The sequence below is a fragment of the Centroberyx gerrardi genome, chromosome 13 (assembly GCF_048128805.1).
Source record: "Centroberyx gerrardi isolate f3 chromosome 13, fCenGer3.hap1.cur.20231027, whole genome shotgun sequence".
Lineage (NCBI taxonomy): Eukaryota > Metazoa > Chordata > Actinopteri > Beryciformes > Berycidae > Centroberyx > Centroberyx gerrardi.
The window spans coordinates 19,281,309-19,341,603 of record NC_136009.1 but is presented as its reverse complement, the minus strand read 5'-3'; the positions used below and the strand labels follow the sequence as shown (position 1 = coordinate 19,341,603).

Below are 60,295 nucleotides of genomic sequence, written 5' to 3'. Positions count from 1 at the left end.
CAGCTCTGAACCCATACTATCCCTTTGTTTGATGTTTCTAATATCCGGTGACTGGTCTACTGTGTTGTATTTCATTTCATGTTAACAAAACACATTGCCAATATGTCCCTACGGGGTTCAGTTATCCAATCTTATTTGTTGCTACTGTGAATGTAGTCCCCATCTACCACTACAACAGGCAGATGTCGTTAGCGCTTGCAGAACACAACAAGGTCTCAGCCAAGCAGCTCTCCAGTGAGTAACTGAGGGATAGTGGCTGGATTCAAGCACCATTCCCAAATCTCAGAGCAGGTTTACAAAGCCCTGTTATATTAAAAGCCATTGGCGAATATTGATTCTTTGTCATCATAGTTCCATTGGCTTGAACAAATCTTTTCTTGGGTAAGTCTTTAATGAAACAATGATGAAATACCTTGTCCTTGAAGGGTTTTTAAGGTTGTTGTTTTTTCAGCTAAACAAAGGCTGTAAATCCCCCATTAGTTCCCATGGAAACCCAGGCTTTGTGCGTTAAGTGTATTGATGATGGAAAGTCTTCTTACGCAGGTAACACACTTCGATCTCATTGTGTTGATGATGATTAGCAGAAGACCGTAAGGAGCCTCCAGCCTCATCCTCAGGTTTGTTGGTGATAACGAGAAGCCTTGTTCCCCAGCCTTCGTCACAAATAGTTCCTCACCACAGTGGTGTGAAGCAACAACAAGTCCTATCACAAGTTTATATAGAAAATGAAAACCTATCACCTTTCACTGGATTCAGAGATTATAGAGGAAACAATCTGCTGTGCTGTCTACTCTGAAAAGGCGATAGGTTTTCATTTTCTATATAAACTTGTGATAGGACTTGTTGTTGTTCCCACCAAACAGTATATAAGAGTTGCTCATATTTGTCTTTTGAATCATATATTGTCAGAAATGTTTGGGGAGACAATTCCTTCATTTCTCAAAATTGGTGGAGATGCATTCCCCTGTTCCCCATTAAATCCTATATTGCTCCTTTTGCCCTCTGATACTCAAATTGTCCTTCTTACTATTGCTGAAGAGCAAGAGGTTGTATCAAACAAGCTTCAAACACTGAAGGTCAAATGACTTGTCTGATTGCAATGTAGGGAGTCAAAAGGCCTCCTCCAATGGGACAGACTGTGAGTGTTTGACATTTTCGTCCTCTGGCCGTCTGCTGAAGTAGATTATATGTGATAGAAGAAACACGCTTAGAGCCATTAAAGCGTGGTATCAGGAGGTAGAGGACAAGTAAGGTGGTAGACCCTCCACTTAGGGCCTGCAAACGTGTGTTTATTATTCTGAGCTCATGGTCTCCAAATATGCTTTCTTTTTGCTGTATTAAACACATTCATTTATAGTATCAGGAACCACTTAAAAAGGCAAAGAGGGGCAGAAACAGCTGACAGATTGTTTAGGATCCAGCAAGGAAAAACATATGTGAATTCTTAAACTGAGTGGACTGTCTGTTTTAATAATGCAACTCCTTCGTGATTGTTTGTAAAACTTCAAAGCATTTTGACATTTTTGAGCGCATCGTCTTTTCAAGAGTTTCACAAGACCTGCATTGTTAATCTACATATGTACTGTGGGTTTACTGGGTCTGATAATGCTTCATTGCCACTTTTGACAATGCACTCTGTGTGAAAGATAGCACTGGCAATATAGTGGACCATAGGGCCATAATGTATTAATCAGTTGATGTGATTATTGTGTCAACAAGTACAGGGCCTCACAGACAGAAGTGTATTGTTAAGAAAAACAAAACATTGAGCAACAATCAGCCTCCTACAGGCATCCTGGTGTTGGCAAGGGTGCATACCATGTAACCACAACATCCTCCTCCCCCTCTCTCCCTCCCAATCTTTTCTGTCTCTCTCTACTCTCTTTACTCAAATAAAGGCAAAAAAAAAAAAGCCAAAATGATCAGTAGTGCCCACACGCACATTTCCAGAATGCATCAGATCCCACCAGCAGTAGCTGTGAGCCAAATGTCAATGCCATGGTGTCTGCATGTGTTAAAGGACTGGGATTGTAACCGACTTGACCCCCAACCGCTCCTTTCTCCTTGCAGCTACAGTTGTTTGGGGTTGTTCTAATGAGAAAACTGGCCTGAATATGAAGGATATCTGCACCAGTGACCATGGACACACATAACACAGTCAATGATTCAAACTTCCAGCTCTACTGCATTTTCTCCTCCCTTTGGCTATAAAAACGTCTTGCTCCTTTGACACCAGTAGAGGCTAATGGTGATGCACATGACATTTATGTTTTAAACATTTAACAGAGTGAATCATGTCAGTGCATTGGTAGTGGAAGAGTAAAATGAGCTTAAATTCATGGATCACCAACATTCAAAGCAATAATAAGAACTGCAAGCGACAAAAAACACCTGCGCTCAATGGAAAAACTTTCCTGTTGTCCTGGTATATTGATGCATCCTCATCAATGGTGAAGTAGTAGGTATGAAAATAAAAGTGAAGCAGAAACAAATGGAGCAAGATCAGATGTGAGGTGAAGTGTTTCGTGAAGAAATGGGTTTGTTCAGGTTCCAACAGAAGATATGGAGCAATTCAAAGAGTTGTGGCCATGGTGGGAAAATCATTCCACCACTGGGGGGACAATATGGAGAAGAGCCACAGGGACAGGCTTGCAGAGCAGTGTCAGAGCACAGGACCCAGTGTGTAAGGAGCTGTGTGTGAAGATGAAACAGGGTATGATGATAAATTTTAAAATACTGTATGCTGTCATGACTTTGAACTCAATTTGTTTCAATGTAATTTTGCACTCTGTGTATTTGCACGGCTGTCCTTGTACCAAGTGTGTTGGTCTGTACTGTGAAACTCTGCATGTCACTGATGTGTTTGTGCACTATCATCTGATGAAACTGATAAAACCTCTACTAAGACAGAACTATTTCACCACGTGTAGTTGATATAAAGGGTCATCATTATGATCAAACTGGTACAGTAAATCATGTGATCATTTAATAATTATTCACTCCATCCACTCCCAGAAGCAGGGAGATCACTTTCTATTATAATCTATTGATTTAATCACAGCCAACTCATCATATGAGCAATTAAAAGTCATAATAATAGATTCAGCAATACACTGTAGAGCAGATTAAGCATTAAATTTAATCGGCATTTTTTGTTTCGGCTTTTTTGTGTCAGACAGCATCATTGCAGGACAAAAAAAAGTAATTCACTGTCAGAAAACTCCATGTCAAAGGTGGTTGATATACAGGACTGACCACACTGCCATCTAGTGATGCGCCCTGTATCTTGACACAGATTTAAACTTGGTACACAAATGTATTGTGCTGAATTGAGCTTCTTGAAGAAGGCTATAAGAAATCCTATTGACGTCATACTGTACTGTACTGATCCATGTCTGTTGGGGAACTGCGAGCAACTCAAAGAGGTTGAGAATGAGCAGGCATAACTTAAAAGGCTGGAAATAAGAAGGCAAGAGAAAAATCAAGATCAAAAACAGAGTCTCTGCCAGCAGAACTTGTCTTGTCAACACAGTACTATGAATTGTGGTTGACTGTAGTGATCGCCTCCAAACTGTATGATTTTGCATATCAATGTCAACATCAATTTCAGTCACCCCATAAAGCCTTTAACTGATATAAAACTGCTCGCCGTCACCTCACCACTGTCTGTGTAAAGATAACAGCTCATTACTTTATTTCTACTTACTGTAAATGAGCACATTAGGACTCAGCTGTTTATTTTCTTTCCATTACATGTAAATGAGAGGTACTGAGAGATGAATGGACTCATAGAGGCACAAACCGTTTTCAGGCCTGAGAAAAGTTCACAGATCCCTCATATACTGATGGCTAACTTTAACCTCTGCGTTCACAGCTCCACTATTTACTTTAGTTTCTGGATGCAGTCAATGGTCTGCAGGAAGCATTGGTCCAGAACGAGGGAATACCTCTGAGGAGAAGGATGGAGAAAGGAGTCATTCAAACCTGGAATGACAAATAGGTGAGGCTGTTTACGTATGCTGTGTTTACATAAGTTTGTGTTTGGTTTGGTGGGTTATTGGGCATTTTGGAATAAATCTACACCTTTCTGCGTAATCCAGCTCCATAAAACAATATTAAAATTGTTTGGTGAAATGTAATTTATTTGAAAGTGATGACACCCTTTAATGACTGAAGTCAACAGTCAATAGTCATATTAATTTAAGATAACATTAGTTCTTAACTGTGTGAGACAAGCTGAAATGAGTATTGTATGACAATCTTTGATACCAACATTCATTCAAAAGCCAAATTAGAAATAGCTTCCCAAAATGTGATAATAATATTGCAGTTTGTTCCTGTCAAGTAGACTGCATGTCCAAAATGAAAGCTTCACATTTCAGTTGTGTGGAAAAAAAATATTCTAAATGTTTATGAGCACTGACTTCATTTTTAGATGAAGTTATGTTATGGCAGGTTTAAAAAACAACCAAACAAATTTATCAAGTTAAACATTTCCCTGGACTGCGATACAGTTAGAGACCATGACAGCTATTTGCTCCACCAACACTCATTCTGACGCACATTGCTACATATTTGCTACATATTTGGCAATCCTGCTGAACATGTAGTCGTAAGGCTCATGGTATCTCTTCTCTTCCTTCAGCGACGCACACTGGCATACTACATAGAAGGGTGCCTCACCTTCAATCCAGGAGGTATTCAACACAAGCTGTTTTTTGTTTCTCTGAGCATAAAGGCTTTCTTCATCACGTCCAAAGTCTGATATTTTTGTCTTGTGGCACTTTCTCGCTCAGTCCAATGGGGACCTGCCAATCTCCCACAGGGTTCTGGAAGAAATAGTGCGGTATTTGAAGCAGCACACTAACTCAGCCATGGTTTTAAATTAAGCGTGATGTGGAGGGGAGGAGGAGGAGGGGGTTTCTGCTGAAATCCTTTTGGCTAGATCGGAAGAAAATAACTCGGATGTTAGCATGAAGGTAGGGGCCACTCCCACCAGGCTACACACAACCAGACAACCTTTTTGGAATAAGAAGCTAAGATCATACTGTATATACATTTGACATGCTCTGGGGAATGTATGGAGGAGCAAAGTGGGAGTTTGTGTAGCTGGAGTCCGCATTCATTTTCAACCACTATTCCCACACAGCTGGTTTCAAGTCAGAAGTGATTAGCAGTAATATTTAAAAGGAATATTGAAGCATTTGGGAACTCAACTGCGGTGTTTACTATTTGGATTGGGCTGTCAAACATTCACGTATAATAGTCTGGAGCCAAGAAAAACTAAAAACTCCAGTAATGTCATAGCTTTTAAGGTAAAACAATATACAACATTTGATGGTGGCTTGGTTCCCTTGATCAAATGTGATGATCCATTATGTGATTATTACAAATACTCTATTCATAGTATACAAAGCATTCACACTGTTGCTGTCTATACCTCTAATGCACTTAAGGCTGCAAGTGAGTGAGGTAAAGGCATACGCTGATTTAATATAATGTGACAGTGACATTTAGAAAACAGCAAGCAGACAGGACATCAAACCATGGTGAGACATGCTATCAGCGTCAATCATTTCTGCAATCAGCAGGAACACTTGTCTGATGCCATCAGGGTTAAGTTGATAAGCTCTGCTACTCAAGGTCTAAGTGGCTTGACTGAGGTCATCAAACGCACAAAGGAACCATCACGGTCTTTCAGATTTCAAAGGAAGAGGAAACCAGGGATCCAAATGATGTTTGGTGTGTCGAAACAGAAGGGCCTGTTTCCCTCAGGCGGCTCTTCCTCACAGCAGATATGACAGGAGAAGGTAGGGCTCAGTTGGATGTGAGGTCCAGCAGGGACTAGCCAGTTCCCCTGGTTAGTGTCTTGTTTGCGCTGTCACAGGGCCTGCAGGAAAACATGCTTGACTTGGCTCATCATGTCACTGTAGAGCTGCAGGTCGTGGTGGAGAGTGCTCCTCAGCGCTGCCCTCAGCGCCTCAGTCTCCTCCAGCTGAATGACCAGCCAGGGGACAGAATACAAGAGCCATATTAACATCTCTGCGCTGCCCAAAGGTGGAGTTAGGATGCGCACTGTCCATATGCAGAGTGTCCTCAACCATAAAATGTTTGAGATATTATTTCTGTACTTAGATGTAAATTTAGTTTACATTTTTATAGATGGAAAAGCAGTAATGTTGCTTGTTTTTAGAAGCAGTACCAAGGCAGCGACACAAAGTCTTCAAAGTTAGAGAAAACAGCTGTACAAATGCCACCAGACTCATTGGACACTTGAGCTCATTCAGTTGTACAGTACATGTACTACTCCTGTTTCTCAGGAGGAGTTCAGTCAGACTGGTGGTCGATCGATGAGTCAGTGCATAAAAAAAACATGAACTAAAACTGCTTGACATTATGTCACATTATGCCCTCACTGAGCCTTCAGGCATACCGATTCTACTCTAATTGCTTTCATTACGCACAGTCAATTTCTCTAAATCTAGTTTTGCCTTCTCCAGCTGCTGCTCCAGGATAACAGACCTGCGACGCTCCTCCTGGAATTTCTGTTCGGCCTCCACACACCGCTGGTTCATCTCTTTCTCTCTGCACATCAAAAAAAGGATGTCTCAACAAAATATCTCATTGTTTGACAAATCATATTTCGTGATAGTGGCTGTAGAGATGCACTGATGAAGCATCACCTGATATTGAGTGCTGATTTGAACCTGATTACTTTTACTAAAGAACAAAGATTTAGACTAATAGTTTGGGGACACTGGGCAAAAATGGTTGCGATATAATCCATTTTATCCATTAGAGAGATCTAATATCATTCTAGGTGTGAAAAAGGTAGAACATCAAGTTGCTTTGCTTTGATTTCGGCTACAAGTGGCTCTTGGTTTAGAATTTTAGCACTGAAAAAAATCTCTGATACTGGTTTACCTTAATTCAGTCAAATACTCTGCACTATTGTTGGTTTCAGTGCATCCCTCAGTCATGATGTTATTGACTGAGTGATTTCTATTCATAAAAAAAGGAAGAAAACAAAAACCAAGGGCCAATGTAAACAGAAACCAATAACAAAATAGTCCCCTTGCAAGTGTTGGCCATGAAAGAAGCACATACAATGTCATTATAATCACTAGAATGTTATACACCTACACAGGTAGTAGAAGATGGAGAGCAATACACTGGCCAACAAAATGTGTTCGTCATGCAAAGAATGTTGTAGAGATGGAATTATTATATATTACTTTGTCTGCAGGATGTTGACTAGCTCTAGGAGTCTGTCTTTCTCCACGCTTGCAGCCTGATAGAGGGTTTTATACTCAGCACACTGGGTCATCAGCATTTTCACCTCAGCTGAACAACGTGAACATTTCGAAGGCCCTGAACCTCTGAGAAAGGAAGAAAAAAAACATTAAAATTGTAGCTGACAATTCACAACACAGTGGTATATGATTCACTGCATAACAATGTAAATCCCAAGTACAGGAACTGCATGTAAATTTACCTGAACTCTACACTACCTCCTACAGCAGACACCACCAGTTTATGGCCAAGTTTCGAAACAGAACTGGAAGAAAGGAAGACAAACAGAGTCATTTGAGCAGAAATGCCCAGCAGAATACACAAACAAAGCTGTGAGGCATTAAACAAAATCAATAACCTGATAACAGCAAATCTCCCATTGGACAGAGTAAATTATTAACCCTTATTTTGCCAGACAAGATATCTAAGAACCCACTCTTTTTCACAGCATAGGGGATTAGTTTAAGATAGGAGAGTTACACAGACAAATACAAGCTCAACAGTCTTTAATGTCTCTCAATGACCAATTCCATTAGAGCAAACTAACAATATTCATATTCCAGTGATGATCTAACATGATCACTACTAGCACACATACCGTGCAGAGGATATTCTCTTGTTACTGTCTCCCTCTTCTGGGGAATATCCTGAACTGCAAATTGTTGTCTTGATGCTGGACTGACTGCCCCCATCCTCTCTCTGCAACAGTTGTACACACACATTTACACACACACTGGATCTGAATGAATGTCTGAATCACTGCGCAAACAACTTTTCAACTCAAATTTCATGCTGCTGGCTAAGAAGCGCAGCGCAACGTCATCCTGACTGATGTGTTCTTAGATGTCACTCCCACTTAAGGTTTGTTTACCTTGAAGGAGAGCTGCTGGATTTCCTTCTCTAGTTCTTTCACCTTGGCCTCCTTCTCAGAAACCATCTGCTTCAGCTTCTGGATGAGAGCGCTGTGTCTGGAGGGCTCGCTGCTCAGCTGCTGTCCCAGGTTCTGCTGGGGCTCCTGCACATCTTGCTGCTGGCTGAGCCGGCGCAGCACCTCCTGCAGCTGGGTCTGCTGCTTCTGCCAGAGGTAGACGAGATGCAGGACCCTTGTTTCTGTGGTTTATTTTCACTCATAAACATGATGCAATATCACTGATATTTGGTCTGCAAGAACTGAATTGTATAGTATATACACTACCAGTCAAAAGTTTCACACCTGATTGAATATACTATGTTTTTCATTCTCTTAAAGCCATTTTGATCTAAGGGCTTATGCTTAAATATGCTTGAAATTTGTTTTTTAGACAAATATAAATAGAGAAGTTGATGCCTATGTATGAATTTCTTTCCAAATCCCTTTTCCTTTCCATCAAGGCAAAGGGTGGCTACTTTAAAGAATCTAAAATATAAGATAGTTACACTTTTTTGGTCACTGCATAATTCTATTTGTGTTATTTCATAGTTTTGATGTCTTTACTATGATTCTAAAATGTGGAAAATAGTAAAAAATAAAGAAAAATGTGGTGTGTCCAAACTTTTGACTGGTAGTGTAAGTAAAGTAAAGTATAAATTGTTCTAGTGCTTCATGCCTCTCAAGGAGGCAGATGAGCTTTTAATCACATTACTCACTCAACCATGTTTATCTCATTACCAGAGCTACAATATTAAACATATGTAATCAAGCATGCTGTATGTTATAATGCTCACCGTACCTACTGTAAAACTCATTTGCACTATGTGTGTATCCATGTAATAGTTCACCAAGGTTCAATGTAATCATAGATGATTTTCCCGTATCTAATTCCTTACCAGTAGGGCATCCACAAGCTCATCATCATGTTTGCCCTTATCCAGGAGGGTGGAGATCTGGACCTTCAGGGTTTTGATCTCAGCGGTCAGAGATTTGTTCCTGGCCTTGGAGCCTTCCAGCTTCTTCTTCACATCCTCATGGTCTTTCAGCAGCGCCTCATAGTCCGCTGAGATCCTCTGTCCAGTCATGGCAAATTGAGAGAGATGGCTTTAGTACAGTACAGGACCACATTCATATTTCAGTGATTAAATTCCTGTCACAATGAATGGAAAACATCTGGCTCGTACCTCAAATGCCTCCCTCTTCTCCCTCTCGATGGTGCGGATGTAGCCGAGGTTCCTGTCTTGAGGGGGGGTTTTCTGAAGAACCCGGACCCCCAGGAACTCCTCCTCCACACTCAGGACACTTGGCTGTCTCCGCTGAGCCGACTGGTTCAGCTGCTGCTCCAGGTCCCGTATCTGGGCTCAAACGGATCGGAAAGGCCACATTTTCCTATGAGCACACATTCGGTAAAACCTTTCTTGGTTCGAAGATTACATTACTAAAAGTGCCGCCGTTTAGGCTCCTAGGCTTTGGAACACCCTTCCCGAGAGAGTGAGGCTTGCCAAATCTGTATCATCTTTTAAAGCATTCCTCAAAATGTACTGAACAGGATATTGCATAATGTCCCGTTTTGTTCCTCTTGTTTTATTCTTGAATCAAGAGGGCTCTCCCCTATTCAGGCGTTTAATTGCTTTTTGTGTGTTCTTTTTTTATTTCTGCTATCATTTGTCCTCTCTTTTACTGATTCTGCAAAGCACTGTATTGACTCTGTAAAGCTCTTTGTAACTGGTTTGAAAAGTGCTATATAAAAAGTGTATTACTATTTGTATGATTACATGCTTTGCAAATGATCTATAAAGGGCAGTGAGTGATATGTCAGTTAGCAGATAGTTATCATTTTCTTTAGTGTTTTCATTCAGCTCACCCTTGTCTGCAGAGCCAGGATCTGCTGAGAACGACCCCTGAAGCCCCCTGGGCAGCTTAGTAATTGCTGCAGGTTGACCTCCTCTCCAACCTCACTGATCAATACCTGCAGAGAGAGCAGCCTTTTTTATAACGTAGCAATCAATATTTTATAATACAGAAGTCATTGATTAATTATAATCGTATCAATAATTGATGTGTTCTTCTCAACCATTTAGACTGGAAATATAAAGTCATGCTACGACCTTCTGAGCGACTTTCAACTCCTGTTTGACGGCTTGAATCTGGTTGCGATATTCTGTCATTTTGAACTGGGCAGCAGCTAATTTTTCCTGCAGAGATTTCACCGCTGGACTGTCCTGTGAGTGAAAACATATTATATATGATTCTGATTGATTTATCGTCATTAAAATGAGCAGGATAACATCAAAATGTCCTTTTGATCAGTTCTCACAATAACAATTACCTCACAGTCTTCAGATGGCCTCTTATCTTGTGCCTTTGTGTCAGTCTTTTGCCCGGGTGGAGAGAGTAATGAAGCAGCCTGCAGCTGTACAGAGGAGCATGAGATTACAATCATTCATTCATTTAATCACTTGTTTAGACAGTCTTTCATCAGTCTGCAAAGTACATATTACAACAATATATCATTGCTTAGGGACATTTGGTCTAAAACATCTAGCAATTAAATTTCACTCTGACTTTTAGAATTATTAAATCATTAATTTTATAATTCAGCATGATATGTTTCAATTGTGTGTTGAATGATGAGTATCCATCTCCCAAAGAGATTAAACTAACGCGCAAAGTGGTTACCTCTTTTTCAAGCTCTTTGATTCTGTTGCTGTTTTGCTTGGACTTAATCTTTTCTCGTTCAATTTCAGCAGTTAACTCTCTGTTCTTCTTGGACAGCTCAACAATCTTGGTGGCTGCTGCGTCTCCTGCCAAGCCCGATGTGCCTAAACAACATGGATGTGCCATGAAGAAGCTGTGAAGGCATCTAGAACATCACCATCGTGCAAAATAAGTGGCACTTGTTGCATTATACCTGCTAAGGCCAGTCTTTCTTCCTCTCTTTTCTTCTTCAGGTGTTTAATTTCAAAATCTTTTTCACTCAGGAGTTTGAAGAGACGGCCATTTTCATCCCTTAGTTCTCTCACTTGTTCTAGCAACTGATGATTCTCATTCTGCAGCAGTCTATAGAGAAGCAATTCAAATTAAACAGACTGCAGCATAATTAATTACAATTTGAGAACAGGAGATTGATTTTTAAAAGGGTTCTCATCCATGCCATCCAAGAGATCAGAATGCATTATTGTGAGTAATTGCTACTGTGAAAAAAAGATATTCCCTTGATTCACTATTCATGTAGATGATAGAGATTTGCCACAAAGAATGCTAATGTGTGCTCTAAGTGTCATTAAGTAATTCCGGGCATCACTGAGAAAAGCTACTGTTGTGAATGCATGAGCCACTAATTGAACACTTGTAAAACTCACCTCTCCTTCAGATTATCTGCATGAGAAGTGCCTTGCTCAGATAGATTCAAGTCATCCTGGGTTTCAAGCAAGTCCTGAGTCACGCTGGCATTAAGTTTCCCTGGTTTCGTCTCCTTTCTCCTGTCTAGTTTCCTTTGAAGAAACTTCTCCTGCTGTTTCTGCAGAGCTTGGAACTGAAGCCTTAAGCGGTCATTCAGTCCATCATCATCCTCCATGATCTACAATTTATAACATAGCGTTCATAAGGCCTTGAGAAAATAAGCAAGTTCTAAAAGTGGAAAATGATGTTTGGAGACTACGCTGTATGACAGTAAGGCCTCCCGGCAGCAGCTAGTGTGTGTCCATCCCTGTCAAAGTGTCAGCAAGCAAGACACTGAGCTCCTACCGGATGCTGGGTGCCACAGATGGCCGACCCCACATTCTGACCCCTCTGCAGAAACACATACATGCATACTTGCTGTTGTCCTGTGAAAACCTTGTAACTCCAATTTTGGTGATTTTCATGTTTTAACGTCAACTGAAAGATTATATGGACCTCTATGGGTTGAGAAAATTCTCAGACCTGTTGGGCTTATATCTATTGGATAATGTCGAAAAATGCGATATGCCATCAAGCTAAAACCAAGGGCGTTTTTTTTTAGTTCCTGTAAAGTTGACATTTTGGAGATACAAGGTTTTCATCAGACAGCGATTTACAAAGACAGAAATTCCCAGTTAGGCTACACTGTCAAAATGACATTTGAGTGGGCTCTGAGTTTTGTTGTTCATGTTATCATTGGTGACCAGAATCATTAGTGAATGACCCTAAACAGACTGTCCACTCCAGTCTTATTAGAGGCATATGTGAGCAATATTTCGGTAATACACGAGATAATAATTGTTTATAATAATATCAGTGTCTGTTTTAGGCGTTATCAATTAGCTAACGTAAGCTGCTTGAACTTGGCTCAGTGTAGTAGAATAAGTTTAGCCTTAATTTTAAGATAAACCTTGGCCTACCAGCTGGTTGTAAAGACGTTTAGTAGAAAAATAACTCACCTATCATTTAGTCAAGCAGCGTCTTGGTCAACAAATAAGAGGCCGCAGGTAAATAAACTGTACTTCCTCATCATCTCGAGCACTACCGTAACCACAGCAACGGCACTCCATAAGACACAACAGGTGGAGATCTCGCGGGATAGTGCGAGTCCTGGGCGAGAGCTAGAATGTAGCAATGGAGACGGACAGTGAATGGCTGCGTTCATTAATTCCTCAGAAAATCCTCATTTACCACTGAATACTACGAATAACTTCATAACAGTCGCGTTTGACCCGCCATGGTTAGAAACCACAACCTGAAAACATAATAATAAATAATAAATATAAAATATAAAATAATAATAAAAAAATAAAATAAAAATAAAAACTTTCAGTGTTTTGCAGGCCGCAAGGAATTACAATCAATATGGGAGGATTGTTTCGTGTGGAAATTGAACTCGTCATGTTTCATTCAATACAGGCTTTCATAGCAAATTCCCTATGGAGAAGTCAAGCCTTTCTGTTGAGTTGTCTAATATCTAACATAACACATGAATGTCACAGATCCCCAGATAGACTCACATAAGGCCACGAACAACCCCCATTAGAAAAGACTTTGTCCCAGGCCAGGGACTCCCATATGAGAAGGTTTTTACAGCCTAGATTTGGCCTACTACTTGTACCATGTGAGAGCTATGATCAGAATAGTCATTCTTATACACACTCAAACTGGGGTAATTACAGTGAAAAGTGACCTCTATGCTTTCCTCTTCAGTTTTTGTTTAGTGCACACTATAACTTTATAACTGCAGTTGCATAATACTGAAGGAGTTCCAGTCAGACACATTCAGTTTGCATGAGTAACAACCTACTCCGTGACAATACAGGGACCTGAAGAGGTTTTGGGAAAATGTAAACATTTATTTATCTATTTAACAATTCATTTAAATAGAATTTCACAAATATTTGCCTGGTCATCTTTATTTTCAGACAAAAAACGGAAACACAAGTGTCAGAATAAAATTTTTATAATTTTGTGCACACCGACATTCAACACTGTATTTTGTGAATAACTTAACAAGGCGTCTATTTAAGCAAATCACAAAGTAGGCTATCTATGATGATATGATAGGTTTCCATAGGCAACCATGCCGTCAGTAGCTGTACCTCAGTTGGTTTAGCTCATACAGTACATCTCATGAAGACTTGTGAGGCTGCTGTAATGAAACATTGGACCCGTCTAATATCACAGTTTAATAAAAATGCCGTACGTATAAAGGCTCCTGGATGAAAATCACCCATTTGAATTCTGCAAGGGACCTTTATGGTGTTGTTACATTATCAAGAAGTATGATTAGAAATTTCCCTTTTCCAATTCCTGAATGATGGTTTTAAATACTTGATTGGTGGGATAATCTGAAACTGAATCTACTCAAACACCATTTTGTTTTGGTAATATGAGGGCAGTCAGGCCTAGAAAGATGGCCAGGTGTAGTCTAAGTCTTCCATGAGACGCTCTTAATACAGATACAGATGCCTATTTCAAAAAAGTAGGCTAAGGTGCAAGTATTTTCATTTGGCAAAAATCCCTATTAGTATATTAAAAAATATTGCAGTTAATCTAACAAAGGGGGAAAAAACAGACAAACAAAATGTTCAAGCTACCTGCAATAGTGGTAATTTTTAAATCTATACTTAGCCTGTCATACTCAAATTATTAGATTTTCTGGTTTTGACATTCCACTTGCACACCATTCAAAATAAGAGGCAACCAAAGTTTGTCAAGAATGTCAACTGTCCCCACACACATCTCACAAGTCAGCAATTCTTCTCTCTCTCTCACACACACACACACACACACGCACTCACACACACACACGCAGTGTTAATATAGTCCTCAAACAGTTCAAATTATCGCACTTCCTTCTAAATACAGAAGTGCTAGCATTTACCCTCTGGTATAAAACTTCGAGGATAACCTGGCTTCAAATAAAACAAAAGTTGGGTTCGAATGAAGCGGAGGACCGGCAAGCAAAACTACTTCCTCTGTAATCAATAACTTAGAACTATTTACAGTAGAGGTGAACTGTTGAAGGGATGTGTGCATACAAAAAATATGACACATCTGTAAAAATAAATGGTCTACAACACCTTAATATGAGGTAATATTAAGGGATGTGGAGTATTAGAAAAAGAAAGTCCATGTTCATTTGTGTTCCAGTTCCTTCTGGGCTTCTCTGGGCTTCACAACGTAATCTCTGTACATCGAATATAGGACACCTAAAAACAAAACAGAGGAAGTTAAAGTTACATGAAGACCATCGTAGAGATTTTACCATGAACACCCACTATGTAAAACTGAAAAACAAAACAACACACAAAAAAAACCCCACTTTAGCTCTGAGTTTAAATTGAGCCTTTAGAGTTATGAATATGGCTGACTAAAATAATGAACAACACTGGCCAAATCCAAATCTATAAGCTTCAGTAATAACTGTGTTAGTAAAAAAAAAAAAAGCACTCACAATAATCTTAACCAAGAATAAAGTATGACTTGTCAAAAAAAAAGCACTCTTCTCTAGTTTCTCAGTAATCAATAGCAATGTAATAATTAGGCACAATTTGAAACCATGCAGCTCTGATCCAAAGTGGCCTGTGACACTGTACGTACCAACAGTCATAGCTCCCACCACAAAGCCCTGGGCGGCTACACGCATGTGGATCAGGTGCACGGACATCTTTGTATCTCCACGACTTTTCATTTTCATTAGTCTGTAGCCCACGATGGCAAAGAATCCAGCCATTCCTTGAAGGAGCAAAGAGACAGACAGATTCAAGTAAACATAAAAACTAAAAACAAGTTTGTTCAGAATCTAATAATCAGAACAAAACAGAACAAGCAACAGGATACACTTTAACAGTATATTAATTTTGTGATAAAAACAGTTGTGATATCACTTTAAATGAAAATTTAGCGTAGCCTAACTATATTTTAGGCTACTTTTCTTTTTTCTTATGATGATGTAACGTTAACCATCAGGGCACAGGATGTACTCACCGATTGGAACAAATGGATTTTCCTTTGCTTTTCGCAGGAACTTGGACTCATTCTCATCATAATCAGACATCTTGACTGAAATAAAAGAAAAAAAATATTCGTGTATATTTGTAGGACGCAACTTTCAAAATATAGCCTGCTATGCTAGCTCATCCACGGTGGGTGGGACTCTCCAACTGTATCTGTAAAGACCCTACTGTAAACTCAGGCACCAAAACTCAAATTATGGGCTTGCCCTATACTAAACCCTACTGAACACAGTTTAATGTGTTATCCCAAGTTAGATTCCCAATTTATACAATGTTACATGGACTGACCAGAGGTTACATATCAAGGGCAGAGGAGGAGGCTGCCGTATATAGGCCTAGACGACCCTTATCTCGCCTACAAAACGTAAAATACAATGATCATTGTGCAATGCTGAGTTATATTACCGACTATCTTTCTGAATTGGCTTACATTTTAATCGAAGGTCAAACAATAGGAATAAGAACCGAGACAGAGAGATTATTTTTTACAGCAGCTTAACCAGCAGATAAAAAAAAACAGCAGGCTAAGTATGGGTGGAGACGGTTCTTACCTTTTTAAAGACTACGAGGCTTTTTTTTAATTGCTTCAGGAGAAATTATCCGGCGTGGTTTTACGAGCCTTGTGTGCTTCGCACGCAGTATCTGTTAAGGAAGTAACTCGCCGGCTCCGCTATCTCGTGTGATGTAACTTCTGTACACGCACGTTTTGACGTCAGCAATCTGTCGGTGCTGTGCTGCGTTCAGGTCCTACGGGAAACGTGGTAAATATGAAACCCCTCTTGAAAATACCGTTCGTGTCAGCTGTCATGTCGTAAATGCTTCTTTAGAAACTCGTGTTTTGGCGTTGGATTCAATTTTCACCTTCTTACTGAATTCCAATTCAGTTCCAATTCTACAAAAAAAAAAATTCATCGTTTAAGCAGGAAGAAATAATACATGACATTTAAAGATAAAACCATATGTAATGTCTCTGTGTAGACTGTAAAACACACCGCAGTCAAACTGGGGGAAGTACACTATTTGAAAGAGAAATTACAAAATCACCTGACTGTGAATATCTCCTCATAAAAACCTTGTGCAATTTAGGCCTACTGTAGTAACTATGGGTTGGTAGCCTAGTTTTTAGAAGGAGGTAGATATTGGCTACATTATACTGAACGAATGTGAGACACAATTACCACCAGCCCAGTAAGAAATAAAAAAATACTTTTTCACATTGTTAGCTCATTTTCCTTGTTATAATATACACAGATTTAACGATCAATGCCAAAAAAATTTAGTCTACAACAATTTTTATTTTCTTGTATTTTTTTTTAAATCAAAATCCCATTACAAAACGTAGGTAGGCTACCTTTGGTGACTCACGCACCTCCGCCCTTCCCATCAAATAAAACTGCCTTTCTTTCCCTGTTTGAACAGGACAGGCATCAAATTACGGAAGCAAGACGCTCTGTGTCGTCTCACTGTGACTTTACAATATTTGAGCGAAGACGGAATAGTAGTGAAACTTCTCTCCTCGCCTATGTAATCTCTGGTGTGATGTAACCGGTTGGCTCGTGGCACGTTTCCGCAACGTGCTCGATCCGGCCAGCTCGGGGGAACCATGGTCTGTCTCTCTCTGTGTGTGTGTGTGTGTGTGTGTGTGTGTGTGTGTGTGTGTGTGTGTGTGTTGGGATGGTGTTCTATTATTATGAGCTCTAAAAGTGAAAGTAGTAATTCCATTCTGATTCATTGAATTTATCTAATGTATTTTTAATGACTGCAATAAACTACATTTAGTGATTGTTAGTTAACCAACACTTCGGCAAATATGAAGGTTAGGGAGCAAGCATGGCAACAATTAATACTCCTACTACTACTAACAATAATAATACATTGTTTTTAATTGTTTTTGTTTATTTGTGTGTTTATTGTTATGTACAAATTACAGAAGGAGTAGAAATAAAAACACTGATTGTGATTGTGTAATTGTGTTCATGTGATAGCTATACAATTACATGCAGAAGTACAGACTAAATACAGACTAAATATCTGGTATCTTCACAATAGCCACCGGCAACTTCCTGTGAGGGTTTCTGCATTCAACCTATTAGAGACTGGACACCAGAAACAGCTCTGAAGAGACTGTGGCACTTCCTTCATGCAATTATGGGCAGTTAGTTCCCTCTGTTCCTGGGCCAGGGCCTGACTGTCGTGCACAGTAATACAGAAAAAGAGAGGAGGGAGTGCAATACAGAAACCATCACCCACCCTTCAATTGTATTTGTATATCTGTGCTGTGGAGAAGGCTTTCTGAAAATGAATGCACTAAAAATGTGTCTAACTTGCAGATGAGTTATAGAGAGGAGTAGGCATAGATTTATATGCTAAATGTAAGAAATTATTGGGTGTCATCATGAAAACATGATCAAGGAGATAATAGACATCCTTAACTGGCAAGGTGAGCTAAAGGGAGGCTGATTTCTACTTATTCATTAGGCTATTATGTCCATTTTACATTCATTTCCATTTTGTAGTGTGGTATTCACACTTCAGTCCATACCACTCTTAAATTCCTCCGATGATAAAAACAGGTTTACTTGCATATCTATATCCAATCAGTTCTCAACAAAGCTTACACCAAGATGTAGTCTGTGCCAATCCAACCATTCAAATATAGTTTCACTTTGTTTGATGGCCCTGAGAACTGAATGGTAAAAGTTATAAACCTTAAGCAACTGTGAGTGAGGCAATGATGCAGAAAGAAACGTCCCCATCCAGTGGTGGATGGTTTTATAGCAGCCTAATGCAGTGGCTTAGGAGGTATATTTTGTGTTAAACGCCTTTCTTTTTTTAAAAAAAGGTCTTTCACAGATACCCTAGATACACCCAGAAAATTATTATTATTGTTGTTGTTGTTATTATTGTTGTTGTTATTAGTATTATCATCATCTAATTTCTTCAGTTTCTCAATGTACAGGAGAGGATGTGAATCATTTAATACACTTAGAGGGCTTGCATTGTGTACAGTAACGATATGCTGAGGTATGTTTTCATAATTTTCAGGTGAGCAAAGTTTTCTGCATGTGTATAAATGTATTGTTACAAATGTAGTAGTGACTATGTGAACGATTGTGAGTTTTGGAGATGCAAATAGGTTTATATGCCAGCTTTACAAGTTCATTGTCAGACCTTCCCACAACAGTTCATGTTTGTCCTCGCTAATCACAAGACAAGGAATTCTGTAGTTGGATCCACCTGTAGCCTAGTATGACACAGACTGTGTGAATGTACAGTCAGAACATGAAATTTTGAGCCACAATTTAAGCAGATATTTTAGGTTGTATGCATTATTATTGGAAATAAGAAATTAATAGGTGCCCATATATAATTAAGTAGGCCCAGAGAGCTTGCATTGTGTACAGCTACAATATGTGCTTGATAGAGTGAAAAAATAAAAACACATATATTCTACGCCCTGAGAATACTCAGTCCTCGTATAAAAAGTTCACAACATTTGACTGAAAAATGTATATTCAGTAATCCTTGTGTAAACAAAGCCAGCAGTGTGGTCACAGTTTCAACAAAGCATCATATTGCAACCATTGATTTTTACACTGTTGTTTCCCAAAAAGCTATAACATCCAGTAGAGGGCACTGAAAAATTGTGATTAACTGTTTCTAAACCACTGTCACTTCTGGTAAATCTTGTGGGTGACAATTCAAAGTCATATTATTCTCTGAGTGATCAAACTGATCTCAATTTGCTGACCAGGTCTCAAAAGCCCCTCTATGCTTGTGGGATGGAAGAAACAACTTCTCCCCACTTAAACAAGCACATACTGTTCAAACAAGTACAGATCCTGTACAGGCCCACGGCACGTGTGTTGAATTACAATAGCTGCGGCCACGCTGATCCGACGGAAAATAATTATTGACGGATAGATTTCTGTCCATTGGGCTGTTTTGGAGCGTCAACATGGTGGGAGAGGCAGGAATACAGCTTTGCTCATAACGGTGCTACTTAATAGAAAAAAAAGAAAAAGAAGAAACAGACTATACAGTGGTATACTATAAATTAAATAAGAAACTCACCTGGAAAACCTTCAGTCTTCCCAACATTATACCAGGCTTTCTCCGTTTTATCTTTGTTTTTGTTGTGCCGTTGTGTCTGTGATTGGCACTATTTTTTCCAGGACAAACATAGGAATGCCTCTGATTGGCCAACAGATGGTGACAAATCCCCTGTCCAGAAAAAGTTCAACTGGGTTACGCTTTCTGTCCGTCAAAACCATGTTTTTTACAGTCTATGGTCAAAACAGATGGAAATCTGACAGAGACGGACGCATCATCAGTCCTGTCCGGACAACAGACAGCTTTTATTGAAAATTAATTGAAATGAATGGAGACATACAGACACAGCAGATCAGTGTCGCCACGGCTAACGTAACTTAAATACCACAGGTAATAACGTTACCTGACATTAAAGTTTGTAGGGAAGCAGAAGACGTAAATGTCTGTAAATTAAGGGCAGAGAGTGTGGCTAATGGCTAAGCCTATTTATGGTACCCCTTGTTTTTTTATTAGGGTGGTCTTACTTATTCTAAGATTTTGGCACTTCATTTGCTATGATGTATTTTTCACATTTTTATTTTTTTGCTATGATGTTATCTCCACATGACAAACATTACGTGATGCGCACATCAGAGATTGATTTAGATCAATTTCTATACACTGACAAACTTGATTTTGTGCCTCTGTATGGGAAACACTGCATCTCACAGTCAAGGACACCCTCTAGAGGCCATCTGACGAAGTGCAGCAGCTCAGCATCCAGACTGACTGACTGACTGCCTGACCTGAATTTGCGCAGATAGGTCTTTTGCTTATTGAAACATGTTCTCGGGGCAGAAACTGTTGTGATTGGTTCAATCAGGAAACCAATCAAAACAGAAAGGAGGCAGGCCAATTTGAAACATAAAGTTATAAAGATTATAAAGTATCTATAAGACTCATGCTTGTTCTGGGGGCTTCTGTTCCCAGGGCAGATAGGACAAGACTAAAGACTAAACAGAAAAGCAAAAATTATTCTCTGCCCTCAGAACTAGTTTAATTCTGCCCTGGGAACAGGACACAGAATACATCCATCCCAGAACAACCATGAGCCTTATAGCCTACTGTAAATCTGCCCCCAGAACAAGCATGAGTCTTACAGCCTACTGTAAATCTGTCCCCAGAACAAGCATGAGTCTTACAGCCTACTGTAAATCTGTCCCCAGAACAAGCATGAGTCTTACAGCCTACTGTAAATCTGCCCCCAGAACAAGCATGAGTCTTACAGCCTACTGTAAATCTGCCCCCAGAACAAGCATGAGTCTTACAGCCTACTGTAAATCTGCCCCCAGAACAAGCATGAGTCTTATAGCCTACTGTAAATCTGCCCCCAGAACAAGCATGAGTCTTATAGCCCACTGTAAATAAATCTGCCCCGAGAACAAGCATGACTCTTATAGTCTACTGTAAATAAAACTGCCCCCAGAACAGACATGAGTACATCTGCCCCCAAAACAAGCATGAGTCTTATAGCCTACTGTAAATAAATCTGCCCCCAGAACAGACATGAGTACATCTGCCCCCAAAACAAGCATGAGTCTTATAGAGAGCCTAAGTCCCTCCCCTTCCGCTGTCCCCCATGGGACCTTATTTCGGAAAAAATATGTACGGTAGTCAACGGCGAGAGACAAATAATTGTTTGATCCCGTTTGAATTGTGCCATGACTTACACATATGATGTTTTGTCAATTTAAAAGATAATTTTGCAAGTCAAGAAAGTCGCAGTTGAAGGTGAAGGTGAAGCAAGGTGAAGGTGTTTATTTCTGCCTATTAAATAAATAAAACGAACTATTCTATGTAGCCAGCTAACAATAGCTAGCATATATGCCGTGACCATACCAGCTAACATAACTACTAGCTAACAGCTAGTGATGGCCAAACGAGGCTTTCTGAAGCTTTGAGGCTTTACAGCCAATTGTGTCGAAAATGGGTTCACTACTCGAAGCTTCAAATAACACAGCGCGCGTGTGTGACATCTGCTGGTCAAATAAATGTAGTGCAACCAAGACGCAGATGCTCCGTTATTGGTTCTGGGATTGTTTTGGATGTGATGCGCCATGCACATTTCATTTGTTTGACTGCATTAATGTTGAAGACAATGTATGTTATTTGGCACGTCTGATTCTATATGTATATTTCTATTTTTGTTATGAAGCATTTTATGCTGCTATAACGTTTATGAAATGTGCTCTACAAATAAAGGTTATGTATAAGTATTCGGGCAAAGTATGTACTTAGGTTTTGGGGTACATAGGTGTGCTTGGGTGACAGGGAAGAGGGTGTGCTTGGGAAACAGGGCAGAGGGTGTGCTTGTGTAACTCATGACAATGTGGGAGAATGGGGATAATGCTCACAGATTTTTATTGAGAAACAGTATTTTCTCAACAGTATGAGGACTCAAACGGTTTCTTTTTTTGCTCACAATTTCCCCAGCCTTTGAGAAAACCCGTTCACAGGGCACAGATGAGGCTGGGGTACACAGAAACTGTCTTGCAAGGTGATACAAATTAGGGTATACACTTTTATGATTGGACCAGTAGGTCAGTGGGTCCTCTGCTCTTTGTAGAGGAGGATCAGTCAGGTAGCGTTGCACTTCCACTGTTGCATCCGAGGTGGCATTTTTTGCTTTTCTGGCCTCGTTGGCATCGTTGTCCAGCAGTTTCCACAGGTTAACACCTGAAAAATATGGAATAACAACCTCACCAGAAATGAACACTCAGTAGTTATTCTTCATTCATCTTCACATATCTTGGGTTGCATAATGTGTAATGAACAATTTATTAATAGCATATAAAATAGCATCCATATTTATTGAGGTCCACATATCTGCCGTGAGGCTCACAGCCTCAACCCCCTGCATCTCAGCCTTGGCCTTCTCCTTCTGCACCACATACTCCTTATCCACCATGGCCTTGAGAGCCTGCCTTGTTGGAATAGAGTATGTGGGGTCCAGCTTTGCCACAAGCTCTCTAAATCCAACATCATCCACAACGGAGAAAGGCTGAGAATCTTTTACTATGAAGTTGACAAGAGCTTCATCAAGTTCTTGCTTTCTGTTGCCTAAAAAAGGTAATGCATAGAATATAATTCATTAGGTTTGATTTAAAAGAAATATTAAGTGTTATTGAAATGTAGTAAGAGTAACACAGGGCAATATACAACAAAGTTACATAAATACTAATCCTTTGGCATTACTACTGTGGATTTCATTAAACATAATTGATTAGTGTAATATTCACTGTTTCCTTAGTATGACAGTTGTAAACATGATAAAGTCATGTAGGCCTACCTTGGCTGTTGGCATTAACCGGCCTGTTCTCTGACTGAGACCTCTCATGCTTCGCCCTGTAATGCCTCAGCATTGAAGAGGTATTGTTGTTATAAGCCAGCTGCTGAGGACACAGCAAGCACTGGACCTGTAAAACCATCAGTTAGCAAAGTCAGTGATCATTTGAATGCATTATGTTATTTTACCCTTTCATTAATATTGTGCATTTTACTGTAGGCCTACACATCAAGGACAATAAATGTTTGCTTATGTTGTAATTACCTTATTCGGGGGCATCAATTCAAAATGTTCCCACACTGGGGACCTCTTTCTTGATGGCTCCATCACACTTGAAAATACGCAATCCAATCCTGTTTACTACGACGACACTCCAAAACACCTACTACTACAACCCACGACAAATGCATCATGTCTGGTCTTTAAATAGGGAATCCCGCGCGATCCCGCCAAAGTTTTGAATGCGCCAACCTGTCAAACCAAACCAGTCATGTGATTCAGGTACTGAACGAAGCAGTGTTTGCTTCATACGTCATAAGTCACGTGATTTTTTCCGCCCCAAAGCAAGCCTCGGCACAATGGTTTAGATACAATTGCCTAGCGAGTACGGCGCATGTCTCGGAGCTTCGGGGTCAGACGTAACATCACTACTAACAGCTAACTTGTTTACATAGTCAGCAACTGTTGCACCTGAGCACTTGTCTCTTTCAATTTAACAGGAAGGTTAATAAAGCAGCTGTTGCACCTGAGCACTTGTCTCTTTCTATTTAACAGTAAAGTTAATAAATTATCAATGAAATACCTACAAATAAAAAACATTTGTGTTAACTAACTTACCTCTGTCTTTGACAACGCCAGCTCTGCCTGTCACGGTCCAGCTTTACGTTTCAAATTGGCCCTTCTCCTCTCTGTTTTGATAGGTCACCTGATTGAACGAATCATAAAAGTTTCTGTCCTGAGAAGATGTTTCAATAAACAAAAGAGTGAAATTTGACAACAAGCTTGAAAAGAGGTGAAAACAGCAACACAGCTGGCTCGCGTGTGTGGATATTGGTTTATCTCATTGTGATTATATGGTCTGATATCACTTATTGCAGGTAAACTGTTGTGTTTGGTTGCACAGAGTAAATGTGACAGAGAGCATGACCACAGTGCATGAATGTCAAATAACTAATAGGATCGCAATTTTTCTTTTTAATGGATCTCAAGCAAAATGACAAAATTAGCATGTTAGTTGAATTTGCCCACAGGCACACAACCACTCCCACAAGACACACATTTCAAATATATAATTTGCCTCAGTATCATATTTCATTTCAGGATACAATAGCGTCTAAAATTACAGTGGTTACCTCTTCCAGAGACTAATACAAATCCAGACTTCTTACTAAGCAGCATATCATTATCCTTAATTTGTCTTTCCCATGGTTTTTTTTGTTTGTTATAATGAAACAATCACCACAATGACTTCACCTACTTCTATGGAATTATACATAATAGCAATAACCATTGAGGCTTAAAGTTGCAATGTACTGTCAAACAAAATGAACATGAGATAATGGTTATTAACATTCATGTGAAAACACAAATGATTCTTAACTGTGCAATCTCATGTTTTTAACATAAAGAAAACTGTCAAGAGAAAAGTTACTGAGACAATCAATCTCAGATAATTGATATTTTATCAGAAAAACATCATCCACTCTGTGGTGGTCGATTCAAAATCTGAGTCTGTATCTAAACTCAATGTCTCTGGTGGGCTGCATAGATCCAAAGCCCCATCGTTTGATGTCAATATCAGGTATCTTCTCATCAGGATTCTTCAGCTCAAAGTCAAAGTAGATTAACATGAGGAAAACAAACTGCTTCAGCTCATTGGTGGCAAAGAAGCGCCCAGGGCACATGGAGACCCCAGCACCCCAGGGCATGTTGAAATACCTCAGCTTCTTCCCTGCTTTGTAAAAATCAGTTTTCTTGGTCCCATCTGGATTAAGAAAGCGGTCATATTTGAATGAAAGCGGGTCAGGGTGGACTTCCGGGTCAATGTGAACAGCAGTGTAAGGAAAGAGTGACATTCTGTCGCCCTCGCGAATACAATACTCACGGCCATCAGCCATCTTGAAGGTCATATCCTGAAGTACGGCCCGGGTGAGGACAGGTGCAGTAGTCAGCCGGAGGGTCTCTTCTACAGTGCTGTCCAAGATTGGTGTTTTCAGGAGCATGTCACGGGTCAGGTTGATGAGAGGGCCACCACGCCGGACTTCCTGCCCAGTTTGCTTCAGAACATCCTTTACCTCCTCCTTGACAGCCCTCATAGCTTCCGGATGCTTCATGAGGTAGAGGAGCAGCCAGAATGCAGCAGGCCCTGTGCTGTTCTGGGAGGCCCACAGAAGCAAGAGCATATACCTGTTTTGCATGAACTCCTTCATCCCATGCTCCTCTCTCACCTGCTGCATGTCCCACACCCAGCCACTGATGTTGTCCTTGGTTTTCATCTTTGTAACTGACAGAGTGTTCCAGAAGAGCCTCTTTAGCCTCTCCGCCTCCATCTTTTCTCTAGGTGGCAGAACCCCATAGACCAGTCGAGGGAAGAGTTTGTCATATTTACGAAACTCATAAAATATTGCCTCTGATTCTACTCTGTCTATCTGTCTGGCTTTCTCCACACTCCCTGATGTCTTGGCTGTCTCATTGCCAAACAGCGCTAGGTAGCCAGCCCTAAACACAATATTGTAGCTGTACATAAACAGTCCGTCCTCTATCCAGGTCTTTTGGTCTTCCCCTGAGCCTATGTTGTGCAGCATTAGGTTCTGTAAATTACTCATCATGGCTTGCGTCATTACTACCAGTCCATCCCCCATTAAGTGCTTGTTACTGGACAGCTGGAGAAACTTATGTTCATTCTCCATTCGTTCATAACCAAAGACTCTGACTATCAGTTGCCTCGCAAACTTGTTGAAGTCCAGTTTTGTTCGAGCCTCCTTAACAAATGCTCCAAAAGATAGAGGGTCCATGAGGAATGTGAAGTAAAACCCTCCAAGCTGTACTGTGAATATATCCCCATGTTTTTGCCTCATCCTCTCTAGGAACTTTGCTGTGTCCCTGCGAAACTCCAAGACATGGCCCAGCCAGGGGATGAGTCCCTTATCCAAAGGGGGTTCTCCTGGGCACCGCTGCCGAAATGCCCCTAGAAGGTACAGCCCTCCAATTATAGTGGCAAGCACAGCAAGTAGAATCGACAGCAGGAATCCCATGGCTCTTTCTCCTTGCAGCCACAGCATGATCTGGAAGCGAAGCTCAAATTCCTTTGTGATAAAGACACTGTGCTCCTCCTCCTCTCAAATGTATTTACATGTAGCCTAGAAGTTGGATTATTTGCACTAGAACTAGACTACCCTGTTGACATTACTTTGTAGATTGTATATTTTTAATACTTTATAATTGTTGAAAATGTATTTTTATTTCCTTGTTGTTTTAATATACTATGTGTATGTAAATTGGTGTGTCATTTCAGTCTGTGACTGCGAAGCACTAATAAACGCTACTACTACTACTACTACTACTACTACTACTACTAACTATAAAATTGCATTGTTTTTGTTTCCAATAAAGCAGTCTCACTGCTTTTTCTTTTAATCCTTGGGTAATCTTCATATTATGTATGCTCCCCTTGTCCTCAGGTAATTTTGAACCCCCTCACCATTCACCCTAGTATCTAATACCCTCTTCATTTAATTTTAAACCAAAAATCTATTTTGAATGAAGAAACAACCTGTCACTCATCAACAACTTGGGGAATAATTGTGTTTTCCTACTTCACAGTCCAGGAGACTCTATTTATTCAGTGTACAGTATACATTCAGTGTGTTCTTTTATTATCTTTTTGGCTTCCACCTTCAGCATCCCAAAGACTGGAGGTAGCCTTGCCTTGGGACCTACAGTATATACACTAGCTAAGATCAGCAGCCTCATATAGGCATGCAGGTCTATCTTGTCCATCCTCTGCCAGTGTTCTCCATGCTTGTGGGAACCCTCCATATTGGTCATCTCCAGGATGATTGTTTCAATGGTTGGTGTAATGAAAAGTTGGAAGGTTGAGGCAATGTCCTGGGCCTGGGAAAATGACAATCTAGTAGGCCCCAGGGTCATCTTCATCACATTTTTTCTGACATCTTGCCCTGGTTGTCATACAAAGTCAAAGTCAGATATATTTGAAGTGCATTATCACCAATGGGGGTCTAATGTTGATGTTAATGTGTTAATGTGTTTATGTTAATAAACACAGAAATACTACGATAAAAGTGCATATAAAAGAAAAGTTAATACACACACATAAATACATAAAAGGGTATATCCCCGAAATTCCCCAATCCTCGAAGGCCCCATTGTAATATATAATAAATGTAATAAAAAGCCATTCAATAATCACACAATAAGACTCTAGGGTTAATCTTCCCAATTATATTGGTTGTATGTCCCAACTATTTTTATTTCGCCAAATAATAACATTTTTCCTTCTGGGCTAATCTAAAGTTAATTATATTATTATTACTCCTAAACACTCCAAAATGAATGGATATAATCCGATTGTGTCCCCAATAATAAAGGGTATGTACCTTAACTATTTTTTTAACACTCAATAATAAATTTAACTAATTAAATATAGCCACTAGCGGCGATGGCTGGGTCATGCCAGCACAGCAGCCAGAGCTGAAACGTAGAAGTTTACATTAAGATTACTGTCAGTTTTGTCATATTAGGCTGTTTCAAGTTCTGATACTGAAGAATGTAATAGCAAGTTAAAAGGTGTCAATATCCAACTTTGTATTGGCTTTACTGTGTTTAGCTGTACACTCAAAATGCTGCTGTTGGGCAAAATCTGATCTGTATGGAAATTGGTGTGCATGTTCCACATACGGGTTGGAACATGATTTCCAAGTTTCATAGTGATTGGTGAAATTCTGTTTGAGTTATAAGCCAAAATGTCATAGGCCACGCCCACTTTCACTAATGACAACCAAACTTCAGATTTTGACTAGAACATGGTCCTAGAGCATGTGTAGCGAATTTCGTGCAATTTCACCAATTGGATTTAGGAGATACAGTTTTCTGGCCTTTGTGGCGCCCCCTATTGGTCAAGATTTAAATAGCTTTGCACACATGTTCATTCATTATATGTGAACATGTTATCCAAGTTTCATGATGATTGGACCATCTATCACAAAGTTATAACAATTTAGCTTATAGGCCACGCCTCCTTCACAACTTTAAGAGTTAATATCTTCAAAACTACAGTAGATATCAACAGTCTATAAACAAAATTTAAAGAGCTTGGACCATAGATGCTGCTGACTGATTTTGGTGGTAATCGTCAAACAGTGTAGGAGTTACAAATGTGTTTTTCAAATAATTCAAAATATCTCAAAAATTTTCCAGGTGAACCTTGAGGGTCCTTATTGCAGATTTGTATATGGTTAGGTGGACATGTGTATCAAGTTTCACGTAAATTGGACAAACGGTGTGGGAGATACTGCCCTTTAAACTTTTTATTTTTGACCTTTAATTATAGCGCCACCATCAGGCCGATGGGGGTCATATTTCTTGTGGGTCTAATTGAAGCCATACTAGACCATGGTGCATGGTTTCAATACAATATAATGCACCATTGGTGAGATATGGGTCCAAATAGCATGGACATGAATTTAATCAATTAATTAATAATAGTTCTAATAATCATAAACACATCAAAATCAATAGATTCTTCCTCTAGGGGTCGTCAATGTCCATACCAAATTTGAAAAGATTCTTATAAAAACTGTTCAAGTTATCGCGTTCACACAAAGGATCTGTGGCGGCGGACGCGCCGGTGGACGCGGCGGCGGGTGGGGTGAATCCATAATATCCCCGAAACTCATTTCGGGGATATAATAAAACAATAGGTGTGCACAAAAGGCACAAAAGGTGCATACAGATAGGGAGAAGGGTAGAGAGTTAGGGCCGCCCCCAGATATCCCACCCATTGGGGCAATAGACTATATGGCAATAGATGACAGCCCGCCAAAGTGGACCGAGGTGGAAAAGGTGGTAAGGCATGCAAAGGCTTCATCAGCCCCAGGGCCTAATGGTGTCCCTTAGCGAGTATACAAAAGTGCACCAAATGTATTGAGATACCTATGGAAACTAATGAAGCTAGCATGGAAAAAGCAATTTATTCCTAGATCATGGTGTAGAGCAGGAGGGATTCTGATTCCCAAAGAGAAAAACTCTACAGATATAAATTAGTTTAGGCCTATTTGCCTTCTTTAGTGTAGTGGCACGAGCCTGTTAAATTACTTGGAAAGGAATAGGTTAATTGACACAAGCGTGCAAAAAGCCGGAATACCATTTTTTTCCAGGTGCTTAGAGCACACAAGCATGATTTGGCATCAAATTCAGTCAGCTAAGCAAGAGAAGAGAGATCTTCATGCGGTATTTTTGGACCTTGCTAATGCATTTGGATCTGTACCACATAATCTATTATGGCAGGCTTTTGATTTCTTTAGGGTCCCAGATAGCATTAAGAATCTAGTAAGAGCATAATTTCAAGATATACAGATCTTCACAACAACAGACTACAGCCTGGCAGCATCTTGAGACAGAAATTATGGCAGGGTGCACCATTTCCCCCTTAGCTTTCACTATGGCGATGGAGGTAATTATTAGGGCATCAAAGTGGGTAGAAGGAGGGGAAAGGCAGCAGGGAGGGCTGCGCCTCCCACCCATTAGGGCATATATGGATGATACGATACGGTAATGACTACAGCTGCTTGTACAAAAAGGTTGCTGAATAAATGGAATGATAACCTGAATTGGGCTAGGATGAAAGTTAAACCGAGTAAGTCAAGGAGCATATCCATTGTTAAGGGGAAGCTAGCAGACATAGATGAGGAAGCTATACCAACAGTTCTAGAGAAGCCTGTCAAAAGCCTAGGAAGGTGGTATGATACAAATCTGAGTGATAGGGACCAGGTTCAGGAGATACGACAGCAGCTAGTTGGAGGTATTCAGGACATAGAGAGATCAAGGTTACCAGGCAAGCTAAAGTTGTGGTGTTTGCAGTTTGGCCTATTGCCTCAGCTAATGTGGCCCCTGACAGTATATGAGATACCACTGTCAAGGGTAGAGAAGTTGAACAGACTGGTCAGGAAATGGCTTGGAGTTCCACGCTGTCTGCGTAGTGTAGCTTTGTATGGGAAAGGAATTCTGGAACTACCTATATCTCGCCTAGCAGAGGAGTTTAAATGTGCAAAGGTGAGATTGGAGTTGACACTGACAGAATCTAAGGATCCAATAGTCAGGAGTGCAGCACCTCCTGTGTTAGCAGGGCGGAAATGGAACCCAAGAGAGGCAGTGCAACAGGCACAGTCAGCACTAAGACATAGGGATATTGTAGGGCAGGTGCAACAAGGGCGGGGGGGGGGTAAGGCAACTTCATCAGAGAAGAGAAAGATGGTTGTAGATCAAATACATCAACAGGAGGAGTCAGCAAGGTGTGCCAATGCAGTGTCTCAGGCATAGCAGGGCCTGTGGGAGAGTGTATAGAGGAAGAAACTCAGCTGGAGAGAGCTATGGGGGATGGAGGCAAACTGCATAAAATTCATCATAGGTGCTACTTATGATGTGTTACCCTCTCCCCAAAATCTTAGCCAATGGGTAGGTGAGGATCCTGCCTGGAGATAAATTAATTGCCTGATAGGAAAGAAGGTAAGATCAAAAATGTCATGACTGAAGGTTTATATGTACATTGCAATCCTGGTTGATCTATTACTTGTGTAGTATCAGAGCTAAGGCACAGAATCATTCACATGGGAACACCTACAAGCCTTTTGAGTAGATGTGTGATAAGCCTACCACTCACTCACAAATGTACAAAAGTGGTGATCTCACACTTTACACACGACCAAACTCACTGTAACATAACCATCAGATAACATGGATATGTTGTCTTGCCCTGGATGTTTCATCTCCAAGGGATCTCAGTTTGCTGAAAGGTTCAATTCCAATGTAAATGAATGTACTTTTCCGTTCAATCTTTCTTTCTACTGTTTTTTCTTAATCTACTGGTTGGAGAGTGAATTGAACACAAGCCGTAAAATGATTGCTCTTATGCCTTATCATTCAGGGTAGACAGACATTTTCATGTCCAGAGATAGTGGTGGGCTGGTGGTGGGGAGTGGACTGGCCACTCTAAAAGCAAAATACTGTCATTTACCCAATATGAAGAGAAACCAGCAAGTCTTAAATATGTTCTTCACAAAAAATTATTAAGTACATAGACCAAGTTTTGCTCAATGAGGTAATCAGCGTATAGGCCTACTTATTTGTAAAGTCATGAATTGTTTAGATTGTTTATTTTTTTTAAATTATTAATAAACATGAACCCATTTTTGCAATCTGTCTTATATTTAGGACAATCTAGAGATCTTGAATTTAGGTTTTGACATCTGTCACAAATGACATCTGACGGCTGAAATATTATACTACAACAGGGGACAGCGCTGTACGGGAGGCAGGCTTGTACAGCGCGTGTACCTGTGCGGACTGGCAAGCCGTTTTAATATTTATTAGCTTGACCGAATTCACATTACAGAGATCTGTAATCTATTAATGACTAATTAAAATGCTAATTTAAGATATCTCAAATTACATTTTGACTAGTCAAAATTTATTACAATTTGACTTGTAAGATTTAAGTTATTTTTGCCATTAAGTTGTATGGAATCTCCAATTAAAGATATCTACTATTCAATTTTCACTGAAATGTATCTGAAATGTGAATTCCAGATATCTCCATAGAAATTATGCCTAGTCCTTACTCAAATTCAAGATATGTTCTCTTTAGCTCTGACTAGTCATAATCAATTCAAGGATATCTTCAATTCCTCATGATTAAAGATATCTAAATTATCTTTTTTTGTTATCTGAAACTAAGACATGACTAGTCAAAACTAAAGTGGAGATATCTCAAACTGTAGTACTAGTACTAGTCAAAAGTCCCTTTAGGTTATCTAAGTTATGGATATCTTGAAAGGAATTTTGACTAGACAGATCTTAATTTGGAGGTATCTGGAATTACCATTCTGACTAGTCAAAATGTATTTATGGATGTCTTGAATTATTATTCTGACTAGTCAAAATGCAATTGTAGATATCGAAAAGATGTGTCATTTTCACATCACACAGTCCGTCTAGCAAAATAAGCACGCTCTTTATCCCAAGAAGTGGAGTAGCCTACTACAAGGCTGAGGCCGGGGTCTGGTGTGAGCGGCCGCCATGTCATACTAACCTGCATTAAATTTGATTAAAACATTGAATAAAAACTTTAAAAGGGTCAATGCACTTTTTAAAGATATTTCTTAATGAAAAAACTTTGTATTGTGAAATCCATGTGCTAAATTGACACGCAAACTTCAACATAACCAAATGTAAGTGTACATGCATGCGCTGAATGCTGTTTATCTCATTGGGACAAGTTACTAAGTCATTCGGAGTGACTTAATGAGTCTTTTGGATGAATTATTATGTTTTCCGGACGCATTACTAGTTTGGACTAGTTCGTCCCGACGAGTTAAAAAGTCTAAAGGTTGGACTAGAGGCGTGCAGTGAAAAATGGTGTCCTTCTGGTTGTATGACCGTTTTTGAATCATAACAATCCCACAGAGCAAAATGTCGAAACTGCCCAGATCCAGGGCTATTCAATTACAAATTCAGTTGGGCCAGATTTTAAAACCAGGAAATGTAGATGGGCCAGACATTTTCAGCAGCCTATTTAAAACCTTTTTTTAGCTTTTGGTAATGACAAATTTTAAACAAACGCAAATGAATGTAGTAAAAAATAGCAATGTTTATTGTTTCACTTTTGAAATAAAAAAAAAAAATTTTGGTCACATATACCCAGGCACATCACTAAGTGCAGAAACAGAATAAAAAAGAGCTATCAATGCACAGAATCATAACAAGTGGCAATAACAGTAACCAATAACACACTCTATCTCTCTCTACCAGTATCTCCCTCCCTCCCTCTCCCCTCTCTCTCCCACACACACACACACAAAACAATGTTTATTGTTTCACTTTTGAAATAAAAAAAAATATTTTTGGTCACATCTGACCCAAGTATGGAAGCCCGTTTCTGCCACCTGTTAAAAAAAATCTGGCACTTTTCTCTTTTTTTCCATCATGAATTGAGATGCTTAGTCATTATTATGAGATGCTAAGTCATTATTATGAGATTCTAAGTCATATTTATGAGATACTATCTCATAATTATGAGATACTAAGTCATAATTATGAGATACTATCTAATAATTTTGAGATACTAAGTCATAATTATGAGATACTATCTAATAATTTTGAGATACTAAGTCATAATTATGAGATGCTAAGTCATTATTATGAGATGCTAAGTCATAGTTATGAGATACTATCTCATAATTATGAGATACTAAGTCATATTTATGAGATACTATCTCATAATTATGAGATACTAAGTCATAATTATGAGATACTATCTAATAATTTTGAGATACTAAGTCATAATTATGAGATACTATCTAATAATTTTGAGATACTAAGTCATAATTATGAGATGCTAAGTCATTATTATGAGATGCTAAGTCATATTTATGAGATACTATCTCATAATTATGAGATGCTAAGTCATTATTATGAGCTACTATCTCATAATAAATCATAATAAATCTCATATTTCTGACCTACACCAGCCACTTTATCAGGTACACCTATCTAGTAGCGGCTGGTCATCTGTTGCTGTAGCCCATTTATCATAAGGGCCACAACTTGTGTGTTCAGATGCCCTTCTGCACTCTATTGTTGTAAAGACTGTTATTGGAGCATTTGTTGCCTTTCTGTTAGCTTGAACCAGTCTGTCCATTCTCCTCTGCCCTCTGACCTCTCTAATGAATAAACTATTTTCGGCCACAGAACTGCGGCTCACTGGATCTTTTTGGTTTATCACACCATTCTCTGTAAACACTAGAGACTGTAGTGCATGAGATGCTGAACTACCACGTCTGGCACCAACAATTGCACCAATCAGTCAAACTTGCTTAGATCACGCATCTTGCCCATTCTAATGTTTGGTCAACCAAAAAACTAAACCACTTCATCATGTCTGCATGCTTTATATATTGATTTGCAGCCGCATGATTTCACTGTTTGGAGGAGCTGACTGTTTGTGTTAACAAGCAGGCGTACCTAATAAAGTGGCCTGTGAGTGTCATATTTATAAGATACTATCTCATGATTATGACTTAGTATCTCATAATTATGACTTAGTATCTCATAAATATGACTTAGTATCTCATAATTATGACTTGGCATTTCATAATCAAAGTCAATTGCAATATTATATAAAGTCAAAGATCTTCTAAATCAAACTTCACTATACACCTTATACTGTTCCTTTATAGACCCATATATAACTTACTGTGTGGAAGTGTGGGGAAATACATATAAAACAATCACTAATCCAATCTTCATCCTTCAAAAAAGAGCCATAAGAATTGTAAACAAAGCCACTTAAAGAGAACCAACAAACCCACTCTTTATCAAATTAAAAGCACTAAAATTTAAAGATTTGGTTGACTTAAAAACGGTTCAAATCATGTACAGAGCTAAAAATCAGTTATTACCTAATAGTATCCAAAAGTTGTTTCAAATGAGAGAAAGTCAACATGACTTGAGAGGAACCTATATGTTCAAGAAACAATTAGTCAGGACTAATACAAAATATCATTGTATAACAGTCAAAGGAGTTAATTTATGGAACAACTGTAGTGAGGAAATGAAGACATGTAGAACATTTAATTAAGTTTAAACAAATGTTTAAAAATAACATATTGAATGGATATGGGATGGATGATCGGAGAGGGGAACTGGCATAGTAAGACAGGGTACAGGATGTGTAGGTTGTTTTTGATTTGTGTCGTTTTGTTTGTTTTATTCTGATTGTTTTGTTTTGAATGTTTTAATTTTGTTTGATTTGATTGATTTGATCGAGTTGTGCATCGTGAACACTGGGGCGGAAAGTTGGAATATTTATGTTTAACATTAAGTTTATAGATAAAATATAAAAATAGGGGGTAGGACTTGATAAGTATTCACTTCTTCCTACTCCTCTTCGGACATGAAATATTTATTTATGTTGTTTATTTTATTATTAATTTTATTGGTTATTTTTGTTTTGGTTTTCTCACTTATATTTTTTACTTTTTTAACATGTTCGAAATAAAATCTAATCTAATCTATCTAAACTAATGAGATAGTATCTCATAATTATGACTTGGCATCTCATAATTATGAGATAGTATCTCATAATAATGACTTAGCATCTCATAATAATGACTTAGCATCTCATAATTATGACTTAGTATCTCATAATAATGACTTAGCATCTCATAATAATGACTTAGCATCTCATAATTATGACTTAATATCTCATAATTATGAGATGCTAAGTCATAATATTGAGAAAAACATTTCAATTCATGATGGAAAAAAAGAGAAAAGTGACAGATTTTTTTTTAACAGGTGGCGGAAACAGACTTCCATAGGACCCAGGCACATCACAAAGTGCAGAAACAGAATAAAAAAGAGCTATCAATGCTATCAGTGCACAGACTGGACTAGACAAACGTGTTCACAACATCAGATATTCTTTTTGAATGGATAAAGTACCGGTGTAAAACCAACTCCTACACGGAGTGTTGCATTATGGGTTGTTTGTAGCCTAATGTTGCTAGGCTAGCGAGTGTCTTAAAGTCTGTTTATAGTGAGTCTTTTAGAGTCAGTCAGCCCCAAAAGTGTTTCGTTAGTCCAGTTTAACCTGCAGGAGTTTCTGAAGGCTCGTATAACGTGTTTTTCTGCCACGGAGGAAATAAATTCATGATGAGTGAAAACGAGTCCAAATTTTTATAAAATAATATTACAATTAAAATATTAAAATTGCTATTAAAATAGCCTATAATTCAAGCTCGCTGGGCCACTCGGAGGTTGCTTCTAGGCCGGATGTGGCCCGCGGGCCGCCAATTGGATAGGCCTGGCCTAAACTGTCAAATCAAATATTTTTTATTGTATTAGTACAGATATTATAGAGGTGGAGAGACATCAAACCTTAAACAATGTTAAAATTAAGTAAATGCAAGAACTTTTAGCTCTCATTCAGCAGGACTGACCCAGTGCTTGTCAGGCATGTAGCACACAGCGGTCAGTTCTTTTTCTGAGGGTGATCCTCGTTACAGAGCAGAGGTGAGATTACTCATTATAGATGAGTAATCTCATATCTCATATAGATAAATGTCAAATTCTTCGAAAGTCATCTCCTATTCAGTTTTGAGCGGCCAAGCTTATTCAAAATCACAAGATTGAATGGTTCTTCTGTCTTGCAGAAAGTATTTATGTTAGTAATTTATGATAATGAAATAAAGCAGCAGGTCCCTCCTTACATCACCATTTAACACTTGAAGGACTGGTTGATATCAAGGAGAGACTTTCTAAAAGAGTTTGGATTTTTCATATTTTCATTTTTGATATGCAAAGGCAGAATGTATACTTTATCAGTAGATCACTGTTATGTAGAAATGCATTGTAGCTTCCCCTCTCGGCAATGCCACCAATGGAGGGAGCCAGAGACCAGGACAGCGCCCCTTCCAGAACCGCCTCCAGCCTGGATTCATCATTGAATCAGAGTACCTGCATAGGGAGACGTTGGAAGCATAGAGATGACCAGCTGGGGGGTAAGTACCAGTCAGGAGCTGTCCTGGTGATGTGTGGACTAACCTTCTCTCTCTCTCTCTCTCTGTCTCTAGGAGAAGAAAGGAAACTACTGAAATTGAACTTCCCCGGTCTGGGAAGAACCTCTTTGTCCCAACCTCCCTTGCCCCTCACCTAATAAACTGACTGTGTTTCGTTGTACCATAAAGAATTGTGTCATTGTCCTTCAATTTCCCACTGTGGTCTGCCTCTCAAGATGCTACTGTGGCATATTGAAAAGTATGTGCTTAAAGGAATACTTCACCCGAAAAATGTTTCAATGGGGGTGAGTAGATAATGACTGCATTTTCATTTTTGGGTGAACTATTCCTTTAATGGAAATATTCCATAAAATGCAGAAACAAGCAGGAACTGTCCTGGTTTATTCAGATGATAATCTATGCATTTGATTATGTTTAGCCTACAGTATCTTAATATAGGCTACTTTAACTTGCTGTCTCGTGAAATTGGTTGTTATATCTTGGAGCTCTGCTTGGGGAAGCACACTGCTCTTTTCCTTCATTAATTAATTAATTACATACATGACTTGAAGAGAGCCCGTGTCTGTGAATTTATTATTTTATCCCCTTTTCAGGTATGCTCGTGATAATAGAAGCCGAAGAGAACACCAGAAAAATCCTCTGGCCCTTCTTCTTGGGAATACATAATATAGTTCCTGTTGGCAGAAGCCAGTGGCAGACTTCAGGATGTTTATGCAAAGGTACAAGGATCTTGTGGTCCCTTGGGTATTAAGACGTATTAAAACATTCTGAACCGTCTCCTGTAGGAACCAGATCTTGATGCTAAGGAGAGTCAGTTGCATGCTGTCCCAGATATGGCCACCAACCAGGACCTGAACACAGTTTGATGTGACAAGGGAGATGGTCGCCTGGATTTTTACCCACTTAAAAGAACGCTCCATGTCATTCAGACAGCCTGACTATGATGGCAGCTTCTTTGTTGCCAGGGAAACCACAGTGAAAGCCATGTGAGACATTAAAACCAAATTCCAGATAACTCCATGTTGGCTCAGGACCTTAAGAAAAAAAAAGGGCCTTAGCAGAGAAGACCTGAGAACCAAGAAAGATCGAGGCAGCCCTTTTTCATTTTCATTTTTTAAATTTCCTTTGCATTTAGCTACACGAGACATGCGTTGACCTGATCTCTTAGGGGACTTTACCGCTGGCCTTTTAGTCTGAATCCGGGTATGGTTTGTGTCAAAAGTAATGTTAGAGCTTTTTTCGATCTCGGGTGTGGACCAAGGAACCGCACCAGAGTTCTCTGAGTGGTCTGAGTACAGTTCTAAGCAAACTGTGGTATGGTTTGCATCAGTGAGAACGCAGTCCGTACTCATTCAGGAAATAACAAGACTAAGAGTCTAACAGCCCCACGACATTGAATTTTAATGTCTCAGAAGATAATTTTAAAGTAGCTACAACAGTAGCTACAGACTACGGAAGCCCTGAGAGGCAAGTGAGAAAAAAAAAAAAATCTGGTGATCCATTTTCTAAGTCTGATCTAAATTGTTTTCTCTCCTGTGTTTATGACTTAAGAACAGGTGAAAAAAAAGGTTTTGCCAGGATAATCTTTCTAAGTTCCTTAATTTTTTTTTTTCATCTGTGAAATAAGTGGGGAAAAAAAGTTTTGCCAGGCGAAAAAAAAAAAAGGTTTTGCCAGGATCGTTTTTTTCTAAGTTAATTTTTTTTTTTTTTTTCATCTGTGAAAACAGGTGGAAAAAAAAGTTTTGCCAGGCGAAAAAAAAAAAAAGGTTTTGCCAGGATTGTTTTTTTCTAAGTTCATTTTTTTTTTTTTTTTTCATCTGTGAAAACAGGTGGAAAAAAAAGTTTTGGCAGGTGAAGAAAAAAAAAGTTTTGCCAGGATCGTTTTTTTCTAAGTTAATTTTTTTTTTTTCATCTGTCAAAACAGGTGGGAAAAAAAAGTTTTGGCAGGTGAAAAAAAAAAAAGTTTTGCCAGGATCATTTTTTTCTAAGTTAACTTTTTTTTTTTTTTTCCATCTGGGAAAACAGGTGAAAAAAAAAGTTTTTTTTTGTCAGGCTCATTCTTCTAAGTGTTTGTCGTTGTAATACTCATTTCGGCCACAAGAGGGCACCACTACCCCATGTTCTAAATAGGACTAAGAGCGTTCATGTTTTCTTCCAATCTCGTAATACACGGGGTGGTGCCCGGCAACTGAATGCGGAAGACCAAAACCCTGTTGTCTGTAGCTTAGCCTAGCACGGAAAAATGTCCAGAAAACAATCAACTGCACCTGAAAGATGGATCTATCCTAACTGGACGTGACTCAACAGCAAACGTGCAATCGGTAAGTGTCCCACTTTGTGATTATATTTACAGTTTTTTCCAAGTACAGTCAGCTGTTGAGAACATGTCAAGGTTTGCTAATGTGTAAAGTTATGTTCCATTTGCTTGTTTGCGACATTGTGTTCTTGTTTATTTTACACTATATGATGCTTTGTTGCTAAATCAGTTGCCTTATGTGGAGAGATGTGTCCGCTAACATAACTTGAGAATGAGAAATGGATACGGTAGTTTATGGTATTTCAGTCCGATTAGCATCGGGTAGCTAGCAATAGGGACAAAAACATGTGCAGCTAGAGTCGGTTGTAGGCTACCTCAGCCGGCCAAAACGAGCACCTCGTCTCGTTAACCCGGTGCCGTCGGGACACACGTACTCAAGGTTAGGGGCTAGTGCCACTTGCAGCAAGCTAATCTAGCGTTAGCCTCTAGCGCTAGCCGCTAGCTAAGGTTAGCTCCTCTGGCTCACTTTGCGGACACATCTCCTTACACGAGACAACCGCAACTGTAACGTGGCAAAACTCGAAAAGTACTTTGTCGATCAGGGACTCTTGTCACCATGAATATTTCACTTCTAATGCCAAATGAATGGAAGGGAGTTACTGGCTGATGAGATGTAACATTTCACGTTCTGTCTTTGCACCTAGTCTTGTAAGTCTAGTCTTGTAATCAGCTGGGGTTGTGGCAACCTAGAAAACCTGAACAACGACACTACAAGAAATACTACCTCTCTGGAGGTTATAATGTACTATTTTCCTTGAGACTGTGTTGGAGACATTTAGAATCAACTACATAGTAATTATTGGGGCTGTAGTTTGTGGTAATGTAGTTTTGGATTGCAGAGATTTCAGAGTTGGATCTTCAGCTGTCCCCTTTGTTCCTCCACAACCTAGCCTGACCTCCCCACCTATCAAGAGACCATCCAGGAGACCCGTCTTGACCTAATGGAGGAGGAAGAAGATGAGGAGGACCCTGGGTCTGCTTAGCCAACCCCCTGAGCCAACTTTCAGTATGTTTACCAACACACATTTTTATTGCACACACAAAACTTTGTAAATATGAAAATTCAATAAATATACAAATGTCATAAAGTATAAACTATAGTATAAAGTAATCTATAAATGAAAATTGCAAATTTGCTACACACTAGTATGTGATGTACACTCTTGTAATGGAACTTATGATTTCTGTGTTTGTTACTCCACAGATTACGTCGATGAGTTGATGGACCTCATCTTTGATCACGTGTTCCAGGACCTGCACCTTATGTGAGCCAGGTTTTGAAGATCCCCGTCCCAGAAGACCCGTGCGCCCAGTCTGACAGGCCAGCCAAGGAGGACGTCATTGCAGCCACGTGTCTCGGTTCAATCAAGAGGCAGTCTGAACCAGACGTAGCTGGCAGCATCAGGGAGCTCACAGCATATGCACAGCATCACACACACTGGTATCACTACTCTGACCCTGCGACCTAGAAAGCCCCAGCACTAGCTGACAAAGGATCTGTAGGCTGAGAGGAAGGTACACATACTGTCAATATATTTCATTTGAATACTTAGTCTCTTCTTTTGTTGTTTTGGTTATCTGGCATGAGGTCAGGTTGTAGTTGGGTGTTTTCCACGACTACATAACAGGTAACTAAAAACATCAAATTATAAATCATTTTGGTCATTGATACTGCACTACTTTACTACACTGCAGTAACTGCTACAGTGGAACACTCCCCTGTGTACACACAGATGTAGATTTTGTAACATAACAGCACCCCATTATGGTCCTGCACAAGCAGTATTATGTTTCTACATGTGCCTTTTTTATGCCTTTTCTATAATAAAATAATTGTATTCTGTGAACAGTCAGTGTTGTGGTTACTTATTGGTTTCACATTTAATTTACATGGGTGTGTAAAGGGAAAAATATATATAATCCCACACACACTGTCTACACTTGCATGGTGCTTTATTACATTTCAGTCATTGAAATAAAAAAATAAAAAATAAAATAAAGCACCATGCAAGTGTAGACAGTGTGTGTGGGATTATATATATTTTTCTGTAACTTTTGTCCAATGCCTCTGTCACTAAAAGACTTGAGGGGAGAAACAGAGATTTTGATCTTTCATGATTGCACAGTTTTTTTTTTTACTACAAAAATGCTTGAAAGATGATGAGTTTGTGTAAAAGCTGTTAACTAGACTGCTAACTAGACAACTGAACCTCTATACCCCTTTTGGTGAGTTCTTAATCTGTAAATTAGTAAGTAATTCAGTGTTGTGACTGCAACATGCCAATAAAGTACTACTACTTCTACTACTAGTCTAATAAAAACAACAGACAAAATCTGTACTATTATACATGTTTATTAGTTGATCATATTACACAAGCTTTTCAGTATAACATTCAGCAAAATTTTATAAAAATTCAGTAACATTTAATTTTAATAAAACAAAATGCAATATACAATTCATCAAAAAAGGCAAGAAACGAAACCAGGGACATTTAAGGGAAGTGGGAAACAATGCAACATGGGAAACAGCAAAAAAAAAAAAAAAGTGGCGATGGTATGTGCTGCAAATGAAAAAAATGCAAACAGTTTTCTAATGACAAATATCTTCATATGACAAATTATTTGACCATGAGAAATAGGTTGATCAACAGACATTTCAGATAAAAATGAACTCTTGTATACTGAAAACATCCCTGTGTTAAGTCATGGGGTGTTAGGATTGTGAAGCACCAACCACCTACAGTGTTTTCAAAATCATAGGCACTCTTGTTTAGGATGAAGTGAAAAGGCCTGAAAGATGGATCAAGTAATGGACTATGGTTCATGCTCAAATGCTTGGTAAAGTGGTATTATAAAGCATACTTGCTTGATATTTTACTTGCCATGGGTGCCATTAATTCTGGAGCAGTAAATAGATAATGTATTTGGGATATCTTAATCTTCTCTAAAATCAACTATGAGGATGCATGGTAACCAGAGACCTTGTGGCAGAAACCACTGGGTGGTGAATGCGTAAAAGCCGAACTGAGTGTAAACATTTTTCTATCAAAGAAATGTCTTTGTAACAAAATTTACTTAGATACTGATGATAGGGGTCTTTTAAGTCTTCAGCTTACTGCCTGGCTCGCATTACCAATATGGAACCGACTTGTCATTAAACAGACTGGTTTAATTAAGTAATATCTTGTCTACAAGAGATTGCATACAGTGAAATTAATCAGGTTGTGTAAATGTCTGATTATCTCCTCCAAAAATATAGGTACAACTCTGACAATACTGAAAAGCTGGAAACTTGTCATGTCCTCATCTGATCAGGTTCAGGTACTTGGCCAACAATAGAACCTTCAGATGTGCTTGGACCCTTGAGTTGTGCACACTGTATTTTTTCTATAGATTTTATCAAGAAAAAGAATAATTCATTTAAATTAAATGACTCTACTCCAATCAGCAATAATCTACAAGCCTACAACCGACTCTAGCTGCACATGTTTTTGTCCCTATTGCTAGCTACCCGATGCTAATCGGACTGAAATACCATAAACTACCGTATCCATTTCTCATTCTCAAGTTATGTTAGCGGACACATCTCTCCACATAAGGCAACTGATTTAGCAACAAAGCATCATATAGTGTAAAATAAACAAGAACACAATGTCGCAAACAAGCAAATGGAACATAACTTTACACGTTAGCAAACCTTGACATGTTCTCAACAGCTGACTGTACTTGGAAAAAACTGTAAATATAATCACAAAGTGGCGACACTTACCGATTGCACGTTTGCTGTTGAGTCACGTCCAGTTAGGATAGATCCATCTTTCAGGTGCAGTTGATTGTTTTCTGGACATTTTTCCGTGCTAGGCTAAGCTACAGACAACAGGGTTTTGGTCTTCCGCATTCAGTTGCCGGGCACCACCCCGTGTATTACGAGATTGGAAGAAAACATGAACGCTCTTAGTCCTATTTAGAACATGGGGTAGTGGTGCCCTCTTGTGGCCGAAATGAGTATTACAACGACAAACACTTAGAAGAATGAGCCTGACAAAAAAAAACTTTTTTTATCACCTGTTTTCCCAGATGGAAAAAAAAAAAAAAAGTTAACTTAGAAAAAAATGATCCTGGCAAAACTTTTTTTTTTCACCTGCCAAAACTTTTTTTTCCCACCTGTTTTGACAGATGAAAAAAAAAAAATTAACTTAGAAAAAAACGATCCTGGCAAAACTTTTTTTTTCTTCACCTGCCAAAACTTTTTTTTCCACCTGTTTTGACAGATGAAAAAAAAAAAATTAACTTAGAAAAAAACGATCCTGGCAAAACTTTTTTTTTCTTCACCTGCCAAAACTTTTTTTTCCACCTGTTTTCACAGATGAAAAAAAAAAAAAAATGAACTTAGAAAAAAACAATCCTGGCAAAACCTTTTTTTTTCCGCCTGGCAAAACTTTTTTTTCCACCTGTTTTCACAGATGAAAAAAAAAAATTAAGGAACTTAGAAAGATTATCCTGGCAAAACCTTTTTTTTCACCTGTTCTTAAGTCATAAACACAGGAGATAAAACAATTTAGATCAGACTTAGAAAATGGATCACCAGATTTTTTTTTTTTCTCACTTGCCTCTCAGGGCTTCCGTAACAGACAGTGGCAATGAGTTGATAATTGAGCCTGGACATTATGTGACTTCTGGGAATGATGTGGATCAAAGTGCCTGGATGTGGCCGCACTGATGATTTCTGCTGGAAACGGAAAAAAAAAAAAAAGAAGCAGAGGAAGAAGTGAGTTTGAGCTTTTTTCCAGGGTGACTAATTGTGACCTGCTAAATGTGCCCTTTCTGCACAATACCATTAAATAAAGATCACATGAGCATTTTAAAGTTTGGGTTATGTTGGTAGTTTGTGTTTTCCAGTCAGTTCCCACCTCATATACGGGAGTGAATATTTGCCTTTTAAATAACTAACAAAACACACCAAAACAGCCTGTCTGTTTTATTAAACATTCTATTCAAACCTTGTATCTCCAAAATGTCAGCTTTTCAGGAACAAAAAATCAAGTGAGTAAACTAATAAACTTGCTACCTACCTCGTCACTGTGGGACAGCCTTCAGTGGGGAAAAAAATCTGGCAAAGTGAGAATGGTAACCAGCGATACTTCTCTGTAGGTATGTTTAGCTTAGCTATTAGCCTTTATGCACAGTCCTTCGCTAGGTTTGTCCTAAGGGCCCTCTGTAGTCTAGTAGATTTGCTGTGCTTTATTTACAAATGTGTTGCGGTTTCTGTGACCCTAGTGGTCGGAAAATCGCTTATTGCAGCTTCAAAATGACCACCATGCAGGCGCGGTGGCAAGGGGGTGCTAAGGGGAACTTGAGCTCCCCCTGGAATGAGCCAAACTCCCCCTAAGCACTTCCTGTAATTTTCTTTGGACAAAAAAATAAACAAAACTTAGGATACAGAATGAATATAACACAGCTAATTTCTATATGAAAATATAAGGCGATTATTATTTTTTGCAAAAAAAAAGATCCCACCGACCTCTGCTAAAGTGTGGTGTGATTGGTTGCTCTGTTCATTACGTGTCAGAGAGAGTTTTGTTGTGTTAGCTTAGTGAACAGAAACTGTGAGAGTCAAGCTATAGGTGCTCAAATAAGTTGCTTAACTGTGGACTGTGGTGTGTCAAGACAGACCGATTTGTAATTTCTTTTAAACAAGGAAGGGTGGAGGACGGCGAATGTGAAAAAAATACAGATCATGGTAAGGTGGTGAGGATCCGGGTGAAGGACCAAGGCGCCCTCAACTAAAGATTTGGATTTGGATCTTAGTAAAGGGGTTTTAGTCGCTCGTGGAGGACCGTATAGGACCATATAATCCTTAAACTGAAGTGAAAAAAAGAGAAAATCGCCAAAATTAGACTTACGAGGTTTTCACATTATAACAATGTGATTTTGGTGTTAACTGTTGTGTTTGGTTGCATAGAGTAAATGTGACAGAGAGCATGACCACAGTGCATGTAGTATCTCTATCTAATTTCTGTAGAGAAAGTCAAACAACTAGTACGATCCCATTTTTTCTTTTTAATGGATCAGCATGCTATGGAGTTTCATGTGCCCGTAGGGACACACAACCACTCCCACAGACATTTAAAAACAATTCCAAACTTCTTACTAAGAAATAGGCCTACTTCTATGGAATTATACATAACCATTTGTATTGATCTTTAAAGCTGCAATGTACTGTCAAACAAAATGAACATGAGATAATGCTTATTAACATTCATGTGATAACACAAATAATTCTTAACTGTGCAATCTCATGTTTTCAACATAAAGAAAACTGTCAAGAGAAAAGTTACTGAGACAATCAACCTCAGATAATTGATATTTTATCAGAAAAACAGCATCCACTCTGTGGTGGTCGATTCAAAATCTGAGTCTGTATCTAAACTCAATGTCTCTGGTGGGCTGCATAGATCCAAAGCCCCATCGTTTGATGTCAATATCAGGTATCTTCTCATCAGGATTCTTCAGCTCAAAGTCAAAGTAGATTAACATGAGGAAAACAAACTGCTTCAGTTCATTGGTGGCAAAGAAGCGCCCAGGGCACATGGAGACCCCAGCACCCCAGGGCATGTTGAAATACTTCACCTTCTTCCCTGCTTTGTAAAAATCTTTTCTTTTCTTGGTCCCATCTGGATTAAGAAAGCGGGTCAGGGTGGACTTCCGGGTCAATGTGAACGGCAGAGTAAGGAAAGAGCGACATTCTGTCGCCCTCGCGAATACAATACTCACGGCCATCAGCCATCTTGAAGGTTATATCCTGGAGTACGGTCCTGGTGAGGATAGGTGCAGCAGTCAGCCGGAGGGTCTCTTCTACAGTGCTGTCCAAGATTGGTGTTTTCAGTAGCATGTCACGGGTCAGGTTGATGAGAGGGCCACCACGCCGGACTTCCTGCCCAGTTTGCTTCAGGACATCCTCTACCTCCTCCTTGACAGCCCTAATAGCTTCAGTATACCGCAAGAATACCACAGGAAAAAAATAATACCACAGGAATGTACCACATAACCTGTGATACAGTACCATAGGAACAGGTGGTACAGTACTACAGGAACGTGTGGTACTGTACCATAGGAACGTGTGATACAGTACCACAGGAACATGTGGTACAGTACCACAGGTTATGTGGTACTGTACCACACGTTCCTGTGGTACTGTACCACCTGTTCCTATGGTACTGTATCACAGGTTATGTGGTACATTCCTGTGGTATTATTATTTTTTTTTAATAGGCTAGTTTAACGTGAATTATAACGCTAAATAGGCTAATCTTAAGAAGGCTACAGTGTTTACGTTACTATGGACGCAGTTCCAACCGTAGAATCTAACGGACTATTTTTTGTAGCAGAAGCAATAAAATCATTTTTAAATCAATAAAATCATTTTTAAATCAATATTTTGTGTAGAATTATTGATTTCTTTGGTAAGTAGCCGTGTAATAAGCGGGATGATGTCAACCCTGAATCAACCCTTCAGGGTGATTCAAGACCTGGTCCTGCATCACCCTGTCAGGGTTTATTTCGCAATAATGACCCGCTCGCTGTACATTATACCTTGCCTTACTTAATCATTTGGTGAAGGAAAATACATCTACCTGTGTGCAACCTTTTTTTTATCAGTTAAAGAAAGGGCAGATACTATTATATGTCTCTCTCTGCCCGTGCAGTATGGAATGTGAGATTCACATCGTCACTTAACTTCCTGGTCTTATGCGTTTGCAATGTTTTCGATCTATCACTAAATCAAAAGGTCACATTCTATGTTTGCAGGGCATGCACATAAACACAATGCCATTGAACTGGTTTCGCTACAAGTGGAACAGGGACATACTGTGTTTATACCTCATAATATAATTGTTGAACACATTTGGGCACAGTAACATGCGATGCAAGTCCATGTACAGCCAATACCACAAATAATCCACTTGATCATTGATGAACTAAGGCACTTTAAGTGAGAAGATATAAAACTCAAGTGTTATTATGCCCATGCAGTTTGTCTATTTGTATGGGATGTGAGCTTCCTAGTGTCATTCCTTCACAGACTTTTCCTTATTCAAAACCTTGATTTAAGAGATCTATAAAAGTACTTACTATGTGAAAAAAAGTTTTTTTTAAACAATACCGACCTCAAAGGTATCTTGTTATAAATGACTTTGCTATTCCCTTTCAAATTACACGAATGTAAATAACATTTCAAATACAACTCTCCCCATCTCTAAGCACAAACAGTGGTAAACAGCAGGAAACAATGACCTATTGCTAGATATGACTTCACATGAGTCACATGAGCCGTGCTTCCCTTATCAGAAACTCATTTCACATGACTTTAACAAGCTAACAGATTTTTCCAAAGATGGACCATGGCACAAGCACTATACCTTCACTCAGCCACATTTTCCACATTTCCTGAGACCCATTTTGAGACCCCAGATTGTTAGTAAATGAGCCAAACTTTTACAACACCTCAGCTGAATGATGAGCTGTCAGTGCAGCTAAGAGCTATCAGTTTTATCACCATACCAATTGTACCTTGACTTGAAGTCGTTTTGACCTTTTGATATACACTTTTGCACTAGACAAGCTAGCTATAACTCATTTGTTCAGATAATGTAATCATGATCAGTGATGTCATTATAGTCACAATATCTACATCCAAATTTAGTCATAAATGTGAACTTCAGTGTAAGTAATGGATTTTGTTATAAGAGATTTCAATAACATATTGTGATTTGTGCTGAGGCAATATAGCTTTACTGCACATGTATGCATGAAAGATACTACCTGTGACCTCATTGGTTTGATTTAAATTAACTTAATGCTTTATTGGGAAAAAAAAAAAAATCTTAGTTGTGGCATGTATTTACAACAATCTTGTTCCAATTTCCACAAGTAAATGAACTTGATTGTAAATATTCCTCTTTTAATACTTTTAATAAAAAATGTTAAGTGTTCCTTAGTACTTCCTTTGTTCCAGGAATAATAAAACTGTTGCATCACGCAAGGGGGAGGAGCACAGTGTCTTTATCACAAAGAAATTTGAGCTTCGCTTCCAGATCATTCTGTTGTTGCAAGGAGAAAGAGCCATGGGATTCCTGCTGTCGATCCTACTTGCTGTGCTTGCCTCTATAATTGGAGGGCTGTACCTTCTAGGGGCATTTCGACAGCGGCGCCCAGGAGAACCCCCTTTGGATAAGGGACTCATCCCCTGGCTGGGCCATGTCTTGGAGTTTCGCAGGGACACAGCAAAGTTCCTAGAGAGGATGAGGCAAAAACATGGGGATATATTCACAGTACAGCTGGGAGGGTTTTACTTCACCTTCCTCATGGACCCTCTATCTTTTGGAGCATTTGTTAAGGAGGCTCGTACAAAACTGGACTTCAACAAGTTTGCAGAGCAACTGGTAGTCAGAGTCTTTGATTATGAATCTATGGAGAATGACCACAAGTTTCTCCAGCTGTCCAGTAACAAGCACTTAATGGGGGATGGACTGGTAGTAATGACGCAAGCCATGATGAGTAATTTGCAGAACCTAATGCTACACAGTGTAGGCTCAGGGGAAGACCAAAAGACCTGGATAGAGGACGGACTGTTTATGTACAGCTACAATATTGTGTTTAGGGCTGGCTACCTAGCTCTTTTTGGCAATGAGACAGCCAAGACATCAGAGTGTGTGGAGAAAGCCAGACAGATAGACAGAGTAGAATCAGAGGCATTATTTTATGAGTTTCGGAAATATGACCAACTCTTCCCTGGACTGGCCTATGGGGTTCTGCCACCTAGAGAAAAGATGGAGGCGGAGAGGTTAAAGAGGCTCTTCTGGAACACTCTGTCAGTTCCAAAGGTGAAGACCAAGGACAACATCAGTGGCTGGGTGTGGGACATGCAGCAGGTGAGAGAGGAGCATGGGATGAAGGAGTTCATGCAAAACAGGTATATGTTCTTGCTTCTGTGGGCCTCCCAGGGCAACACAGGGCCTGCTGCATTCTGGCTGCTCCTCTACCTCATGAAGCATCCGGAAGCTATGAGGGCTGTCAAGGAGGAGGTAGAGGAGGTCCTGAAGCAAACTGGGCAGGAAGTCCAGCGTGGTGGCCCTCTCATCAACCTGACCCGTGACATGCTGCTGAAAACGCCAATCCTGGACAGCGCTGTAGAAGAGACCCTCCGGCTGACTGCTGCACCTATCCTCACCAGGGCCGTACTCCAGGATATGACATTCAAGATGGCTGATGGCCGTGAGTACTGTATTCGCGAGGGTGACAGAATGGCACTCTTTCCTTACAGTGCTGTTCACGTTGACCCAGAAGTCCACCCTGACCCGCTTTCATTCAAATATGACCGCTTTCTTAATCCAGATGGGACCAAGAAAACAGACTTTTACAAAGCAGGGAAGAAGGTGAAGTATTTCAACATGCCCTGGGGTGCTGGGGTCTCCATGTGCCCTGGGCGCTTCTTTGCCACCAATGAGCTGAAGCAGTTTGTTTTCCTCATGTTAATCTACTTTGACTTTGAGCTGAAGAATCCTGATGAGAAGATACCTGATATTGACATCAAACGATGGGGCTTTGGATCTATGCAGCCCACCAGAGACATTGAGTTTAGATACAGACTCAGATTTTGAATCGACCACCACAGAGTGGATGCTGTTTTTCTGATAAAATATCAATTATCTGAGGTTGATTGTCTCAGTAACTTTTCTCTTGACAGTTATCTTTATGTTGAAAACATGAGATTGCACAGTTAAGAATCATTTGTGTTTTCACATGAATGTTAATAAGCATTATCTCATGTTCATTTTGTTTGACAGTACATTGCAGCTTTAAAAATCAATACAAATGGTTATTGCTAAAATATATATAATTCCATAGAAGTAGGCCTATTTCTCTTTCATTATAATGAAATATACAATGCCATGGAAAGGACAAATAAATAAATATTAATGTTATGCTGCTTAGTAAGAAGTTTGGAATTGTATTAATCTCTGGAAGAGGTAACCAGTGTAAGTTTTAGACGCTATTTTTTATGCTATTGTATCCTGAAATGTAATATGATACTGAGGCAAATTATTTGAAATAGTATGTTTGAAATAATGTTTATGGGAGTGGTCTGGAAGAGGTAAACATTGTATTTTTTAGACGCTTTCGTATCCTGATGTTCTTTTTTCTATTCTTATGTTTGCATATGATTCCTAAGGTTATATAAGCAGCTAATATAATGTGATACAGAGGCAAATTAATTAGGGATGGGACAATATGCTTTGTTGTGCAGAATTATGTTTATTTGTGAGCCAGAAATATTTCTAGCAATGCCATGGGCTTACTAGAGTGTAACACTAGAGTGTTAAAAGCGTCATTACAAAGTCCAAATAATATAATTTCAGTTGAGAGCTTGTGAAATTGTGATGGTCAAGCCATCTCATTTGTGATTACTACAGCAGAATAAAATGTAACTAATAGTAAACTATATCAATTTTTCTTCCCCATTTTTGTATTGCGATATATATTGAATTTCAATATATCGTCCCATCCCTACAAATTATATATTTGAATTAATATGTTTGACATAATGTCTTGGGAGTCTTGGGGGGAGGGTGGTTGTGTGTGTCTGTGGGCACATGAAACTCCATAACATGATGATTTTATCATTTTTTCTTGTGATCCATTAAAAAGAAAAAAATGGATGCTATTGTTTGACTCTTTGTAGAGAAATTACACATAGAGATACATCCACTGTGGTCATGCTCTTTGTCACATTCACATCAAGAATTCCAATGCATATTTATGTAAATGGAAATAAACGTGAAACTTGAAAACTTACTCTATGCAACCAAACACAACAGTTAATTAAGTAGTATAGGGGTTGAGAAAATTCTTCAAAACTTGGGCTTATGAAAACCCTTTCAAAACCCCATTGGATAAAATCAAAAATGCATTTTAATTTAAATGTCAATTTAAATGTCAGCTTTTTCGTTCCTGTAAAGCTGACATTTTGGAGATACAAGGTTCTCATCCAACAGCGACATTACAAATGTATAATATTCACTCTGACTGAAAAACACATCCTAAGCACAAACATGGGCACAAATAAACTCATACAAGCACACAAGCACACATGGATACACACACACACACACACACACACACACACACACACACACACACACACAATCACATGTTTTTTCTTTTCTTTCTTTATCTTTTTGAACAGTATATACCTGTTTAATTGAGGAGAAATTGTTTCTGCCACCCAACAAGCATAGAGGGGCTTATGAGACCTGGTCAGCAGCAGTCAGCAGTTTGATGACTCAGAGAATATTACTTCAGCCACGAGATTTACCAGAAGTGACAATGGTTTAGAAACAGGACATAATACATTTCCCAGAAAATGACTGTCATGACCTGTACAAATATAAAGTATAGGTTCTCTTGTTTGACATTCATAATTCTATACTGAGCTGCTTAAGGAATATGCAAATTACATTTTTCAGTTGAATTTTCACTATAAACGGGAAGGCCACTCAGTTTAAAAAATCATATATGTCAGTCCTCTGGTCTAGGACAGTCCAGAAAATAGTTGTTGAAAACAGAAGAAAAAGTGTTGCACACTCCAGCTCCATAGAAAATACTCATTATCAGTAGATCACTGTTTTGTAGAAATGAATTGTGGCTTCCCCTCTCGGCAATGCACAGATGCCACCAATAGAGGGGGCCAGAGACCAGGACAGCGCGCCCCTTCCAGAACCGCCTCCAGCTTGGATTCATCATTGAATCAGAGTTCCTGCATAGGGAGATGTTGGACAGGAAAGGACAGATGGTGGCTGGACCACACTTCTCTCCCCCACCATAAGAGACCCAGTTAAATTGTGACGTGTGGGCTAACCTTTCTCTCTTCTCTCTCTCTCTGTCTCTTTGTCTCTCTAAGAGAAGAAATGAAACTCCTGAAATTGAACTGCCCTGGTCTGGGAGGAACCTTATTGGCATTTTTGTTCCAACCTCTCAGCCCCTCACCTTAAGAAACTGACTGTGTTTCATTCAGGGAATCCGTGGGTCAATTTTGAAAAAATTAAGGCCTTAAATGCCATTAAAAAGTCCGAAATATGGTTCCCAGATGTCTTAAATATTTTCTTTATCATTTTCGCAATAGTCAGTATAATATTTGACTGGCTCGTTGCACAAAATAACCATAATATATCAGCGGAGGTTGGCAAGTGTTGTTGATCAACGTCAGTCACTTCACTGTATTTATTTTATTTTTATTTTATTTGTTTGCACACTGAAACAGAAGAAGATAATAACAGCAAATCAGAGCCAGTTGTGCAGGTGAGATTAAAAAACCCCAAGGGGCTTATGGTGTATCCCACCTAAATAAACAGTACAACATTAGTAACAAAACAAGTAAGTTATAAAATACATCTTGATAAAAATAGAAGATAATAGAGAGAAAAAAAGATAATAGAACATAATAGAGAAAAAAAGATAATAGAAGATAATACAAATCAAATACAAATCGTATAAGTGAAAATACAAATTAAACAAAGCAAACTAGAGATTTTAGAAGTGTCATCAGTATTAAGTGTGATGAGTGTGTGTGTGTGTGTGTGTGTGTGTAGCTTATATTAGCTTAGCTTATATTTGAAGTTTTGGAGAGATGTTGCTGATTTTAAATTGGATGTGTACTTATTCCAAAGCTGTGCTCGAATTGAAAACTGGCAATGGGACGAACAAAAGAAAGGGAGATGAATATTATTGGCGTGTCTAGTGCTGTATGTGTGTACTTGGGAATTAAGGCGGAATAGATCTGAATAGATTGGAAGGTTTAGGAAGGAGTTCAGGGTGATATTTGTAGAAAGAACAAATTACATATATTGATGTTGATGTTGATTGGGTCAGATTGATGTTGATATAAAAACGGACAGTATGTTCAATTTAAAGTGGGGCTGAAGGCTCATGGCGGTTAGAGTGATTAATTAATCCAACACATTTTTTCTGTAAAATTAAAATTCTGTAAAGAGAGGTTGAGTATGTAGCGGCCCATACAATTTTGCCATATAACAGATATGGATAAATTAAACTGTAATACAGAGTTAGTAGACAGGACTGCTAAACCATTGGAGAGATTTGTACCTCAATGGGTGCTGAGATTTCAAGCTTTCTTAACGAGTCTGGTCTGTACTCACTGTTTTGGTGGAAATGATCCACACCCACCCTTGTGTTCGTAACTTCTTTCAGTTTCATTTGTGCAACCATGGAATAATGATCTGCAACAAGCTGAAAAAGCAGACCACGCCACATAACGGCCACTCCAAAACCTGAGTGAATTGCTGCATCATTTCAAAGGTGGAGGTAGTGGACTGAAAAACTTCAAGAGTGATGCGGACTTGGCCTTACATTTAAGCAATCTATGATGTAGCTAATGTTAGCCACACAAGCTACATACAAAACGTTAGCTCCAGTGTTGCCCCTGTAATTTTTTCTTACAGTGCGGGGGGTTGACGCTTTTTCCACGACCACACATTGCTAATTGTCACTTCAACCATAAAGCTTTGGTGCGTCTCGGCAGGAATACATTTGATTAAAAAAAATCTAGCGTATTTTCAGCAGCGGTGCTGCTACTGAATTACTTCACTGCGCATAAATAAATATCTGCCAAGCAATATGCTCACAAACAACCTGTTGGTAGAGCTGTATGTCAGGATGGGGAGAACTGAGAGGCTTACACATCAGGAGAATGTATTTGGAAACAGTCGAGGACGGAGGCAAAGCCTGCAAAACTGAATGAAATCAGTTTCCAAAGGCCAGAAAGACAACTCAAGGCAGTTCAACTAAAAGTCAACAGGTTCAGTGTAGAAAGCACAGGCATGTACCAGCACAGGCTCATCACAGGCTACTTTCTAAACTCTTTGTAAGACTTATTTAGTAGTAGTAAGTTGAGGCCAACTGAACTTGTATTTATTGTTGAAGATGGGTACATTACTGCAATATACTATATTCACCATTCAATTAGAACAGTGGAAGTCTCTTGGATGAGTGGGGAAATCTCTTCAAGACTAAATACAAGACCATTGGCCTTACCTTACCTTAATTCACTACTACTTGATGTTATAGAACATGTTTAAGTTATTTAGTAAGGCACAGGTTAATTCAGATAAGTACATACAAATAGGAAGCAATATCTCCACTTTGAGCTAATTATAGTAAAAAAAATGACTATGTTCATCAAAAGTTTTTATAAAGCCAATTGCCCATGTGTAAAATAATAGCTTATATACCTTGTTTGATATATCATTTCATCATATTTCTTCTTCCAGAGCTCACAGATGACATCATTCAAGAACTTTGTGGAATTGCTCCTGACGAGCTTTGAAAACAGTGACACAGACACAGCATCCTCTGGCTCTGACTCTGAGGAACCGTTGGCCTTGCTGGAGCCGCTGACATCATTTTATGATCCCACCCTCAAACATGCATCCCCAGAAGAAATTCAAGAAAAATGCAAGCAAACTTATCATAGATCAGTGTGACAGACTTGAATCCACCACTAGACAGCAATCTAAGTCTCAGGACTGGCACTCACACAGGGCTGGTAGGATAACCAGTACTACATTCCACAGTGTACGCACCACCAAAGACAATCTGAACATGACAAGCTTGATGAAAATAATGCAATATGGGGACAGAGACTTACAGGTTCCAGCAGTACTTTGGGGTAAAGAGAACGAAGACATTGCCAGACAGTGCTACACCAATCTAATGGCCAAGACCCATCAATATGTCATGGTTAGCACATGTGGTCTTGTGGTGTGTCCTGATGATAATGGAATGATTACATGTACTTGCTGTGGAAAAGGGGTAATTGAAATAAAGTGCCCATACAAATATCGAGAGGGCCTTCAGGGATTCAGTGACGATAAGAATTTTTGCCTTGATAAGTCCTTACAACTCAAGCATGCACATCAGTATTACTCGCAGGTACAACTCCACATGTATGTATGTGATGTGAAATATTGTGATTTTGTGCTGTGGACAAAACAAGAGATGGTCGTATCTCATGTCCCAATAGATGAAAGACTACTGAAGGAGGTTTTACCAAAAGCTAAGCAGTGTTTTCTCTCTGATGTGTTGCATGAACTGCTCACACGTAGCAATGACCCTACCCTTAAAACTCTGATGGTGTGCAGCACTTGCAAAAAGCCGGAATTCAGAAAAATAATTGACTGCGTGAAATGTAAGAACCGCTTTCATTACAGCTGTGCACAAATCAGGAGGAGGCCACAGAAATGGCACTGTCATCAGTGTATGACTACCTGAGTCTACTTGACCTCATTCTCCCGCTGTGTCTGTACAAAGAATCTACAGCAGTAGACAGTCACAAACCAGGGCAAAGAAGACAAAATATAGAACTATAGGAACAAATACACATGCTGTATTGGACACTCACTGTTATTTGTCATTTGCTGTTGCTAAAGAAATGATATTATAAACTCAGTATATACTATTAAGTTGTTTATTAACGCCATACAGCAGCAAAATTATTTACACATTTTAGTTTGAAGAAATAAAATGATGCACATTGTGTTCTGCATTTCATACCACTGTAAAGTGTATCATAAAAGAACGAGTGTTATGTGCAAATATCATACAGTAGTCCATGTCTTACATTGTGTTTTGCATTTCAGAACATTGTAAAGCTTTTGCTTATTCAAGTGTATAATAAAAGAATGAGTATTAGGTATATATCATACAGTAGTCCATGTCTTATAACCATGAGTGAGAGGTTATTTCCTTTGACCACACATTTCACTTATGACAATGCTTTCTCTCTTTTCTAGGGGACAACAGATTTACATAGATTAGTCAGAGCACCACACACAATTACCATGTTGTCTAAAAGGTCAACTTGGGTAAGTGGGATAGTGGACTGCAAAATCTTGAAGTTCTTCCATCTGCTAATAACTCTCTCTACATGGATTCTCACATGAGACAGTTGTCTTGACACATCTACCTCCTGAGCAGGCAGCTGGCTCTTTCCTTTAGTAAAATATGGAATACACAAGCTTGCACCATATGCAGCAAGTTCATCTTTGATCAAAAAACCCCTATCAGCTAACACTTGATCATTTGTCTCCAATAGTTGCCCTGATTCTACAGTTATTTACTTATCTGATACTCGCCCACCCCAGCCAGGGGACAAGAATGATATTGCTCCTGCAGGTGTTATGCCCACTAAGTATTTTACAGTATTGTTGTGTTTGTAAATGGACCACATTTGTGCTCTTGCATTCAGATTACTTGGTCTTTCTGTAAAAATCTCAGTGCAGTCAATTATGCCCCTGCACCTCCTAAATTTTTTTTTAAAGCATCTTGGCATGTTTTCCAGAACAGCACCGGAAACAGTGCATACAAAGTATAATAATACGCTGTTACAATGCACATGGTACAGGTCTTGAAAACCAGAATAATAAATGGCCATGTCACCTCACTTCTCCCAGAAATATCCAATATCCAACCTGCTGCCCACTCTGCATGGAGGGGCAACTGACTTCTTAAAGTCAGAAAATTACTTTTACAGCTGTACAAGTAATGATGAGTGGAGAGCAGGTGCTATGCACATTTCTTAACTTCCATTTTGTTCACTTTTTGTAAAATGTTTCTGTAAGTGACTTGCATTGTTATTCCAGGACATACATGTCTATGCAGCAGACTGCTACATAGTGCTTATCTGGCTGTGGCCTTACCTTGATGGCCCATTGCTGGTGTTACCTGTGAGTGTCACGGCTCTTGCCGTGACTCTAGTTTTCCTTTTGTTTCTCTTTGTTCCCTGCCCCCTGTGTGTCTCCGCCTCCCTGGTTTGTCTCTCTGTGTTTGTCTGTGTTTGTTATGTGTGGCGTGGGCGTGGCTCCCTCTCCTTCCCAGCTCCTGGGCTCCAGAATTACCTACACACCTGAACCTCATCACTCATCACCTCCAGTATATCTACCCCGGCGTACCTTCCATTCTTCGCCAGATTGTTCCACCAGCTCCGTGGTAGACACACTCTCGGTCGCTCTGCATTTTCATGTCTGGACTATTCTTGTGTACCTAGTTCTGTACGTGTTGATCGTATCTCTCCTGTGTCCAGGATTTCCCTATGAGTCTCTCCACCTGCCCACGCCACACCTGCCAGTCTCTCAGCTTTCCTGCCTGTCCGCCTGCTCGCCACACATCAACTCGAGCTCCAGCTAGCCTGTTCGCTCGCCTGCTAACCCGCCAGCTCGTCTGCTCGTCAGCCAGCCCAGTCCGGATCATCTCCTCAACTCCGACCGGCTGCCTTCATTCCACTACACCCAATTCCAACCTCCAATAAACCTTTTTCCTTTTTCTCCTACCTATTTGTCCGTGTCTGCATTTGGGTCCAAGAAAACAACCCCCATAACATTGAGTCTGTGAAATAATCTTTTCAATTTAAATGAGGTTTTAAATTCTTGAAATTATATTTTTTCATTGACATATTCATGGTCAAATGTTTGGTCATTTACAGTAATGAGAATAAACAATTTGAGCCAAATCAAACAAGTCTTCTGTGTGTTGTGTTTGAATCAAAGTTCAAAGATCCAAAGGATTGCAGTAGTTCTGTTTTAAACTATTTTGTGATTACTGTTTGTTCTTTTGGTACAGCATGTGCAGTACATCATAACAAACCTTCGGTTAAACAGGTTTGATTCTATCAATGTTTATTCTAAATTTACCATTAACCAGCCATTTGCAAAAATTATGACTGTGGATGATTGACTTTTTTGTGGTTGGCCCACTGTCCCTGTGTTTTTGTTTTGTCCAAGTTCAAGCATAAGCATAGGCTACAATATCTCTCACATATATCTGTGTGTGTGTGCAATAACAATCTGACTAGTAAGAATAACAATTAAAGACATCTGCAATTCTGTTTTGACTAGTCAAAATTATATTTTCAGATATCTCAAAATTATGACTCATTAAAAGTTTATTCATTCAAAAATATCTTTAAAAAGTCTGACTCTTTTAAAGGTTTTATTCAATGTTTTAAGTCAAATTGCATTTGTAGATAACTAAAATGGAATTCTAGATGGTCAAGCACAGCCATTTAATGTTAAAACGGACATACTCTGGTGGCTTGTAGTGTCAATACAGGAGGTGGCAGGCGTGAACATCTCAATCCTTGGTTAAATACTTCTACCACTGCTACTTCATGCCACTATTGCTGCTGCTGCTACTACATTCACTAAATATGTTCAACAGTGTTCCCATTATATCGCCTATTCTAAATGAGAAGATATAAAGCTCAAGTGTTATTATGCCCATGCAGTTTTTCTTTGTGTGGGATGTGAGCTTCCTAGAGTCATTTCTTTATAGACTTTTGCTTATTCAAAAAAAGTATTTTCTATGTGAAAAAAAAATGCTGTTTAAATATACATATATATATTTTTTTTTTAAAGTTTTATTTTAAACAATACCGACCTCAAAGGTATCTTATAAATGACTTGGTGATTTCCTTTCAACTTACACAAAAGTAAATAACATTTCAAACACAACTCTTCCCATCTCTAAACACAAACAGTGGTAAACAGCAGGAAACAATGACCTTGCTAGATATGACTTTGTCACATGAGCTGTGCTTCCCTTATCAGAAACTCATTTCACATGACTTTAAAAAGCTAACAGATTTTTCCAAAGATGGACCATGGCACAAGTACTATACCTTCACTCAGCCACATTTTCCACATTTCCTGAGCTCCATTTTGAGACCCCAGATTGTTAGTAAATGAGCCAAACTTTTACAACATCTCAGCTGAATGATGAGCTGTCAGTTAAGCTAAGAGTCATCAGTTTTATCACCATACCAATTGTACCTTGACTTGAAGTCGTTTTTGACCTTTTGATATACACTAGACAAGCTAGCTATAACTCATTTGTTCAGATAATGTAATCATGATCAGTGATGTCATTATAGTCACAATATCTACATCCAAATTTAGTCATAGATGTGAACTTCAGTGTAAGAAATGGATCTTGTTATAAGAAGAGATTTCAATGACATATTGTGATTTGTGCTATGGCAATATAGCTTTACTACACATGTATGCATGAAAGATACTATCTGTGACCTCATTGGTTTGATTTAAATTAACTTACATGTTTAAAGTAAATACAATATCCTCTCTTCTTCATATAATACAAATACTTTAATTACACAATGTGAAAAGCAAACAAAGCGCAAAAGATCACAAAAATCCAGAATGGCCTTGACACTTGATAACTGGATTGCCAAACATGTTTTATCTAAGGTCTGTTAAAACAAAAAGCAACAAGTGAATCCACTTTATTGGAAAAAAAACAAAAAAAATCTTAGTTGTGGCTTGTATTTACAACAAACTTGTTCAGTAATCCAATTTCGATAAGTAAATGAACTTGATTGCAAATATTACTCTTTTAATACTTTTAATAAGAAATTGTTAAGTGCTTAGTTCCTGGAATAATAAAACTGTTCAATCATGCAAGGGGGAGGAGCACAGTGTCTTTATCACAGATCATTCTGTGGCTGCAAGGAGAAAGAGCCATGGGATTCCTGCTGTCGATCCTACTTGCTGTGCTTGCCTCTATAATTGGAGGGCTGTACCTTCTAGGGGCATTTCGACAGCGGCGCCCAGGAGAACCCCCTTTGGATAAGGGACTCATCCCCTGGCTGGGCCATGTCTTGGAGTTTCGCAGGGACACAGCAAAGTTCCTAGAGAGGATGAGGCAAAAACATGGGGATATATTCACAGTACAGCTGGGAGGGTTTTACTTCACCTTCCTCATGGAGCCTCTATCTTTTGGAGCATTTGTTAAGGAGGCTCGTACAAAACTGGACTTCAACAAGTTTGTGAGGCAAGTGATAGTCAGAGTCTTTAGTTATGAACGAATGGAGAATGAACATAAGTTTCTCCAGCTGTCCAACAACAAGCACTTAATGGGGGATGGACTGGAAGTAATGACGCAAGCCATGATGAGTAATTTACAGAACCTAATGCTGCACAACATAGGCTCAGGGGAAGACCAAAAGACCTGGATAGAGGACGGACTGTT

The 60,295-nt window shown here is 39.1% G+C and overlaps 5 protein-coding genes and 1 pseudogene across 5 annotated transcripts in view; 2 read left to right on the top strand and 4 right to left on the bottom strand.

The window, feature by feature from the left end:
* Window positions 1-5,273: 5,273 nt before the first annotated feature.
* Window positions 5,274-11,780, bottom strand: ccdc13 (coiled-coil domain containing 13). Its single transcript, XM_078287861.1, is given in 14 exon segments — window positions 5,274-5,995; window positions 6,523-6,585; window positions 7,236-7,379; window positions 7,496-7,558; window positions 7,892-7,992; window positions 8,165-8,368; window positions 9,100-9,276; window positions 9,388-9,558; window positions 10,068-10,172; window positions 10,312-10,425; window positions 10,533-10,616; window positions 10,883-11,025; window positions 11,115-11,253; window positions 11,562-11,780. Coding segments are annotated over 14 exon segments (1,749 nt in total). The 3' UTR covers window positions 5,274-5,973.
* Window positions 11,781-13,592: 1,812 nt separating this feature from the next.
* higd1a (HIG1 hypoxia inducible domain family, member 1A) lies at window positions 13,593-16,358 on the bottom strand. Its single transcript, XM_071913833.2, has 4 exons — window positions 16,221-16,358; window positions 15,641-15,715; window positions 15,254-15,388; window positions 13,593-14,862 (listed from the first exon to the last, which is right to left on the bottom strand). The coding sequence occupies exons 2-4, from the start codon at window positions 15,708-15,710 to the stop codon at window positions 14,789-14,791; spliced, it is 279 nt and encodes a 92-aa protein (XP_071769934.1). The 5' UTR covers window positions 15,711-15,715; window positions 16,221-16,358; the 3' UTR covers window positions 13,593-14,788.
* Window positions 16,359-24,765: 8,407 nt separating this feature from the next.
* LOC139923116 (7-alpha-hydroxycholest-4-en-3-one 12-alpha-hydroxylase-like) lies at window positions 24,766-26,301 on the bottom strand. The gene has a single exon (XM_071913835.2). The coding sequence runs from the start codon at window positions 26,299-26,301 to the stop codon at window positions 24,766-24,768; it is 1,536 nt and encodes a 511-aa protein (XP_071769936.2).
* A 19,253-nt stretch (window positions 26,302-45,554) lies between these two features.
* LOC139920059 (7-alpha-hydroxycholest-4-en-3-one 12-alpha-hydroxylase-like) lies at window positions 45,555-46,244 on the bottom strand (annotated as a pseudogene).
* A 2,054-nt stretch (window positions 46,245-48,298) lies between these two features.
* LOC144542180 (5-beta-cholestane-3-alpha,7-alpha-diol 12-alpha-hydroxylase-like) lies at window positions 48,299-50,903 on the top strand. Its single transcript, XM_078287942.1, has one exon. The coding sequence runs from the start codon at window positions 48,304-48,306 to the stop codon at window positions 49,837-49,839; it is 1,536 nt and encodes a 511-aa protein (XP_078144068.1). The 5' UTR covers window positions 48,299-48,303; the 3' UTR covers window positions 49,840-50,903.
* Window positions 50,904-59,783: 8,880 nt separating this feature from the next.
* Window positions 59,784-60,295, top strand: part of LOC139932661 (7-alpha-hydroxycholest-4-en-3-one 12-alpha-hydroxylase-like) — a 1,963-nt gene continuing 1,451 nt past the window's right edge. Inside the window, exon 1 of the mRNA XM_071926494.2 lies at window positions 59,784-60,295. This exon is cut by the window's right edge and continues 1,451 nt beyond it. Coding sequence (XP_071782595.2) covers window positions 59,787-60,295 — 509 coding nt within the window. The 5' untranslated portion in view covers window positions 59,784-59,786.

Coding starts and splice junctions, on each gene's coding strand:
- higd1a (XM_071913833.2), bottom strand. CDS start 15,710: ATGTCTGATTATGATGAGAATGAGTCCAAGTTCCTGCGAAAAGCAAAG. Junction 15,389..15,640: donor AAATCCATTTGTTCCAATCG/GTGAGTACATCC, acceptor TGCTCCTTCAAG/GAATGGCTGGATTCTTTGCC. Junction 14,863..15,253: donor GGTGGGAGCTATGACTGTTG/GTACGTACAGTG, acceptor TTTTGTTTTTAG/GTGTCCTATATTCGATGTAC.
- LOC139923116 (XM_071913835.2), bottom strand. CDS start 26,301: ATGGGATTCCTGCTGTCGATTCTACTTGCTGTGCTTGCCACTATAATT.
- LOC144542180 (XM_078287942.1), top strand. CDS start 48,304: ATGGGATTCCTGCTGTCGATCCTACTTGCTGTGCTTGCCTCTATAATT.